At 46.3% G+C, this 60,948-nt stretch overlaps 6 protein-coding genes across 14 annotated transcripts in view; 4 read left to right on the top strand and 2 right to left on the bottom strand.

Moving 5' to 3' along the window:
• The first annotated feature begins 6,981 nt into the window (after nt 1-6,981).
• GALM (galactose mutarotase) lies at nt 6,982-22,513 on the top strand. Of its 2 annotated transcripts, none has more exons than XM_056488937.1 (8): nt 6,982-8,261; nt 8,746-8,900; nt 11,644-11,850; nt 12,991-13,072; nt 13,994-14,135; nt 14,228-14,402; nt 14,876-14,987; nt 17,940-18,127. In XM_056488937.1, exons 1-7 carry the CDS (start codon nt 8,066-8,068, stop codon nt 14,951-14,953), a joined length of 1,035 nt encoding a protein of 344 aa, XP_056344912.1. In that variant the 5' UTR covers nt 6,982-8,065; the 3' UTR covers nt 14,954-14,987; nt 17,940-18,127. The 2 variants fall into 2 exon arrangements, with proteins under 2 accessions (XP_056344912.1, XP_056344913.1); XM_056488938.1 differs by lacking the exon at nt 17,940-18,127 and adding an exon at nt 22,011-22,513 and having other exon boundaries at nt 7,081-8,261.
• On the bottom strand, nt 16,218-24,037 carry SRSF7 (serine and arginine rich splicing factor 7). The gene is made up of 9 exons (XM_056488939.1): nt 23,947-24,037; nt 23,447-23,627; nt 23,155-23,331; nt 22,188-22,262; nt 21,996-22,097; nt 21,551-21,604; nt 19,471-19,515; nt 18,882-18,917; nt 16,218-17,977 (listed from the first exon to the last, which is right to left on the bottom strand). The coding sequence occupies exons 1-9, from the start codon at nt 23,972-23,974 to the stop codon at nt 17,923-17,925; spliced, it is 753 nt and encodes a 250-aa protein (XP_056344914.1). The 5' UTR covers nt 23,975-24,037; the 3' UTR covers nt 16,218-17,922.
• On the top strand, nt 23,725-28,457 carry GEMIN6 (gem nuclear organelle associated protein 6). Of its 6 annotated transcripts, none has more exons than XM_056488944.1 (3): nt 23,725-23,879; nt 25,717-25,862; nt 27,717-28,457. In XM_056488944.1, exons 1-3 carry the CDS (start codon nt 23,796-23,798, stop codon nt 28,120-28,122), a joined length of 636 nt encoding a protein of 211 aa, XP_056344919.1. In that variant the 5' UTR covers nt 23,725-23,795; the 3' UTR covers nt 28,123-28,457. The 6 variants fall into 6 exon arrangements, with proteins under 6 accessions (XP_056344919.1, XP_056344916.1, XP_056344917.1 ...); XM_056488941.1 differs by lacking the exon at nt 23,725-23,879 and adding an exon at nt 24,065-24,326; XM_056488942.1 differs by lacking the exon at nt 23,725-23,879 and adding an exon at nt 24,068-24,308.
• Nucleotides 28,458-29,412: 955 nt separating this feature from the next.
• On the top strand, nt 29,413-35,173 carry LOC130251801 (serine/arginine-rich splicing factor 7-like). 2 transcript variants are annotated; one of them, XM_056488725.1, is made up of 9 exons: nt 29,414-29,537; nt 29,886-30,066; nt 30,212-30,388; nt 31,351-31,425; nt 31,548-31,649; nt 32,155-32,208; nt 33,516-33,560; nt 34,190-34,225; nt 34,868-35,173. In XM_056488725.1, exons 1-9 carry the CDS (start codon nt 29,516-29,518, stop codon nt 34,890-34,892), a joined length of 717 nt encoding a protein of 238 aa, XP_056344700.1. In that variant the 5' UTR covers nt 29,414-29,515; the 3' UTR covers nt 34,893-35,173. The 2 variants fall into 2 exon arrangements, with proteins under 2 accessions (XP_056344701.1, XP_056344700.1); XM_056488726.1 differs by lacking the exon at nt 33,516-33,560 and having other exon boundaries at nt 29,413-29,537.
• A 1,833-nt stretch (nt 35,174-37,006) lies between these two features.
• On the bottom strand, nt 37,007-52,774 carry DHX57 (DExH-box helicase 57). 2 transcript variants are annotated; one of them, XM_056488723.1, is made up of 24 exons: nt 52,718-52,774; nt 51,200-51,402; nt 50,330-50,482; nt 49,891-50,055; nt 48,735-49,537; nt 47,239-47,435; nt 46,983-47,104; nt 46,535-46,730; nt 45,679-45,803; nt 44,458-44,591; nt 43,610-43,664; nt 43,108-43,304; nt 42,549-42,665; nt 42,144-42,240; nt 41,640-41,813; nt 40,633-40,833; nt 39,905-40,181; nt 39,248-39,343; nt 39,081-39,164; nt 38,823-38,960; nt 38,320-38,394; nt 37,786-37,920; nt 37,236-37,436; nt 37,007-37,150 (listed from the first exon to the last, which is right to left on the bottom strand). In XM_056488723.1, exons 2-24 carry the CDS (start codon nt 51,391-51,393, stop codon nt 37,007-37,009), a joined length of 4,080 nt encoding a protein of 1,359 aa, XP_056344698.1. In that variant the 5' UTR covers nt 51,394-51,402; nt 52,718-52,774. The 2 variants fall into 2 exon arrangements, with proteins under 2 accessions (XP_056344698.1, XP_056344699.1); XM_056488724.1 differs by lacking the exons at nt 51,200-51,402; nt 52,718-52,774 and having other exon boundaries at nt 49,891-50,050; nt 50,330-50,416.
• A 7,792-nt stretch (nt 52,775-60,566) lies between these two features.
• Nucleotides 60,567-60,948, top strand: part of ARHGEF33 (Rho guanine nucleotide exchange factor 33) — a 22,637-nt gene continuing 22,255 nt past the window's right edge. Inside the window, exon 1 of the mRNA XM_056487457.1 lies at nt 60,567-60,588. Coding sequence (XP_056343432.1) covers nt 60,567-60,588 — 22 coding nt within the window. The remainder of the gene's footprint in view (nt 60,589-60,948) is intronic.

The following is a 60,948-nucleotide window of genomic DNA, read 5'->3' as shown; positions in this document are numbered from 1 at the left end:
CCCATGGCATTACTTTTGCTACCTCCCTGGGCTCCCTGAGTCTGACACTAAGCACAAGGATTTGGACTGTAACAAAGGGGATGAGTTCACCAAGTATTGCTTTACAAGGAGGAAAAATAAAATAAAATAAAATAAAATAAAATAAAATAAAATAAAATAAAATAAAATAAAATAAAATAAAATAAAATAAAATAAAATAAAATAAAATAAAATAAACAATTCCCACTTGTGCTTTGCCCTAACTGACAGCGTCTAAACCTGTGACAATGACGTGGCTGCTGCTGGCAACCACAGCTGAGAGCGCTCTGGTGGGGATGGAGGATCAGGCTCACTGAATTCATGGAAGGTATCTCTGTGCACTCAGCTTTCTCTTGTGCAATTGCAACAGAATTCACTACCTGAGCTATGCAGGACCACTCATTCACTTCTTCCCTGCCTGAGGAAATGCTGTTTATACAAATAAGGGCTGTGGAGCATCTTTGTTTCCCCTTCAGAGCTCCAGTGACTTGGCTAGGAAGTTGCACTTGATGAACCATGTCCCTAAGGTGCCATTGACCCACTTATTTGGTGACACTTCAGCTTTTCACACTCCAGGAGCATTCATGAATTGTCCAGCTGCTGTCAAATATTTAGACAGGCTACCTGCCATATGGTGATGTAAGTCCTTTTTTATCATATAGGGGAAAGCAAACTTTTGAGTTGTTTGTTGCTTTTTTTTTTTTCATCTTGTCTTTGCTGGAGAAAAGCTGCTGCTGAGAAGAAATCATTATTATGTCAGCAAGAATACTTGTCCAGCACAAACTAGTTCCTCCAGCAGAGAAAAGTTTTTGCAGCATCCCTGAATTTTTAACATAGCTGCAGCTTTTGCTCTTAATATAACAAGGCTTCCTAAAGTATGCATTCTAAGTCATTAGCAGCTCATTGCAAATGCAAAATATCAAATAATTAATAGCAAAATTGACTCCCAAATTAAAGAAAAATGTAATGGTCCAGAAATATTCTCATTAATCATTCTGTAGACCAGTAGAAATCAAAAGTCATTAATTACCCCTGCCCTGTTCCTCCCCTAAACCATGGCTTAAAAATAAGGAGTCATATTTTTGTGGTTAGATCTGTCTTTTGTGTTAGATCTGTTAGTCTGAATTATTTTGTTCACTTTGGTAACTTGAGTCTCTATCTCAGAGCTGGATCGTGTTTTCAATTGTGATTTGAAGTCCCCACAACAGCTGCAGATTTCCTGTTTAAGAAAAGCCAAGGTTCTCCCACATCTGATCCATTGTGAGTAAAGAAATGAATTTTGTTACTTTGCTAAAAGTGCAGGTGTTGGCCACTGTGCATACAGGTGGTATGTTTCAAAGACAGACAATAATCTACAGAATCAACTGTAGAATCTACTGGACTGATTGTGAAATTTTGTCTTCACATGCCTTACTTTTTTGTTTCCTAAAGCATCTTGCCAGATAAATACTTTTTCCCCCACCCCCCTTGCATTTTGGATTTTGTATCTTAAATACTGTTTCTACTGCTTCGGGGACAACTTTCAGTTCTTGGTACACCACAATCCACCAGGACTAAAGATAAAGCTAAATTTTCTGATACAAAAGCAGAAAACAGCCTGAGAGGTTTATAAGAAGGCCATAGAAAACCCAGCTTTAGTAGCAGCATTATCGTTAAATTCAAGCCTCAAACAGAAGGAACAAGTGGGCATGGCAAAGGGTCCTTTATCCAGCACTGCCTGGAGGGAGTGAGGATGCTCCTGTAGCTCCCTGCTGCTCAAGCTCTGTTGGTACAGCACTGTCCTTCAGCTGCAGAGCTGTGCAGGCACAAAACCTGTGTGTATGCTTTGCCTAAATTGGGGAGGGGGTGGGGGTAGATCTACACATCTACACGTGGGAAGTTCTTATCACCTGCTGCCTGCAAGCCAGGCACATCCCCTCACACATGAAGGCCCAGTTTTGCCCTGTGGTTTCCCCAAACAACCCCCTCCCTGCATCTCTGTGTGGCTGTTGCTTGAACAGAAACTGTTTTGCCTTCGCAGCCTTTAGCAGATGATGCTCTAATCTCCCTTTGGCATCTCCCTGCCAATTGTCAATGCAGCCATGTGCACATCTGAGAGCAAATTTTCTAGGACAGCACTGGGAGGTAAAATGCTTTCCCTATTTATTTTCTCTCTGCTTTCATCCTAGCTCCTCCTGTTCCCTTCTCTGACCCCTTTTTTATATCCTCCCCACGTTTTGCTGGCCTCTGACTGCAAAAACAAGCTGGTACTTGTTGCTGGTGCTGGGACCCTTATGTAGGTCAACCCCTGTGAGTCAAGAGTCTGAGCTGCAGTCAATCTGCACCTGCTTCATGATGCAGGAGGGTAATCAGGCTTATCAGTTCTTGTGCCACTTGCCCCTGCCTCTCTTCTGCTTCCTTGATCCAGAAGTGCCATGATGTGCCAGCCCACCTGGCTGCAAGCTGCACAGAAATCCCTGTTTTGTCAGTCTAGGAGCCCAAAGCAACTGAAAGTCCTTCCCAGAGCCATGAGCATGGGGCTTGTCCAACTGCTGGGAAATGCTTCTGCATGGTGTTCTTTCAAGTAGACATCCAGAGCTGAATTTTAAAATGTCACTCAGAAATGTTCTGTGCCTGCAGATGGAAGGGGGGAGGTGGTGTCTGCTGGCTGTTGGGTTGCTCTGAAAGGCTGTTTTGTCCACTGTGAGACCCCTTTGCCCTCTCCAGAGATGCAGATCCATACAGGAGTTACCTCAACAGAGACAAAAACGTTGAACGCTGCAGAGCTGCCCTTCTTGTCGTGTTTCTGCTTGGCTTGCTTAGGCATTTTTGAAGCTACTCTGAATCCCCACCCAGTGTTTTGTAGGGTCCTTTGCACCGAAAATCAGTCTCATCATGAGCCTCAGTCCCTCTCCTACCAGCATTCAGTAACAGTAAATGGAAAGCAAATCCAAATCTTCACCCTATCCTAAACCACAGCTGCAAAGCTGTCCTATGGTTTCATAAGCTACTTTTTATATTTGAGCCTTCAGACCTGTGGCACATCCTCTGAAAAGGTTAAATTCAAAATTAGCTGCACAAGCATAGAGAGGAAAGTCTGTCTCTCAGCATACTTCAGAGTCCCCAGCCCCCTCCAAAACAAAATGGAAGTGTCTCTGGTTCAAGGCAGCCTAAACAGCAGCGAGCTGCAGGAGCTGTAAGCTATTATTTTAGTTCCCAAGAAAAGTAATTTCTATAGCAACCAACACATGCGAATGGCTCTTTGGCTGCTGCCGAGACACAAACAACTTGCACACAAAGGCACATCAGAAACGTGCTGTGTAAAATGTTCTCGGGTAGCTCTGTGTTTTCGAGAGCTCTGTAAAATGTGCGTAACAGGCTTCTGAGAAATGACTGCCAGAATTACAGCAAGCAATTGTGCCGTGCCACGATCCCAAAATAACCTGATCAATGGCTCAGTATATTTGCCCCTGAAGAGATGAAGCAAAAAAAAAAAGAAGAAAAAAGCAGAGGCTCCATTTTAAGCCTATGTGCCGGGAAGTTCCCTGCAGAGCTGAAGATACATTCAATAAACAGACAATAAAATGGTGGGGAATGTCTCTCCTTTTGTTCTGCGAGCTGATTCCAACTCCCTGCAGGTTTCATGTGCCAGCTCATCCCCTCAGGCTTATTCAGAGAGTGTTGGAAACAGATTTAATTACAGCCTTGTAATGCTGGAGGGTGTAAGAAGCAATGTCTGCATTCTCTTCTGTTTCTGTGCAGCAACCAGCCCCCACAGACCACATCTCCAGCTGCAGTGCTGGGCACATCGCTGCTGCTGCTGCTGCTGCTGCTGAATGAGAAAATCTCTTGAGCAACAGCAAGCTGTAACCATTGGCCATTGCCTAAGTATCACAGCATTTGGAATGTGCTTGTCACGTTCAAATCAAAATGCCACTGGTGTGATAACAGCTTAAGAGCTCCTGGCCTCTGCAAACCTGCACCACTTCATGGTGCTGAGACAAACACCCTGGGTTCTCCAAAACAAGAGATCTGGTCCAAGCAACCTGGTCCAGAAGTATTGTCCAAAGTTTCCTCACAGGACACACACATGTCACCTGCCTCAAGGATGGTGAGCAGCATTAACATCACACTCTTGCTCCATTGCAGAAGGCAGCTGTGATGAAAATGGAGGTTATGGGTCTAGGTAACTCAGAATAGAGTTGGATCCTATAAGTGAGCATAGCACATCCCTTCAGAAACCTGAATTCCCCTTTAAAATTAATTTCTTAATCAGTTGAATTCTCAAGTCTTGCTCTGTGTCCAGAAAAAACTGAAAATTATAGCTGGATTTAACATAAAGACAAAATGAAGGAAAGAAATGTAATTTATTACAGAAGTGCCTTATGACCAAATAAAAAAAAAGATCTTCTCATAGAGACAGACTTTTGGTTTTAAGCAAAGTTAGTGTATTTTGGATTAAAGAAAACCGTCAGAGGGGAAAAAAAGTGAAGTATTTTGGAAAATATACTGACAAAATAAAATATTCCTACAAAAATAGCACAAGCATGTATAAAATCCAATGCTTTATTTTTGTTGTGCAAAATAGTTGCTGCCCTGCAGGCACTTGTGTCAGGAAAATTAATCCACAAACACCAGAGGTTTATGTCCAAAAAGGAGACAGAAGAGTCCTTTTTGCTTTATTTGAATAATGAGAGAAGTTGTGGGGCATTCCCCTGAGATCTCTCAAATTTTTGGAGGACACAGCCTCCCTTTTTATCCTAATTTCCCGGCCACATTTCCCTCTCTCTTTCCCCACTGGCTGAGGTTCTTGAGAGATACAGACTTCCCAGGATGCCTGATACGCTGAGATTCCCCTCTAATGTATAACTGTCCCTTTTAATTTTGAACTCTAATAGAATTCATGTTTTTTCCCCATTGCTTCTTTAATCTTTCAATATCCAATTTCATTTATCAGTGAACCTACAGTTGGTTTGTAGAGGCAAATATCTTTTTCCATTCATCAATTAGTGGAATTCATCCCATTGTTTCTTTTATCTCTCAGTGCTAATCTTATCTACCAGCAGATCCACAGCTCGTTTGTAAAGACAAATCCAACATTCTTCTCACTTGGAATTTCTGACCTTCTGATCCCAGGGAAATAAATTCTCCTCTGTAATTTTTCTCATAGCAACTTTATTTTGTCATAGGTGTTGACTGTATGTTAAATGGCTCCCTCTCAAAAAACAAAAGCAAAAACAAACAAACAAAACAAAATAAAACAAAAAACGAACAACAAAAAATTATTTTTCACAGTGTGCCTTTTTACCAGCTTTGTGGTGGGGGAAAGACAGGCCCACTCACAGACTGACTTCTAGTTTGCCTTTTGTACTGAACAGAAATATCTTGCCTAGAGAGCTGTTGCACTGCCCAGCTGCTGTGCAGACCTGCAAGGCAGGGAAGTGAAACCAAAGTCTCAGAGATGAGTAGCAAACTCTTCTGAGCATTCCCTGTCTGTGGAAGTGCCCTGCTGCCAATGCCAGTTGTGTTCACCCCCATTGCTGTAGTTTTCTTCTGGAATGAAAGATGAGAAAATGAAAGGACCTTACATTTGGCCATCAATCTAAGCAGAACTCAGTGCCACAGTGAGCAAGGTCCCAAAACCCCACTTTCTTAAACATAAGAAAAAGAAAATCCAGTGTGGTGAGATGTTGAACATGATTTGCTTGCATCCTGCTCTCCCCCTTGCCCACCACCCCCATTCACCAGCAGCAGAGGGGCAGGAGGCATGCAAAGGTGAGCCATGAGACATCCTCAAAGTCATGAAGCAGGACTCTTGGAATACCTTGCTCAGATCCTGAAGCTGACATTGATCCTTACTGTTCCCTGTAGGATTATGGCTTGTGCAAGCTGATCTCTTTTCTAGTTTATCTGCTAGCTTGAAAATCATGTGGCTGGTTCACAAACACATTTATCTCTGGTATTGCTTTTGCAACCACACAGCCTTAGATGGCCACTGGGGCTCGAGTGGTCTTGCATCTGTGAAGGGAGGTGAGAAAATCAGCATTCATGACTGTTACCTCAGACAAAGAGTGGGACCTGGACCTTCTCTGTTGTGAATCAGAGAAGTAAATCAAAATGGCAGCTCCTCTTGTGTTAAAAACCCCACAGCTTAATGAAGTATTGTCTTTGCAGAGCAGAAATGCTTCCTTTGAGAGAAGAGAGAGATGTTGAGGGAGCTGAGCTTCTAAGGAGAGAATTTCTGGGAATGCTCTGCACATGTAAACACTCCATGAATTGGTTATAAATGAGACTGACCTCTCATCCGTCCATCCATCCATCCATCCATCCATCCATCCATCCATCCATTAGGAACCTCCTTACTCCAAAATTTGGGCTGCTCCCCATCATGTGTCATATGGGAAGTGATATCAATGAGCAGAAAAAAGGTAAGTTTGATTCAAATGTTGTTTTTGGATAGATAGCACAGTTTGTGAAGGTCCAGAAGGAAACATGTGCACTGCCATCACTAACAAAGAAATGCAGATTTCCAAACCATTTCTGCCCACCCCCGGGTGGGAGGTTTTGTTTCTGTGTTGGCTTGGAATTTGTAGTTGGTCTTGTCAAAAGATGAAGGCTGTGTTGGAAATTAATATTTAGCAACCCCTGGTTGACTGATTGAGGTGTTTTGGTGGGAGTTATTCGTTCTTTGAACAAATTTTAAAAACGGGCCCTCATAGAAATACAACCATGTCAAATTGTAGTGAGGTTCTCCTGTGCCTTGCACTTGAGCCTTCCCAAGAGAGGTCAAAAATGTGCACATACATTACTTAAATGCTGCCGGGGTTTCCCCCACAGACTGAAATACCTGCAAAGACAGGCAGAAAGTCGGTATTTCAAAATATTCTGTTTTTTAATGGAGTCTGGGTCAGAGCCACAGCTTTGATAATAACAGCACCCGGCCAGCAAATGCCGTGAGCCTGACTTACAGCACCTTCAGCAGGCACTGCCTTGTGCCCCTTGCGGAGGGGCTAATGGAGGGCACAACGGGAGAAAACATCATTTTGTCATGCCATGCTTTGCACGGGCTGTGAAAGTCGTGTCTGCGTGATGGAGGTGGGCGACAGGAGCTGCTGGCGGTGATGCTTCGTTCCCCGAACCTGCGAGGTGGCGGCTGCACTGCCCGGCCCGGCAGCGCCCGCAGCCTCACACCCTCCCCTCGCATCCTTCCCGCTACCCCGGCATCCTTCCCGCTACCCCGGCATCCTTCCCGCTGCCCTCAGAATCCTTCCCGCTGTCCTCGCATCCTTCCCGCTGCCCTCGGCATCCTTCCCGCTGCCCTCGCATCCTTCCCGCTGTCCCCGGCATCCTTCCCGCTGTCCCCGGCATCCTTCCCGCTGCCCTCAGAATCCTTCCCGCTGTCCTCGCATCCTTCCCGCTACCCCGGCATCCTTCTCGCTGTCCCCGGCATCCTTCCCGCTGCCCTCGGCATCCTTCCCGCTGCCCCCGGAATCCTTTCCACTGTCTTCGCATCCTTCCCGCTGTCCTCGCATCCTTCCCGCTGTCCCCGGCATCCTTCCCGCTACCCCGGCATCCTTCCCGCTGTCCCCGGCATCCTTCCCGCTACCTCGGATCCTTCCCGCTGTCCTCGGCATTCTTCCCGCTGTCCTCGCATCCTTCCCGCTGCCCTCGGCATCCTTCCCGCTGTCCCCGGCATCCTTCCCGCTACCCCGGCATCCTTCCCGCTACCCCGGCATCATTCCCGGTGCCCTCGCATCTTTCCCGCTGTCCCCGGCATCATTCCTGCTGCCCTCGCATCCTTCCCGCTTTCCTCGGCATCCTTCCCGCTGTCCCGGCCAGCTCCCGGAGGCCGCTGCCCCTCGCTGACAGCCCCGGGATCCCGGAGCTCCGCTCCGCCGGGCACGGCGCGGCTCCGCCCCGCTCGGGAGGCGGCCGAAGGTTGTTTTGGCTGCCCTTTGGAGCTGGGAGCGCTCCGATCTCGCCGCCATTGCTTCCTCGTCCTGAGCGTCCTTCCCAGGCAGGGCTGCGGCTCCCGCTGGAGGTGCCGGTGGCCGGGTTTTAGGGAGCGATGACGACGGTGCGGAGAGAGGCGTTCGGGCGGATGCCCCCGGAGCAGGGAGGCGGAGAGGTGGAGAAGTTCGTCTTACAGTCGGACAGCGTGAGAGTGGAGATCCTGTCTTTCGGGTGCATCATCACCACTCTGGAGACAAAAGACAGGGATGGGAAGTTTTCAGATATTGTCCTAGGATTTGACACTTTAGAAGGTGGGTCTTAATATGTTGCTTGGGGACAAAAAAATTAAAACCCACAATCAGGCAATTTAACCAGCACTTACTGGTTTATTGCCACACTGCTTGTAACCTGCTTGTAAGGCCCCCTTCATCCCCCAAATCATGGGCTGAAGAGACAGAGATCCTGCTGCCTCTCCTGGGCTCTGTGGTGGATGTGGAGCAGGGACACTGGTGGCAGTGTGCCACTCTGTTGGGGCAACTCTGAGTCATTCCTGGACTGGCAATGACAGAGGCCTTTTCTTTGAATCTGCAAAGAATACAAGATCCCATCAGGCTTTGTTAATCAAAGATGCGCACGACTAACGAGCTGTGCGTCCTGTGAAATGCTGGGACTGCAGCCACCTATTTAGTCCTGGAGGGAAGCAGAGAGAGACACCTCTGAGTCCATAAGCACTTCTGGAGATTGCCCATCCTGCCCCAAGGGTTCTGTTTAACCGTGTGCTGTTTCTCTGGCCAGGTTACACGAGGAAGCACCCGTTCTTCGGTGCTGTCGTGGGCCGCGTTGCCAACAGGATTGCGAACGGGAGGTTCAGCCTGGACGGGAAGGAGTATCAGCTGTTCATCAACAATGGGCCCAACAGCCTGCATGGAGGAGCCAAGGGATTTGACAAGGTGAAAATCCCAGTGTCCTGCCAGCATACAGCCTGTGGGGTTGTGGCAAAAGTGTGTGATGCCTACGCCCCTGAACCCTGTAGCATTTTCTGGTGGTTACTGAGTTGAATCAGCTCAGAAAGTGCTGTGAGTGCAGAAACAGGGGGAAGTGAGACAGATCCTGTGAGCTGCTGGGTTGGCTGGTCTTTGCCTGGGTTTGCAGGGCTGACTTATGTCATCCTTGGATGCTGAGCAGAGGGTGCTGTGCTTCCTCTGTGTGACTGCAGCTCTGAGCCTCGAGCTCAGTTCTGACAGGGCTGTTCTGGGCAAGGTGCTGCTTCTGTAGAGCCTGGACTGAGACCTGGCAGTGAGGACCCAGCTTCAGAAGCAATGGAGGCTCCCCAGGACCAGCTGCACTATCTTGGAGTGTGTCATGGAGTTGTGCCAGTGCCCAAAGAAAGTTTGCTGGGGAACAATGGTCTGTCCATGCAGACTCATTTCCACCTGCAGTTTCACGGCTGTTACCTGCCCATAGCTCTTCCCAGAGTCAGAAGGACTTGAGTTGGCAGAAACTTATCATTGCTTCTTGCTTGTGACAGCATCCCCAAGTAAGGAGAGAGCAGGGTGGTGCTGCAGGTTCAGTCTTTGCATTGCCCCTTTCCGTGCTGCTTTCATCCTGTGACTACATCCTCCAGGCTCTCACTCTGACTCACAGCAGTGGGGGATTAGTTCAGGCCTGTAAAATGCCCCAGGATCCAGGATCACTGTCTCTCCTTCCCAGCCCTCCCCTATGCCCTCCTGTGATGAAACAACCTTTCCCTGGTCCCAGGGCATTCAGCCTTTTCCCTCTCCTCCCAAGAACTGCTGCTCAAGTCAGGTATTTGTGGTACAGGTGGTAAGAACAGTGGAGGATCTCTTCTCTTGAAAGCCTTGCTGATAACCCTGCCTGGTTGCAGAGCAGGCTCAGAAATCTCTGTTTTGCTGAAGCCTTGGGCTTTGTTGGATCAAGTGCATTTGTAACCAGCAAGTAGCTGATCCTCCATTTCCCCCAAAGAACACATGAATATGCTGGTGCAGCTGCTTTGTGGGGTTAATGGGGTTTTTTTGTGAAAGGAATCCAGGGTGATGGGACAAAAGCCAGGGTGCCTGGAAAAAAAGTCACTGTGTGAACTGGCATTGGGTTGAGATAAAATGCTCCTCAGCAGCCTTAGAAAATAGGGAATACTGGGGGTGACTTGGCTGTTGTACCCCCAAAGAGGACTATTTGGTTGGTTTAAAGTTTCTTTATACACCCTGACACTTGTGATCTGGAGCTGAAAATATGCATTTCTTTGTGACAGCACTTTAAGGCTGTCTTCTGCAGGCAGGGGATGTGGTCTCTTCTTCTGCTTCTTCACCTTGCTTGCTGAAGTCTCACCATCTTGCTGGGGACAGGGCAAGGACATCTCCTAGCCAAAGCTTTGTGTTCTCTGGCCTATAGAGCCCACTTGGACACCTGCCCAAGACTTCCTCCAGCCAGGAAACAATTACTGTTCAGTGATGCTGAGCCCTCACTGGTCAGCCCTAACAAAAAACACACACTGCCATTTGGCTGTAATTATCTTGGTCATTTTCTGAGCTTTTCCTATCTTGCAGACATCAGTGCTGTGGTCAGTGTGTGGTCTGATGAGAGTAGCTGGCAGCTGCACATACAGGGCAGCAGTATGTGACCACACTGCTGGAGGACTTCAGAAAATAACTCTTTTATCTTAAAAAGAAAAAAAAAAAAAATAGTGATACCTGTATGCTTCCTGGACTTTAATAGCTTTTTTTCAAAGAACTTAAATAGAAACTCGTATTTTAAAAACTGCAGCACCCTTACCGCAGTGGGAGCTGCAGTCAGACTGCACACTGTGCAGGAGGGCCTGCTCTGCAGCCAGGTACATTTGGTGTCCTCAGGTTCTGTGTTTGGTGAAAATGCTGGCTTTTGACCATGCCCTATGTTGGTGATGTCTGTGTAGGACACGAGAGGGATCAACTCAACAGCGTTATCTGACCCCTGTTCCTAAATCTTGATTAGACAGTAACTATTCCTTAGGGAAATGGGAAGCTCCAGAGAGCCTCTTGTTGCACATCCACCCTCTCAGCACAAGGCCTATAGCCAGGGCCAAACAGCCTGTCTAGGCAGCTGTGTACAGTGTGCTGGCTTGCTTCCCTTGCCAGAACGTTTGGCTCCAAGCTGAGCACTGGTGCTGGTCCTCTGGCAGGGACAAGAACTGAAGAGCTCTCTGGGTATATCTGACAGCACATCTGATACCATTTAACCCAACCCCAGCCCCTGGGCAGGAGCTCCCAGTGTATTCTTACCCTGCCCTAGAAGCCAGGGCCTGGTGAGCAGAGGGAAGGAGAGCAGCTTGTGGAAGTGGTGTCACTCATGAGAAAATCCGTGGAAAAGGGGTTAAGTCCAGCTGCAGGGCAAAAATCAAGCATATGGACTCTCAGGCATGGCATAACACAGGCTGGAACAGATCCCCTGTCAGACCTGCCTCGTTGCCAAATTGCCTCATTTGTTTGGCTGCTGAGTGGAAAGCTCATTCCCTGCTGGTGGTCCTGGCTGACCAAGAGCAGGCTGGTGCCCGTGTTTTCTTTGGAAAGGCGATTGGAACAGCCTTTGTTTCAGTGCAACATCCCTTTGTGCCTCCTGTCCCTGTTTTTAGCCCAGCCTGGGGCAGGAGGGAAGGGCGCTGTTCCCATTCCTGTCCCACTGAGGCCATGCTCCGTGCAGGTTCTCTGGAGCCCCCAGGTGCTCCCGAATGGTGTCCGCTTCTTCCGGCTCAGCCCTGATGGCGAGGAGGGCTACCCTGGTGACCTCAAAGTCTGGGTGACCTATACCCTCAGTGGCAGGGAGCTGGCCATCAACTACCTGGCCCAGACCACCAAGACAACCCCCATCAGCCTGACAAACCACGCGTACTTCAACCTGGCAGGGCAGGTAAGTGTGGGGAGATGGGCCCTGTTTTGTCAGTGCTTCCTGAGCACAGCATCCAGCTGAGCATGTTGGTTCTCCTTTTGTGTGTAACTGGGCAGTTTTGCTCTCTTCTGGTCTCTTGGGAAGATTATGAAGGAGCTGCAGAGCTGGTATGCCCCAGTGGTGGCCATTTCTAAGCTGTATTCTGTTGGCATTTCTGAGAGAGTGGTGTAGTTGAGATCAGGGCCTTGAGTGGCAGCACCAAAGTACCCTGGTCAAAATGGGCAGAAGAAACATCATGGAAAGGGGATGTGAGATTGACAGGATTGCAAACCAGCAAGGTTGCAGCAGCAGGATGCAGAGGGCTCCCACACACCCATACAGGGTTTTGTCAACCACATGGACAGTGAATTGCAGCTGTGTTTTAATCTCACAGTTTATAACTGGACTTGGAGGAAAAGGATCTTAGAAATGAAGTGTTTCTGGGCAGAGCAATAGGATAATACAGAGACAACCCAGCCCCTCTGAGCAGGAGCTGTGCCCTGAGAATTGCTGTGCAGTTGTTGTACTCTCTGCTGGTGCTCCCAGAGGTGCAGTAAAAACCAACACCTGCAGTGTGCAGCTCAGGAGTGTTCCAGAGGAATAGGAGACCTTTGGGCACGAAATTGCTGCTCAGATTAGATAGTGGCCTGAAGGCTCAGCTTTGAGCCTGCTGCCCTTCCAGCCCAGCAGGTTCCCTGCCAGCATTCCTGAGGCTGTGGAAGAGGAGGAGGAGCAAACAGCTGCTGCAGTGTAGATGAGACAGGAGGATGGGTTGCATTTCCCCTTGCTTGCTTCCTTCCCCTTCTCCCTACTGCTCTGTGCTCAGTACCCAGCATGTTTTGGCTAGTCAGTCTACAGGGTGGTAGTGCTCAGTGAGGTACAAGTACAGATTGATGGTGTTATCCCCATAGGATTTACAGCTCCTAGGGCTCATGGATGTTTTTGCCTGTGCCAGTACCTTTGTCCTGTGCCCAAGGTCAAGGTGGAATGAGGGCTGGGAGGTGCTCCAGGCAGTACTTGATCAGCTGGGGCACCACTGTGAACTCACAGCTCACAGCTGTGCTTAGAGCTGCTTGAACAGCAGCTGCAACAGGAATCCCAGCATTTCCCATCCTCCTGCAGGGCTCCAGGGATGTCTATGACCATGAGATCTCCATTGAAGCAGATTCCTACCTGCCTGTGGACGACACCAAGATCCCTACTGGTAGGTGGTGCAGCACCAGGTGGAAGTGATCTTTTTGAGCAATGTTGGTGGGTGTGGGCAGCAGCACTGCCTGGCAAGGGGGATACACCAGCACCCAGGGGACCCCAGGCACAGTGGGGCCCTCACCTTTGGGTGCAGTCCCACTGCATCTGAGCAGGGTGGGCAGAGTCAGGTGCTGGTAACCGAGTCCATCACCAGCCCCAAGGAGCAGGCAGGAGCAGCAGGAAATGGGCACGTGGAATGTGAGGCTGTTATGTGAGTCCATCCAGGAGACAAGCTCCCCGTGGCACCTGGAGGAATGGATTCTCTGGTCCAGGGGCTTCTGCTCAGCTTGGTGTGTCATGCTTGTGCACAAATAGGGGAAGAGCTTATGGCCATACCCCACCCAGTGCCCTGCTTCTCCCTGCTGCTTTCACCATGGAGCTGTTTCACATCTTAGTTGTGGCTAGCTTGCTACCCCTGCCTTTTGCAGTTCCTTCTTGTGTGGGTGGCCTTAGACCAGGGCTGAAGATAAGATTTGTGCAATTGTTAAAGACAGACCCCTTGTGTGCAATGCTTGCTGTATTTTATGTAAGTACCTGAATTGGAACTGTTTCATTTTTTTCCAAGGTGTTCATTCTGCCCTCCATGCAAAACCCCTCACCTTTGGGTTGGGGTGACTGTTTTGCACCGTGTTTAGTATGTCCTGGGGTTGTTTGTGCTGCTTTATCAGAGGACACTGTATGCCCACAGCAGGTCTTAACAAGGACTATGTAGAAAATACTGATTTTGTACATATACAAACTTCTGTACATTTTCTTGCTCCCTGTCTGTGCTTTGCCCCTGGTAAGAACAGCAGTGTCCCCAGGAGCTGTGCTGCGGGACAAGGCAGGGTTTGCTGGCAGGTGGTGAGTGGCTGAGCCTGCTGTTCTCCTTGCTTAGGGGAGGTGGCCGCCGTGCAGGGCACTGGATTCGATCTCCGGCAGCCTGTGGAGCTGGGCAAGCACTTGCAGAAGTTTCATCTGGATGGCTTCGACCACAACTTCTGCCTGCATCAGGGGCAGGACCGACGCCTCGTGGCCAGGTAGGCTGGGACCTGGGCAGGGTCCCCACCCCTGGAGACAGGGCGTGCCCATCCAGCCACTCCCACGTCATCCTCCCCTGGCGTCTCTGCAGGGTTTTCCACCCGCCCAGCGGCAGGACCATGGAGGTTCACACCACCCAGCCTGGCATTCAGTTTTACACCGGGAACAACCTGGATGGCTCCCTGAAGGGCAAAAGTGCTGCCACGTACCCCAAGCACTCAGCTTTCTGCCTGGAAACCCAGAACTGGCCCGATGCTGTTAACAAGGTGAGCTGTCCTTTCTCCCCCCACGGGTTACTTGGGTCCTGTGGCAGGGGACATACCCTCACCACCCTCCATGTCTCTGGGACACTAAAGGTAGGAACAGAGCCTGCTTGTCAAGGGGACACTGCAGACACCAGAGGAAAGGCAGGCCACAGTGGCTTTAGGGTCAGTCAGCGCAGCAGGGACTGGCCCTGTGCATCCCAGCTTCCCAAAAGTGTGGGGTCTAGAACAGATGATCCCTCTATGGCCTTGCCATATCGTCTTCTATCTGAATCGTTCCTCATGGCCTGAATTCAACCAGCAGTAGGACTCACCCACTCAGCCTGCTGGCAAGTGGTGGGTGTTACACACTGCTGCTGAAAATGGCTGCGGGGAGCTGTGGGAATCTGCCTTGGGAAGAACAAAGGGATACAGCCATGCTTTCTGGTCCCATGGAATGCACTCACAGTCACTGATGTGCTGCTGCCTCTTCCCAGCCTCACTTCCCCAACGTCCTGCTCCATCCGGGTGAGGAATACAACCACACCACGTGGTTCGTGTTCAACACTGCTTGAGGAGAAGGGCTGCTGACTCCCACCACTGAGAGGGGTAAGTGCCTCCAGCAGCTGAGCCAGAAATCCTGCCAGGTGCCAAACAGAGCTTTCCAACTACCCTGGGTGATGCATCTGATCTGGGAGCATTTTTCCTCCGTCGTTTTCACCTGTGGTTTCTGCTGGCTTTGACTCCTGTCACCACCTCTCTTGCTGTCTGGTCTGTGCAAAGCTCTCACGCTCTGTCCAGCCTCTCACCCTGGGCACTGGATTTTGTTTTGGAGTAAAAATGCCAGGCACATGGCATGTCGCAGCTCCAACTACAGCAGGGAATATCTGGTAATATACATGTGGAGCATGTGGAAAAGCTGATGCAGTTGTGATTGTTTGTTACAACATCTGCTATTTCCATCAAAGTGGTCTCTCTAAGTGGTGTGCAGGATAGCTTTGAGGAGGATGGTGTGCTGGGATTATCCCAGCTGGCTGCTCTGGATAAACTCCTATGTTCTGCCTTGGTTGCTGAAGTGAAATGGGCACACCCGTTTAGTCCTGAATATACAACTGCAGGAGAAAACCCATCATCCTAATACTGTGTTTCCATGTGAAATCTCCAAAACCCTGTATCAAGGAACTCTCTGATGAAAACATCCAAGTTTCTGAGGCTTCAGAAAAATTGGCAGAAGCCAGGGGATGACAGCACCATCTTATTAGGGAGCTGATAGTCCACTCCCCAGTGAAACAGGTAGACAGACAGTCCTTGCATCAGGCACCGTGTCCCACCTTCTCCTGCCATGCTGCTGCACCCAGGGCCTACAGCACTTCACCATGCTTCCTCAGCTGCAGAGATGCAGGAATGCCCTTGATCTCAGTGGAAGTGCCTGGCCATTGGGCTTGCAAATGTGGCAGCCCTGTCACAGTCAGTTCTGCCACCCTGACACTGAAAGAAGCGCCCTGCTACTCTCCTGCTGTGCATAGTGGTCAGGGGATCTTTTCCAACTACTCACAAACACTGTATGGAATTTGTGGTGTAATCCTACCAAACTCAGGCCAGAGCTCAATTTTGGACAGCACAGCTGCACAGAAGCCACCTCTCTGACTGCTCACCCTTTGCCCCTTACAAATGCTGGTTGTCCCTTGGAGTGGCTGACTGCACCAGCACAGCCCTGCTCCTTGCTCAGGTTCTCATGCCTGGGTTTAGAGGAACCCCAGCCCCCTTAAGAAAAACCCTGGGCTCTTCTGCTCAGTCTTCCTGTGTCTCTGGGTACTGAAAAACAGGTACCAGTAGAGCTGTCGTGTCAGTCTGCATGTTTATTGTGGAGCAGGTTTGCCTTGGGAGTACAGAAAAGAAAAGGTGATGAAATTCCAGAGCAGTGGCATACGAGTGCCTCTCACCAGGTTCACAATGCACAACCAGTAAAATATTCCAAACACGTATCACAGGCTTCAGGCATTTGGGGTCAATCACTGCAGGGTAATATTTGTGTCAGCCCTGCTCTCCCAGTGTGGCAGCAGGATTTCGTGACCGTGGCCAGAATCCACCTGGAACGCCAATGGCCACGGTGAGCCCCAGCAAGGATCCAGGCATAAAGGCCAGAGGATGCTGCAGCAGAACAGCACCTTCAGGATCTGGACTGTTGACTCATCCACTGGAAAAGCTCCATGCAGTCATTATTAACAAGAAATCTGTTTCTTGAAAACCATGAGTTACCCCAGGTGTAACAAAGTTCATCTTGTAACTTTATTTAAGCTTTTCTGCAGTGGTTTACACAGTGGAAGCAAACTGCCATGATGGATTTCACTGGAAGCCCAAACAGGCCTGGCTTTCCATTGCAGTGCTTACTTGCTGCTAAAACTGGCCTTTATTTCTGCTAGACAGCCAATCCCAGCAAAAAGAAAAGATGCTTTTCTCCCCTCTGCCTAGCAGTTTTTTGTTCACAGTCCAACACTGTTGCCAGTCCCTTGCTGTGATCAGTGCTGAAGTGCTTTATCATGCAATACCTTCATACAGAATGAAGACAATTTGACACACCTATACATAAATAATGACTCCTGCAGGTTGTGTATTTGCTGTAAGAAACTGGCACCATTCAACAAAGCCACCTCCAGGATATGGGCTGCTTTACAACCATACCAGTTTCTGTCAAGCAGTTTAGAACTCCTGAGGGCAACTGAGAATCTTTCATTTTAAGGATCTTCCCTCAAAGAAGGAAAACACACCTTGAGATATTTTAACAAGTTTTCTTTATATCAATAGCCTAAGGAACTAAAAAATGCAACAAGTGAAAGTAGCAATTGCCAAGTTATTAATGATTTCTATTACCTTTAGAGGTTTCTGCAGATGTTATTTGCTTAAAAGATGTGTTTTGGAGGAAAGTTTATCCTTACATTTTTGGGGCATCTGGTATCAACAGTCAAATATCAGAGAATGAGCTCTGCAGAATAAGCAGATCAGGCAGAAAAATGAATGCCCACTTAATATCAAGGAATGAAAACAGCATATGCAAATTTTTATCCATCTGTAGACAGAGATGGATTTTAAATTCCATTTCAAGGAGAGCAGGAACTGATCCTTTCACCAAAGACCATTCAACAGTAGATGTAAAAAGTGACTACCTTGAGAAGACACCAGCTGGGATTAGTGATTCCCATTTTAGACACTTTTCATCCACATTACATGGCACACAGCTAAAATTATCCAAACGTTAACAGAAGCAGCAGGGTTACTACAGAGGAGTTTTAGTTAAAAATACACGTTTTATTTCAATGTGCCAATAAAAAAGTCCCACATTTTCATATCACATAAAGTTAATTCAAACAATAAAAAGAGACCTGTGCTAGTCTATTGGTGTGACTAACTCCGAAGACCCAGATCATGCCAAATTTTAGTTGATATACTCTTCTATCTACATTCTTACATTTACAAAGACACCACAAAATCCCTTATAATAATGTAAGCAAAATAACTTTCTTCCTAAAAGATTAACTTCATAACTTTAATCCATTCTTTCAGGACTTGCACTTCGTTGAGGGCTTCCTGATGGTGAACGACTGAAAGGAAAAGAATCCACAATTAACTTTTCAGTAACTGTTGAGAATCACAAATACAGGAAAAAGCAACAGGAATATACCCAGACTCTGGTTCCCCTTAAGCACTCTTTTAAAATAAAATAACCAATCACTATTGACAAAAGCAAATGAGTTGATGATCTGGAGATAACACTTTTCTTTACTTTTATTTTTAAAATGAGATCACTGTAAGGCCATCTAGAGGATATTACTTATAGTGGCCTCCAAAGGGGCAAGATATTTCTTCACTGTTCTGATACAGCAGCTTGTCAAAACCTACCATTAAGATCACTCAGCATTTATGAGGACTTATTCATGCCCTGGTGATTGTTTGACACTGAAGCTGTAAAAATGAACTATTAAAGAATTCTAATTAGGGAAAAAATGCTGCTGATTCTGTCACCACATATTCTACACATTACTCTGTGCAACACAGAGAGAGAAAACTATTTACTGACTTACTGGAAAAGAAAAAAATAATCTAACAGCAGTGAACATAACAGGCTTGATTTTCCATTTCCATTCCTGCTGTGCCAGGTTACTCCCCCAATGTCAATGTAGCTTTTAATGAGACTGAAAGCTGATTTCCTATGTTTATTCAATGCTTTCAGCTCATCAGTCTCCGTGCAACAGAACTGTGTGTGAACCAAAAGAGGAGCAGACAAAGACAAGGCACTGCTACATAACCCTGAGAATTTATCACCACATATACGTATTTCCATACAGAAAGCCACAACCACAACATCATTGCTGTGAAAGAGATCTCAGCAAAATACCTTCCCAGTATTTTCCTACAAGCAGCAGTCAAACTCCTCAGCAGAGAGCACTGCAGATACCAAAATACCAGCTCTACTGGGTCTATGCTATTAGTAGGAGACCAACCTACCTTCTCTTTGGAGATGGTGACCGGGACTTTGACCGGCTGTCAAAACAGAACAGCATTAATGCAGCTGACATGTCAAGTGCAACTCTGAAGTTTAAAAAAACCCCCCACCTATCAGAAAGTAAATTACAGGGGTCTAGCCAGAAGGTCTTTCCAATGGTAGTTTTCAAATCAACTTTTCCTCTGACAGGGATTCTCCACTCATTTAGTGAGATGTATTTTAAGCAACTTTATTCAGCAGACAAACAGAAAAACAAGGGGTGGTACTAAGGTGAGGCTTTGAGAAAAGCAACATCATCAGATTTGTGTTTTTAACAAAGCTCAAGCTCTTTATCTGATGGACAGAAAAATTTAACAGAACTGAGCACAAAGGCACAAAAAATTAGTACTAGTTGGAAACTACGAAGTGTTAATGAAAACCGAGACAGGTAAGGAACACATTCCAAAGAGCTCCAGAGCAAATTGTTATAATTTCTGTCATATCACAAAGAGATCAGCTGAGGACTCATGTTTGGGGGATATTTTCCTAAAGGACTAGGCTCTGTTAATCATGCAAACTGAAATTTGAGATGCTCTATGTGTGCGTGCTCACCTCTTAGCCGGCGAGCCAGACTTTGATCTGCCATGAGACCTAGACCTGCAATAAGAAAAAGCACAGCTCAGCAGGGAAACTGACAGCATGCAGGTTCCCACGTTTGGGACTGCAGGATTCACACTTAGTGTATGTGTGCTGTCATGCTGAATACACAGAATCCTGCAAGTTAACAGGGTTTTGCCTGTTCAGTTTCCCAAGAAACCTTTTTACATGGATGCTGCACGTTGCTCTGTACTTTGGTCACTAGCAGATGACCAGTGTTTGCTGATGCAGGTGGCAGAAGCACAGGAACAACCCAAATCCTGATCAGTATTTTCAAAGAACTAATAAAAATCCATGCTCTAAACTTGAAGGTTTTATTACACTTATTAGCAATATCTGCCACTGCAGTTGCAGACAGCTCTTCTCTGTGAAGTTCATCTTTTATATCCGCTTGCTTAAAATATTTTTTTAATGTTTAAACTTAAACCTTATGAAAAAAGGGAAACATCCACCTTTGATACCACTGCACCACAGGAACACTAATACTGCCTGAAAGCCTCGCTGAAATTTTGAGGACCTCCAAGGCAGTACTCTACATTCCACATCCAAGGCCTTCCGCAACAATTTCCAGATGTGTGTTGTGACACTGTCAAACCAGCAAATATCATGTACTCAGTCCATCTCCCTCATGCACCCAGAGCCTGTCTCTGGGTACAATGCATTCCTTGGATTCTTTTGTAAAGAAATAATCTTTCAATTGCATAAGCACAATTCTTTTGCCCCTTCTGTCTAGTTGTACATCTGCAATTTCCTATGCCTCAGCCACTTAATCCCTACTTACGATGGGAAGTGTCACACAATGTCACTACAAGTACCCTTTACCCTGCAGAAAACCAGCCTGGTGCTAAAAGAAAAAGCAATGGTGGTAAAATCAAGATGTTTTCCTCTTTGGGAGTCTGCTGACTGTAGCTGTTTCCTGCTCATCACTGACAGTGAACAGTGATAAGCCACAATTAAGTCATGTTGGAACAACCAGTACTAAAATTTAACATGGTTTAGCCACAGGTGTATCCAGTCAGAGGCACTGCTCTACTGCCTTGGGGAACCCTCTCTTCTCTTTCTCTTCAACAGCTTCTGGACTATTTGTGTGAGTTTCTGCTCTTAATTAAGCCATCATCTCTCCTCTCCCTGAAAACTCCCATCATTGCTTGCTGTCCACCCCCAAAAAATGCCACCTTGACTGGGGACTTTTCCATCTGCTTCCTTAGCAGGAGCCTGCTTCCTTAGCTGAAGCCATCCTGTATTTTCCTGTGTTTCCTCATGGTTCACTGTTCCTTGTTTCAAAGAGCAGCCATTAAAACCAGCACAGCAGGCACAGGGATGGGCTGGGCCATAAACAATTCAAAATCCAGAGCAGAATTTCCATTTACTCTTGTTCTTGTTGAGGACACCCAGACAGCCCTGCTGCCAGGACAAGGCTCCATGAAGCTCCATGAAGGACAAGGCTCACAAACTGACTGTCACGTAAAGTTTAAAGGAACAAGTAGCATAATGTGTTCCTTTAAGACCTGACTGTTATTCTTGTGACAGGTTTATTGGTACAAAATAATTCCGACAGTTATTAATCTCAAATTAAAATCAGCTCCCGTAGATGGACACTGATATTCAACAGAGCTGGAATTGCAGTTCTAACACTCAGGAGACACCAGCAAGCCCTTCAAGACTCGCCTGGCTGCAGAGAAAGCATTAACACACTACTGGAAGGGCATCCTGCATTCTCTGGAATATAGTAGGAAGAATCCACAATCTTGTGTGTACTACACAAAGAAAAAGAAACTTTTGAGATTAATTCTACATTTGGTAGATCTTAATGCAACCTGATCAAACCAGTATTTGTGATAACCATGGGGACCTAGATGTTAGCAGTGTGCAAAAGAGTAAGAGAAGAGAACAATCTTCTGCACTGTTTTTTGAAACTAGAAACCACTAACTTAGTGGAGAGAAAACATGTATTTTTCTGGAAAAAAAGTTCCCGCTCTTAGAGAGTCTGAACAGACTTTTAAGCAACTTTTATCAAGTGTGTACAGTCACATACCTGCTTCGGGGCCATGTAACAGATCTGGATCTAGATCTGGATCTTGATCTAGACCTGAAATTAAAAAATTGAGATAAATTAAAAGGAAGTCAACTCAAGTAGAAGTAATGACAATTACAGCACTATATAAATTAATGTCTACATGTGGACTAAAACCCACATGATCACAGACCTACATGATCATTAGACATTTTAGACAAAGAGATCCATTGTGGGAGATGCCACTGTCTTAAGGTAACATCTCAAAACTCAGTAGCATGTCTGTGAATTTGCTAGGATTATCAGAAACTTTTTAAAGCATGCCGACTGCTAGAGGTAAGAATCTTTTGAAATCTGCTATCCAATACCTTTTGGAATCTAATTAGAAAAAACCGACAAAATAAATCACATAGCCTTTTAAAAATTAAAAGGCTGGTTTACCTGATCACCTGAGTTACTGATTTACCTTGATCTCTTCAAGGAACCTGACCGGGACCGACGAGGAGACACGGACCTAGACCTGCGAGGAGACACGGACCTGGACCTACGATAGGAAGCAGACCTGGACCTGAAAAGAAAGCAAAGCCAAGAGATGGTCAAGTGTAGCTTTTTCAGGGCAAAAGAAGGCAACAGCAGTAAAATACCAAGTCAAACATACCTCCTACCACGGCTGCGACTGCGTGACCGGGAATACCGTCTTCCTCGGGACCTCGAGCGGGATCTAGACCGGGACCTGGGTTTAGGTTAGAAAAAACAGGTATCAGCAGACAGCTGCAGCAACCAGCACGAGTGAGGCCCTGCTGAAGTCAAAACTTTTTTCAGACAACTAAAGAACTATCATCTGTCAGTTGGAAAAATGTCTGGGCCTACTTGTCTTGAGCATTGTTACTACCTAGAAAAATGTTAAAAGCTGAATTACATTGCAGAATTACATTAGAATAGAAAACACTGTAATGCGTATTTAAAATAAACCTTGCAAGTTTGCAGGTCGACCCTCTTTGGCCCAAGGTCTAGCAGATCTAGACGATCTAGAAGTATCTATAGGCGAGCGCTGCATCTAGGTAGGTGTTCTCTTCAATCTAACGACGATCAAACTGACAGCCCAATGAGCCAGGGTGAGTGAGGCTTGATTGACGCAAGAAGATTTTTCTAGGTGGGAATGTGGTCAATCTGGTGTTCCTCTTTCTAAACCGGAGGGGGGCCCCAATTGAAAGCCAAATTTACTGTTACGGCGGTCACCGTCTCAAATTTTCTGCCCTTAAAGAATAAGGTGAAGCTACGTGTAGATGGCTCGAGGGGATCTGGCCTCTTATGCTGATCACCTCAAGGTCTAGGAGGATCTTAAGTGTCGGATTTGCAAGGCGCCTCAGCATGAAATCTTAAGGCTCGTGACATTCTGAATCAAGGCGACTGACTCAAACGAAGAAACCTGAAAGGTTTTGACCAGGTTGATTATTAAGATATTAACATTTGATAGAAATAGCAACAAATTGTAATATACACCTATACATTTACTCTAGCGTTTAAGTTTAAAGAAAACCGGTGTAACATTGTGTTCTTTGCTAACAAGAACTACACAAAAGCGAGCTGGCGAAGCAACGCGGCCGCCCCGGTCCCGCACGTACCTGCTCCTCCTTCGCCGGCTATAGCGGTGACAGTCATAGGCATAGTGGCCTTTCTCACCACACTCGTAGCATCTGTCGTTGGGGTCGAAGGGGCGCCGGGCGGGGGGCCGGTCGTAGCGGGAGCGCCGCGGCATCCCTGTGGATACCTCCACTCTGACCCTGGAGCCGCAGATCACCCTGCAACGAGTCCACGAAGACTCTGGGTAAACACTTGCAGTCCATGACACAACTAAAAAGAAATAAACTTCCGTCCTCTCTCAGCAGTCTTGGCAAAAGTGAAATGGACACGTACTTCCCGTCCAGTCCACGGACAGCATCTTCAGCATCCCGGGGGTCCTCGAACTCCACGAAGGCGAACCCCGGCGGGTTCCTGGCGATCCACACGGTTCTCAGCGGCCCGTAGTAGCTGAAGGCTCTCTCCAGCTCGCCTTTGCCGGCGCCCGTGCCCAGGTTGCCCACGTACACCTTGGTCTCTGCGGGAGCGGAGCGGGGCTCAGCGCGGGGCCGGGAGCGGGCGCGGGCTCAGCCCACCCCCCCCCCCCCCCCGGCCGCCGCCATCTTGTCCGCGCGGCCCCTTCCCGCCTTCACTGCGAGCGCCGCGCGCCCGGCCGCGCCCCCTCCCCCACGGCCGCTGACGCAAAATGGCGGCGGCGACAACGGCGGCGGCGGCCGCGCCGCCTTCATCCCCTCCTCAGCGGCGCCCGCCGGCCGCCCAGCTTCCCGCGGTAATCGCCTCTCTCCCAGACCGCCTTCCCCCCCGTGCAGCCGCCCGCGGCCCCCGGCAGTTCTCACCGCCTCCATAGCGGCCGTAACGCGACATCCCCACGGCTCCGCCGCCCGCGCGCACGCGCCGCCGCACGCGCCTGCCCCCTGCCCCGCTCCCCCGCCTCCCTCGCGCCGCGCGGAGTCGCGCATGCGCGCTGGGCGGTGGCGCGCGCCGCGGGGCGGGCTCCTCAAGGGGAGCTGGGGCCTGAATGGGAATTGGCGGGCTGGGTGGGAATATTCTGGACAACCTTTCCCTGAGAAAGCGAAGTCCCAGTCCTGCTGGTGCTGCTGCAGGTGATCATCTGCCCGGTGGAAGTAAAGCCAGCAGGGCCTTTCTGTCCTGGCGTCTCCTGAGTGGGAGCAATCCTTGGACGCATCCAGTGTTGGAGGTGATTCCCCATCAGCTGGTGCGTAGCCGCCTCTGGAGTGCAGTGCTTGTTCTTAGAGTGAAGACAATTAGATTTGCTCTCCCTGCTTTCCAATAGACGAGCTGCGACTGAAACAGGGCAGTAGCTGCAGTGGCGCAAGCCATTCATGCACAATCCTCGTAGTAGTGGAGAGGCTGAATTGAGATTCCCATAAAAAAAGGAAAAAAAAAAAAAAAAAAAAAAAAAGAAATTGCCCCGTTAAGCCTGCTAAATAAGCCTATCTCATTTTATACCCTTTATATTTTTTTGTCAGCAGTCGCTGAACCGTTGCATGCTCGCTTTCACGAATTACTGACAAATCACCGAATTAGTGACTAGCATTGTGTGGTTCGTCCCTAGGAAGCGCTGCGGAAATGGAGGAGCTCCGGGGTGGGAGTGGGCGCTGGAATCCAGCCTCTCCCCCTCACGGCGGCGCGGGAAAGCTCGCTAAAAGCAGCTCGACAACCAGGGAGCAAAAATACCTTATTTTTACGTAGCAGCTGCACACAGCGTCCATCTGCCCCCGTTAAGGGAGCCGAGGCACGGCTCGGCATGCGGCAGCCGCAGCCCCGCTGCGCCAGCGGGAGCGTCCCGGGAGCACATCCAGCTCCGGAGGGGAGCGGGATCGCAGTGCCACAGGCAGCGTGGGCTGATACGGGCAAACCTCAGTGTCACTTATGTGTCCCCCCCGCAGCCGTGACACTCCGTGTGGCAGCATTCGGGTCACCCGTGCCGGGGAAGGCGCTCGGCAGCGGCAGGAAGCGGCGGTGCCGCCCGGGGGCCCTCGGCGGGAGCGGGAACCGGGGCCGGTGAGCGGGAAAGCGGGACGGAGAGCGGGGCCCGGGGCTCCTGCCCCCGCCCAGATGGGCTGTGCAGGCTCTCCCTGCCGGGAAGGCATTCCCGGGGAACAAAGCTCCCTGCATCCAGCCCTTTGTGCTCCCCGGACAGCGCGGCGCCCGTGGCCCTGCGGCCCCGCTGGGGAGGGAATGCTGGACGGCGGAAAAGGGTGGTACAGCGCCTGCTGGTGCTCCAGCGCTGGGCATGAGGAGAAAGGCGCTGAACTTTCACCTCCAAGGTTTTGCAAGAAGGCAGAGCAATAGATGGAGTGTTGAATGCAACGGGAGAGCATAAGGTTACAGAACAGAGGGGTTTGAGGCTTTGCTGTGTGCCTTTAAAAACAAGCGGGCTCCGTGGGGAATTACAGAACTGCAGCTTTATGCAAACAACTTGTGTGAATGTCTGCTTTTTTTTCTTTTTTTTTTTTTTTTTTTTTTTAAGACGGCACATTTTGTTTAAGATAAATGTTTACATAGAGGCAAACCCAGTTCTGACGTGAAGAGCAAAGCATAAAGATCGACTGCATCTGCTGATTGATCTCGTTTTTTTCTAGGTCCTGGATGTAGGAAATATGAATGACTGGCAGAGAAAAAGCCCTCTAGATTGGGAAACGTATGTGAACAAATTGGTGAAAGTAATTGCAGTTGAGAAACATGAATATGAAGGATGGGTTTTAACAGTTGACCCAGTTTCTGCCACGTAAGTACCAAAGCTTTTAATTTTGTAAAACTAATAAAATCCAAAATTTTTAGGGGGAGAAAAAATCTCAAGGCTGAAGCAAACTTATTTGGAGCAAAAACAGCATGTTATTTTGTCAAGTTGCAGCTTCTGCTGATGGCTGCAGCCTCCTTATCTTCTGGTTTGTACTTCCTGTGTACCTCATCTCTGGCTGAGCATGGGAAACTAAAAAGTCCTTGATTTAGAATAAGCACTGCTTAGCAACAACCAAAATATCAGTGTGCTAGGAACTTTATTCTCACTGTAAATTCAAAATGCAGCACTGTGCCAGCTTCTAGGAAAATTGCTAAGAAAATCAACTCTCTACCAGCTGAATGCATGTGTTCAAGGTGAAAGTTCACAGCTTGCAGTCAAGGTTTCAGCAAATCCAGCCACTCATGCTAAGCAAGTAAAGCTAAGTGAACAGCATATTAAATCACACAGTATTATAATTCCAAGTGACTTACTCTTATTTAAAACTTACATATTAAACTATACTATTACCTCTCAACAATCCATGTGCTAAGGATTGCTTTAAATAATATACCAAAACCTGCTTTACGAAGAGTGCAGGAGTGTTTTCAGTGCTTTAGGTGTTGAAATCCTTAGCCTTTGTCCAGAGTTCTTGAATTGATGTCTGGCTTTCCACTCCAGCCAGACACCCAGAAAGTGTAGAGGCTTCTGTGGAGAGCAAGCAGGGAAAATCAGGGCCATTGGACAGAAAGTGGTACCACAGATCTCTGGTGTCCCAAGTGAGTAACTTGAAAACAGGGTTTGAAAGGCAGAATGCACCAGGGAATGGGCAGAAATTTGTCTCCTTGCTGCCAGAACTCTTTCATACCATATTGGATGCGAGCTTGTCCCACATGAACACGAGACAGAGACTGAAAAGGAAAACATTCAGCTTCTGATGTGTTTCAGAAGAATTGGTTGCTGCTTCAGCTCTGGAATAGGTCCAATAAGCTCCTGAAGTTTCTTTTCGGTGAGAAAGGTGTGTGCAGCTGTGAGTGATTCTGGTGATGGTCCAGGCTGAAATCAAGGCATATCTCACTGGATAGATCCCAAAAAGTCATTACTTCCACTAATGGTGGCAATAATAGCTAGTGAAGTGCTGGCATCGAGTTCTGGAATTTTGTTTCCTACAGGAGGAAGAAAATGGTTTCTGATGCTCTTTGTTGATATATGAGGGAAAAATCCTAGAAATATAACTAGCTGCCTTCCTACTTTCATTTTAGGACTTCTGGGATGCAAGTGCCCTTGAGAAAAGACCAGGCTTCTACAATGTGAGCCTGAGTCTCCTGTAATATATTCCTGTTGTATTTCCATTTCACAAACTGGCAACAGTCGTTAAAAAAATACTCTGTTGGCAATGATCAGTAAATATTACTATTTTTTCATTGAAAGGTTCTGGTATTGTTAGTTGCCTTCAGCATTCAAAGTGCTGTATGTATGAAGGTATCACTGTTTCTGAATGTTTAAATGTTTTAGGTTCTTCAGCAGTGTTGGGAATGCTGAACAAAAATACTTAGATTTCCAGACTTGACTTTATTTTTTTAAAGTGAAGTGTACATTAGTGTTCTTCATGGGGTCTAGAGTAGTTTCAAATTCAAGACCAGCAAATTCAAGACCAACAAATTCATTACCTGCAGAGCTCCACATTTTTAGTATTTTAAGGGTACAGCAGCATGTTTTTCAAAGGAAAATGCTGGGTGCTGGATATTGCCTAAATACTTGTGTTAGGCTGATGGTAATGAGCTCTTACCTCCAAAACCTTGGAGGCTGCTTCTCAGTCTTCAGTTAAGAACAGGAACTTACACAATCTTCTTTCCTTGGCAGCATTGTCCTTGCAACATTCCCAGAGAACGAGAAAGGGTCCATATCATTCATCATGGGCCATGCCATCCAGGAGGTGGAAATACTGCGGGAAGGGGACAGTGACATGAAGCAGCGCCTCGCTCGCATCTCCGCGCCCGAGGAAAGGCAAGCCTACAGCCCGGAGGAGCTGGAGAAGAGGAGGAAGGCCTTGAAGAGCTGGCTGGAGACGAACCACATCCCGGTGGGGGAGCAGGGGGAGCAGGGCAGGACGCTGAGCGTGGCGGGGGTGCTGACCATCGAGCCGCCGTACGGCCCCGAGCAGTGCAGCAGCGCCAACGAGATCATCCTGTCGCGAGTGCAGGACCTGCTGCAGGGCTACCTCGGCCAGCAGCGCCCCGACCCTGCCCAGGAACCCTTCTGCCTCTAGGAACATGTTCACTGTTTGCAGAAATGCTGCCTTTTGGCTACTTTTGTCTTGATTTTTTTGTATGTAAAGGAGAAGTACAAACTCAAAGCATAAGCGTTTTTTCATGCGCTGTTATTATTAGGAGCAAGCTGTTGGATGATGATGTATTAGACTGATTTATCAGTTTAACTTGTCAGTTCAGAATTTTTGTAACAGTATTGTAAAAGGTATATATAATACACTTACTGTTTTCCCTTTAAAAATAGTTGAATTATCTAGTGCTGAAGGCATGTTTATTTGAACTGCTTACCAGATTTTTATTTTTATTAAAAATAAAGACAATTATGACACCTGGACTTCCCAAACCAAATTTTAAAAAATGTTCAGAAAGCTGTTTTGTTTTGTTGCTTTTGTGGCTGGTTGTTTGTTTGTTTGTTTGTTTTCCCATTAGTGTTCTCCTGGTTTAGAACATAAATTACAACGTATGTCCAAGTTTGTAAAATTATAAGGGAATGTTAACAGGCAAATAGCAGATTTAAAAACCATTACCTAAATGTATTTGTTATTTTAGAGCAGCAGTGCTTGGAAACTAGTGTTCTGTGAAAGGAAAATTTGTTCCAATTCAGTTAGTGTTTTCTAATGCTCTGCTTCTAGTTTAGGCCAACAAGTGATGTAGGAATCATTATGTGATTATTCCTGAGATTATTAATGCAGTGAGGAACATTTAGAGCCCTCATTTGTATCAGTGTATTTGTTCTTATTAGGAGATATTGGTGTGCTGAAGTGCAGCTGGGAAGTCTGCCTAACCCTTGTTCCTAAAAGGGTCTCCTCATCCCTGTTGGAATTTACCTAAAATTGCTTTGAATCTGTCAGGTTTGTGATGATTTTTCCCTTAAAAAACCTCTACTGCACATCCATTTGTGTGTGTGTCTCCCAGGAAAGTTTGGGAGCTGCCAAGACAGAACAGATGCAGCTGCATGCAAGATACGAGGGGATAAACCAGGCCCTGAACTCCCACGGCTGGCTGGGATGGATCCAAGGTGTGTGAGCCGACACAAGAGATTTGCAGCAATATGGGAACGCCTTGTTCCAAGGGAGACAGCACTCCTGGCCGTGCAATAAGGCCCACGGCGTCAGCTCCTTCTCCCTCGGCGCAGGGGTGTAAAACGCAACAAGTGTCTCCCCGCGGCTCTGCCCCTCAGAGCCGGAGGGACGAGCGTGTGCCCGGAGGAGCCAGGCCCGGCCCGTGCCCCTCAGGGGCCGCCATGGCCGCGAGCGGGAGCGAGCCGCCTCTCGCGAGACTCGCGCGCGCCCAGCCGTGGGCCCGCCCCGCCCCCCGCGCGGAGCGCAGGCGCAGCGGCTCCGCCTCTATATAAGGGTCGCGCCCGCCCGCGCTCGCGCTGTCGTCGGGAGGATGTCGCGGTACGGGCGATATGGTAGGAGCGGCGGGGAGCCTGGGGAAACTCAGAGTCTTGTGGGGGCTTCTACTGTGGGCAGGGAGGCGAGGGGAAAATGGTGGGGACGGCGGCGTTCGCACCGCTCCGGCGGTGGGAGAAGGCGCTCGTAACCTCAGGCGGTCACTGAGAGGGGCGGTGGCAGGGCAGGGGACGGCGCGGCTGCCGGGGGCACCGCCGGGGTCGGTGCGGGGCGGGCGAGGCTCGGCCCGGCGGGAGCGCCCTAAGATGGACGCGGTGTCAAAGATGGCGGCGGGGAGGGGGCGGGGGAGGGGCGGCCGCGTGCCCGGCGCCGCGCGCCTCTGACATGGCGGGCGCGTGTCCCCGCAGAGACCAAGGTGTACGTGGGCAACCTGGGCACGGGCGCCGGCAAAGGCGAGCTGGAGAGAGCCTTCAGCTACTACGGGCCGCTGAGAACCGTGTGGATCGCCAGGAACCCGCCGGGGTTCGCCTTCGTGGAGTTCGAGGACCCCCGGGATGCTGAAGATGCTGTGCTTGGCCTCGATGGGAAGTACGTCCATGCCCGGAACATCTCTGAGGGCCGCAGCCCTCGATCTCCTCTCCCTACCCCACACCAGACGTGGATTTTTCACGTTCGTTGCTTGGGCGCATCAAAAGAAAACGTTCATTTGGCTTATAGCTGCCGTGTCTTGCAGGATAATATGCGGCTCCAGGGTCAGAGTGGAGGTATCCACAGGGATGCCGCGGCGCTCCCGCTACGACCGGCCCCCCGCCCGGCGCCCCTTCGACCCCAACGACAGATGCTACGAGTGTGGTGAGAAAGGCCACTATGCCTATGACTGTCACCGCTATAGCCGGCGAAGGAGGAGCAGGTACGTGCGGGACCGGGGCGGCCGCGTTGCTTCGCCAGCTCGCTTTTGTGTAGTTCTTGTTAGCAAAGAACACAATGTTACACCGGTTTTAACTCTAATTGTCGTAAGTCAACAGGTGTATATCACAAATTTTTTTTTTTTTGCTAATACATATAAAATGTTAATATCTTAATAATCAACCTGGTCAAAACCTTTCAGGTTTCTTCGTTTGAGTCAGTCGCCTTGATTCAGAATGTCACGAGCCTTAAGATTTCATGCTGAGGCGCCTTGCAAATCCGACACTTAAGATCCTCCTAGACCTTGAGGTGATCAGCATAAGAGGCCAGATCCCCTCGAGCCATCTACACGTAGCTTCACCTTATTCTTTAAGGGCAGAAAATTTGAGACGGTGACCGCCGTAACAGTAAATTTGGCTTTCAATTGGGGCCCCCCTCCGGTTTAGAAAGAGGAACACCAGATTGACCACATTCCCACCTAGAAAAATCTTCTTGCGTCAATCAAGCCTCACTCACCCTGGCTCATTGGGCTGTCAGTTTGATCGTCGTTAGATTGAAGAGAACACCTACCTAGATGCAGCGCTCGCCTATAGATACTTCTAGATCGTCTAGATCTGCTAGACCTTGGGCCAAAGAGGGTCGACCTGCAAACTTGCAAGGTTTATTTTAAATACGCATTACAGTGTTTTCTATTCTAATGTAATTCTGCAATGTAATTCAGCTTTTAACATTTTTCTAGGTAGTAACAATGCTCAAGACAAGTAGGCCCAGACATTTTTCCAACTGACAGATGATAGTGGTGTGTTTTTGTTGTTTTCTTTGGTTTCATTTTTGGATTTTCTTTTTTATTTTATTTTAAAATTCTCTTTTTAGTTGTCTGAAAAAAGTTTTGACTTCAGCAGGGCCTCACTCGTGCTGGTTGCTGCAGCTGTCTGCTGATACCTGTTTTTTCTAACCTAAACCCAGGTCCCGGTCTAGATCCCGCTCGAGGTCCCGAGGAAGACGGTATTCCCGGTCACGCAGTCGCAGCCGTGGTAGGAGGTAGGGCTCTGCCTTTTTTGTTTGCATTCCTAGTCCTTCCTCTGGGGACCCCTCCTTCTTTTCCTGTAATTGTTCTGAAAAGTACCTTGCAGTGATGGCTTGGTTTTCTCTTTGTTTTTTAGATCCAGGTCAGCTTCCTACCGCAGGTCCAGGTCGATGTCTCCTCGTAGATACAGATCATTCTCACCCCGCAGGTCCCGCTCTGGTTCTCTAAGAAGGTCAAGGTATGTGGTTGTTGCAGGGTACATAACTTGGAGCTGAAGTATCAAGTACCTACATGCAGCATATATAATGTAATCAGTTATTTTGTTTTGCAGTCCATGTGCTGGTAGGAACCTTTGTGGTGTAACGTGCATAAGAGTTGCTCTAATTACTTTGTTGAAAATTTAAGTGTATAATTCTGGAAGTACTGCTCCCAAGATTTTATTTTTCTTTTCTAATGTTGTGTCAAAGTTACAGGCTTGCTTTATGGTTAAGGCTTCCCCATTCAGCTTCAAGTGTACAGGCTGTAATTGCTTAGTCCAGTAAGACAGGGGGATTCATTTTACATGCATGGCAGTACTGACCAAAGGTGCTACAGCCTTCTAATAATAAAACTTACTTCTGCAAAACCAGCAGTCCAACAAAGTTCTCAGTCTTCTGGGACATTTACAATGGTTTCTATCTCACCTGTATGAAGCATGTGATAGTAGAGCTTTCTTTTTTTTTTTTTTTTTTTTTTTGCCCCAGATCTAGGTCCAGGTCACGTTCCAGGTCCCGCTCTGTTGTATGGCCTCGAAGCAGGTGAGACACTTGTTTTAATTCAAACCAGTAATGGTTTTGGTGTATTGTTTCTTGGGTGGTTTTTTTTTTTGTTTTGTTTTGTTTGTGTTTTTTTTTTGTTTGTTTGTTTGTTTGTTTGTTTGTTTCGGTTTTTTTTTTGTTTTTTCCCTTCCCTGGAGGAACTTGTCTGGAAGCAGTTAGAACGCTGTCCAGCAGAGCAATATTTGCTCTTTCTTAATAATTTTTGCCTTTTCACAGACAAAAGTACTGATGTACAATTTAAGGTTTGTGGAGAGAGTTTTTAAAAACAAGTTAATTCTTAGGTATGCAATAAACGGAGGATGGTCTTGTGTACTGTTCTGCCTTTTACTTAGCAGTGGAAGAGATGCTCATGCTGCTGAGTACTAGTTCTGGGTGGTTTTGAGCATTCCCATCTTCATTAACTGTGATTCAGTTACAAGGGGAAAAAATGGGACAGACAGTGGCTCATGATAGTGACCAGGAAGGTTTCAAAGTAGTGCCATGTAACATTTTGTTTAACGTATGCCAGCAGTGTCCTTCTAGTGTTTCCATGAGTTAACAGGCCAAGTAAAGGTGAATCTTGATTATCCTTCAAAAACAGTTCTGAGCAGAAATGAAGTGAAAGTATTTTGCTTTTTTGGCCAGGCTTGCTTAACAGAGCATTCTGATGTCGAGTGATAGCCTGAATTCTAACACTCCAGGAAGACTTCTTTTAAGTGACAGCAAATATTTGACTTGATAAAGTATCATAATAAATGTGGAGGAAAGTCTCACTGCTGAAGTAGATTTTAATTCCTGAGATAAATTTGGAATAGTTTACTCATTAGTAGCCAGATACTGGTGCATAGTCTGTATTATGCTTGAATAAAATTGGCATTGGGAACTTGAGCTGGAGAATGCACCAGCTTTTCAGCACACATGCTTACTTGTGGCTGATTCCAGGCTCTTAATGTGCTGTTAAAATACTTCCTAAGATGACACTTGAAATTGTTCTTCCCTTTCTAGAAGGGATACTTGCAGGTAGGAAGAAAGTGTGGTAGTCTGGTCTGGTGTTCTGTGGAACTGGCAGCTGAAGCTTTGCTGGGAAGCTTCCTGTGCTTGCACTCGTGCCTTCTGATGTGTGGGGTCTCTGCAGTAAAGAGCCAAAGGATTCCCCTGGAAAGTGCCAGGGGAGACCTGCAGCACCAGAGCCTTCCCTCTGTGGTTGGTGCTGCTGGTGGGTTGAATTTGCTGTTGCTGGTGTAGCTAACTCTGTGTTTGCATGCCCACTGGCTGCTTTGCTGAGCTTTATTTTTCTCCTGTTGTAGGTCTGAGTCTCATGGTAGATCTAAGTCTGGCTTACCTGCTAAAAGGTGAGCGTTCATACAAGTTACTACTCAGATGGTTTTTGTTTTGGTTGGTGGGGTTCTTTGGTTTTTTCCTCATGATTCAAAATATCTGTTTGGACCAGTAGTTAAGTTGCAGGGCTCTTTTTTTTTTTTTTTTACTTTTTATAGCTGGTTTCAAAAACATTTTGTCACATATTATGGGACTTTTTTTAACAACTGATTTTTTTTTTTTTTTTTTTGTGGGACAGTTAACAATTCTTCCAGGATTTTTGCATACAGATGTTCTTTACTCATTATCACAAAAAAAAAAAAAAAAAAAATTGACAGGATTTGGGGCATTTTTTTTTTCCTATCTTTATTCTCAAATGTCTGTAGTTCTCCCTCTCCATATCTCTGCTCAATTCACTGTTCCTGCTTTGCAGGCTTACTGTGATTACAGCAGCTTTGAAGCCGTGTGTTGCTCAGAGGGCTCTGGCTTCCAGCATTTTTCCTTCTCACCTGCAGCTTGCTTAAAGTAACTGGGTACACTTGCTACCAGCAGTGTCAATGCATTTAAGATCATCAAATTTTTCTGGTTTTAAATGGTCAGAAGTGGTTACTCAGAGCACCCAGGTGTACCAACCACACTGATTTATTTGTTTGTTTCTAAACAGCCGCTCAAAGTCCAGATCACCATCTCCAAAGAGAAGGTAGGAATGTCTTAAAATCAGACTCTGTCCTGTGGTTCAATAGTGCTGGAGCAGTTAGTTCCTAGAGAAATTAACTTGGGCAAGGATAAAAGCTCATTTTTTTTTTTTTTTATTTGCCTAAATCTGTGAACTATGAGAAGAGGAATTGTTCATGGGCATTTCCTGCTGCTGGTAGTCAGAATGTTATGATAATGACTAAGGAAACTTGCTTTAATGAAATGTTTCTGAGGAATTTAGAATCTAGGGAACGAGTGAGTAATGTAAGGTGTGGAGCAAGGCTTGAAAGTGGTATAGGATTAAATTCCTTTTGGTGACTCCTGCAGGCTCAGGAATTGTACAGCTGCCAAGCTGTGCTCCATGAAGGAAGTTTTCCTGTGTCACCAGAGAAGTATGTACTGGAATTGAGATTTCTGAGCAGGCTTGATGTCTCAGCTCTCTTAATTAGCCTTCAGCTTTCAAGCTAAATGCAATCAGTTTTTATAGTAAAGTGTAAAACACAGCACTTAAATTATTTGAGAACTGTAAAAGAAAATAGGGGCAGAACTTCAGAGGAAGCCTGGGGTAGCATGGACAGTTTCTGTTGGTTTTGCTGTAGGAGGTGTTGTTTATTAATGGTTGTCTTTTTTTTTTTTTTCTTTTCAGTCACTCACCTTCAGGAAGCCCTTGAAGAAATGGAAGTCCTAAAAGAATGGGTTCAAATTTAAGAAGTTTAGTAAAAGAAAATATTTTGTTTACATTATAAGGGATTTTGTGACGTAAGGGCTTAGTCCTAGGAGGCAGTTTCTATTGACTAGCAATTGGCATGAACCTCTATCTTCTAAAAGTTGTTAGCAGACTAATACAAAACTCTTCTGTTGTGTTCGTGTTCTGTGATCTGAAAATGTTGGGCTTTTTTTTTTTTTTTTATTGGTGCATTGAAATAAACTGCATTTCTAACTAAGAAATGAATTGTGATAACCTTGCTGCTCATATTTGGGATGGGGAAGCAGGCAGTGTGCCCCTGGGGTGAAAGACAGCATGCAGAGCACCAGCTCAGGGTGAAGGTGCCAGCGCCATGTGGCTGGTGTGTATATACTGTCTGTTTATTTACCATCTTTAGGAAATCTGAGGGGTTTTGTGGAGAGGACAGGTCCTAAGCACAACCTGCAGGTCATGTTCAAGTAGCAGGATCTGTAGGGAATTTAGCTCAAGTTCCCTGTCTGACCAGTTCCATCCTGGCAGTGAAGTGTGCCCAGGGAAGGGCCTTGCTGCTTATGGCTGATACATGGTTGCTTTGGGAAACCCGACTGTCCCCATCTCACCACAGATAGGTTACTGAATTAATAAAATAGTGCAGGATCTTTACCAGTTTGATTTATCTTCGCAGCTGATAATGGCTGTTATCAGAAGAGCAATGAAAGGGGAGTGCCAGGTCATTAAGAAGGACAGGCATGCTTCTTTCCTGGAGTGGCTGAACATCTGCCTGCCCAAGGGAAGTGGGGAATAAATTCCTCATTTTTCTGTGCCTGTGCCTGGCTTTTGCTTTATTAAACTATCTGTATCTCAATGTGTGAATTTTCTTACATCCCATCCTTCTCCCAGTGCCAGGTCATGAAGATGGGATGGAGCCAGCATTCTCTGCACAGTGATGTTGGTCTTGGTACTCCTGTCTTCTTCCTCAGAGGAGGAAATTTGGGTGTGAAACTCCTACAAACAATTCGTGTGTATTCTTTTTTAAAAAAAAAACTTCAAGTACAATGTCTCTCCCTCCCTCCCTTCCTTCATTATTCCTCAGGCTGACGGTCCTAGGTCAGAGTGGTGCTGGAGGCAGTGCTTGCTCTGGTTTTACTGTGAAAGGTGACAGCCCAGTCCTGTCACTTCAGGCACTTAGTACTGGAGCAGCTTGGCTGCAGCAATGCAATTAAACAAAGCCAAAGGGAGGAAATAATAGTTCATTAATGCTACAGCACTTTACTACACACTGGAGCAGCCCAGTCCCCAGAGCAGCAGCTTGGCTAAAAGCTTCCAAAAGTGGGACTTTGTTCCAGCTGTGCAGGGTGGCAGGAGGACTACCCCAAAACAGAACACATTTCTGGATGCACTATAGCATTCCCATCTTGGCTGTTTTACTTCTTCCCAGTGCAGGAAGGACTGGAATAGCCTCTCAAAACATCCATCCACACAGTCCTGGAGTTTTATCTTGTCACCACAGCAACCTGCACTGATCCAACACCACACTGACTGATCCAGGACATCCCGCCCCAGGCCATCGTCTGAATTTCAGAACCTCTACACATAAATCAAAATAAACCTTGTTCACTTGCACAAGGGCTTTGAGTTGTACTGCAAACAGAGGAGCCCTGGTCAGCCAAAACTGTCTCAGTAAAATCTTGGTCAAAAGAGAAAAGTGAGTTTAAACCAACTGGGCAGTAGGTGCCTATGTTATATGCCTCTAGCCATGACTATTTACAGAAACAGCTGGCTACCAGGCATTTGTGTGACCAGAAAACATGACTGCCAGGGTACAGTCCCATTAAAAACCACTCCGGTTTCTATTCCTTCTGCAAGAGTTGCCATTTTCCCAGTTCTCAGAGTCTACTGTAAGTCACCTTAATTTCAACAAGCAAGCAAACCAAAGGAAAAAAAAAAAACAACCTAAAACTCAACAGTACAGTTGCCAGCCTTTTCTTCCAGAGGTCAATGCCACGTTTTGAAGCAATCAATACATCAGGACACTCATGTTACTTGGTCTGTTCTCAGGCAGTGGCCATGGGTGATTCTTTACAGAAAGCTGTTCTGACGTCACTGCGTGGTCACAAGCTTGACAATCATCCCAATGATCCGAGAGCCACGGGGGCACATGCACAAATCCATGCTGGGATTCTTGATTTTATCCTGCAGCAGCTGGTCCAGCTCACAGCGCAGCTCCTTCACCAGCTCGGCCACCTAACACACGTGGTGAAACAGAGACAAGGCTCAGGCCCATCCCCAGCTCTGCAGCTCCCCCAGCACGGCCCATCCTGCTCCTCACCTGGTGAGAGGCAGCCACGAAGCGTATCCAGCCGTCATCCAGGGAAATGACGAAGTCGCCCTTGAGCAGCTGGATGTGCACCTGGCCGCCGCCCAGCAGCACCAGCGGGTACACGGACACCATGCTGCAGTCGCGGATGAACACGCGGCTCGTCTTGATCTTCTCGTGGTACACCAGGTACGGGCTCTCAAAGTGCCTGGTCTGGGACAGGGACACGCAGCCGGGTCAGTGACACTGCTCCTCCTGCCTCTGCCTCTTCTGCTGCTGCAGAGAGCAGCTAGCGTGCCTGAAAGTGCACCTGCAGCACTGACAGACCCTCCTTGACCCGTAACAGCTGCCAACAACTGTTTGGAGTTTAACTCTGTGCCCAAGAGGACACTCCTAACTCAGGAATGCACCATTATTTACAATCCTAGCATAGGATTGCGCAATCATTAAGATTTTTTATTTTAAACATCAACAGGGAGCCTCACTGTAATGTTAAATGCTCAAGCAAAGGTGATTTCTTTTATAAAAAACAGCATGCTTTGCAGAAAAAAAGCATTCTGACCTGATAATTCACAGATGAAGGATGAATATGAACATAACCATCATTTTTAGTAACAAACTTCAGCTCTTCTGCTTTTGGTTGCATTTTGACTGCTCCTGTACTGGTCTTTTGGTATTTACCCTCTGGCTTTTTCACCTGTATGGTAAGAAAAAATGTTATAAAAAATCTGTACCAGAAAACCTTTTAAGTTTTTCAAAAACAAATTCTGTAGTAGCAACATATCAAGTCACTGGAGACAGGTATTACACTCCAGGTACTGTCTAACCCTGACTTCCTTTGTAAACTGAGCATTCTAAAAAGATGTAATTTTAAATGGCTTCTTAACATTTGCAGCTGGCCTCTGTGTGACACTGCAATCAGCCTATAGGAACAGCAGCAATACAAACTGGAGCTCTGCTCCAGTCTCTGACACCACAAGCAGCAAACTTTGGCAACCCAAGCCAGGCTCAAGGCTGCCACACTGAGCCCAAATGAAAGCAGGCTGTGTGGATATGCTAGACAGAAAACGAAAAAAACGAAAAAGCATTCCTTTACCTGGACAACATTGGGATACAGTGCAGCACACAACATAGCTGAGATCAGCTTGATGTTCTCTGCATTTGAATTTGCCTGTGAAATCAATAGATCATTAGGGATCCTACAGTTCAGTGTGTAAAGCCCTGCCCCAGGAATGGCTGAATTCCTGAAACTGATTCACTTTGATATCTGCTCTCTTGTGCTTGACAGAGGAGGACAAGTCATGCTCCTCAGGCTGGACCTGGGCTGTGTTTCCCCCCACTATCAATGGAACAAATTGGCCACCACTTTCCTGGTGCCCAGCTGAATTGTTCTCTGACATCTGGCTACAAAGTGGCTTGCACCCTAGAGAAAGCAAGCACAAATTGTCCCAAAGCACAAAAAATCCTACAACTACCAAACCCCGATCACCCTGATCATCATGTAACCTCAGGACATCTCTGGCCCCAGCCGTTCTGAAGACTGCCCACGTGAAAAACTGCAGCAGCATTTTGAAGCACTGATGAAATGGTGTGAATTACCTCCTCTCCTGTGGCATCCAACACACCATCGCCTCCTTGGGACCACTTCTTCTCAATATCCCTGGCTCTCAATCCCTCCTTCACAAAGCCAATGTCAGAAAGCAGCTCTGCAAACTGCCTCTTCAGGCTGGCAATTTCCTACAACGGACAGCGCGCTGTGACAGCTGCCACACCCAGCAAGAGCAGTCTGCCCCAGTGGCTCCTTTCTGTCACTGGGATTCTGCCAGTCCCTCTGCCAGGCCACAAACACTGACTTACCTGAAGAACTCTTACTGACAGGAAGTTCTCCCTGCAGTAGTTGTAGCTTGCTTGAGAGCCCTCTTTGATACTTAAACGCCATCCCTGATTGAGATTAATAAAACATTTCTGCTTGAATTTCAAACACATCACAAAACCCCAAGAGAGGCAACTGTGTTTTAACTCACCTTATAGGCCTGGAGAAGGGCCAGGTAGTCACTGTTTCCTACTGCAAACTCCAGCTTCTTTTTGTTTGCTTCTTCCCTTTTATCCCATGGTGACACCTAGACAGGCAGTAACAGGTTAGTGTGTTCTTCCCCTCACCACTTGGATGAGCCATTCTAGAGCTACATGCTACATTCTCTTTGGTATTTTCACAGCAGCTCACAGGCCAGAATGCAAATTTTCCCTGTGGATAACAGAAAATATGAGGCATTCAAAAGAGCACCTGATTCAAAAAGCCAAAGTGTCAGTGAAGATACCAACGGAGATCTAAACTGACCTCTGCATTCACAGCTCAGATATGTCAGCTCCATCATTGTCACTGTTTCACAATTTATATTACCAGTAATTTTCCCACCAAATTCAGACAAAATGTGTGCACTTCCTAGCTACAAATTAAAAATAACATTCACTGTTTCTACTGAACATAAATACCACTCTTGCTGCTACTACACGGTTTAGAACTTCTCCTTATAACTGGACTGTTTTAACAAGCACTGCATCAATACAAAAACAATGCAGGTTGAAAAGAAGAATTAAAACACTCAAGTGTCACGTACTGTAAGTCACAACAACATTTTGCTGCCGCACAAAAACACAGCCCTTGGGCTAAGAATACTTACAAAAGGTGACTTAAAGGCCAAGCTGGCTGCTATGGTCAGCGCAGGATCCAGGCAGCGGAAGATGGTGCCAAACAACATGAGTTTGCCAATCCTGACATCCACAGGCAGCGAAGCCAAGTGGTATCCCAGAGGGGTGAGCTTCTCATCAGCAGTTAAGGCTCCCAGGTCCTGCAGTCGCACCTTTGATGCCTGCAAAGACTCAGTCCTAGGGGGCTCGATCAGTCGTGAGAAGACAGAGTGAAGACTCTGCTCAGAAAACATCTCCAGGATCTTAATTCTTAAGAGGAGGGGATGGAAAGTTAAAAAGAAAAAAGAAAGAAAGAAAAAAACCAGCTTAGTTCCATACACAATTTAAAAAAAGCAAGTTTTTGTAAAAAAACAGAAGGAAAAAAGCCAACAGAAAACATGCTCTCACGAGCACACTCCCTAGAAGAGGGCCTGTAACACAAAGCCGAAGTCAGGGAGCAATGTGGAGTAGTGAGTCTATAAGAACAGATTTCCATTTAGCACACTAAGGTCTGAAATAAAATTTTTACTGCAGAACTGTAATTTGTGCTGCTTTGTTTCCTTTCAGTCCAAAGGGGTGCACAGTGTGCAGCAGGGACAGGAGGGCCTCTTCCTTTAACGTTTGCATGAAGATGGTGCTTGTGCAGGTTGTGGCAGGTGCTCCCTGCAGCAGAGGAAGGACATTTTGTACACAGGCTTTTTCAAGAAACACAACAGCTCACCTCAGACACAGCTGCTCCAAGGGCACCCTCTGTATTTCTGGCAGCTGCTGTTTTACAAGCTGGTGGTTGTAGTGGTGGCTGCTGAAGAGATGGAAGCAGACGCCCGAGGCCACACGTCCTGCCCGCCCTTTCCTCTGCAGAGCGCTGGCCTTGGACACAAAGGTGTCCTCCAGACTTTCCATTCCTTTGCTTGGGTCATATCTACAGGAGAGCAAGAGACAAGCTTGTATTCACAGAGCCACAGAATGCTTTGGCTTGGGACCTTAAAGATCATCCAATTCCACCAACTTCCATATTTACAGGAAAATGAACCAGTCTAAACCTTCTGAATAAGGTCATCTCTGTGGGTAAAAAAGTTGACAGTGTAAGAAGAAAGAAGAAGCAGAAAGTTGCTGACAAACAAAGAGTTGTCAACCCAAGTAAAATGACATTTATATCAACCAATTAGATTAAAAAAAAAATGTGTGCTTGCCTCGTAGGCAATACACAGCTACCAATCAAATAATGCGTGACTTTGCAATCCAAGATAAGAAGTAAATATAAACAATGCTTAGAAGCACAACAAACAGCTTTTGCTTGATTCACATTGTGCAGAGTCTTCTCTCCTCAAGGTTCCACCTGTCCAGCATGACCTTAAACCCTTCCAGGGATGGGGCAGCCACAGCTTCTCTGGAAAATCAGTGCCAGTGCCTCATGACAGTAAAGACTTTCTTCCTAATATCCAATCTAAACCTGCCCTCTTTCAGACTGAAGCCCTTTTACCCCCTGTCCTGTCACCTGCCCTTGTAAGGAGAGCACAGAGAACAGGCTGGAGGTTGCGAAGGCAGATGCTGCCAACTTCTGTATGGATACAATTCCCACTCCTGCACTTGGAACTGAGTTTAGACTGGCTTTCTTCCCCTCATGGCAGCTTTCTACAGCCCAAGTTTCCTTCCAGGTTTTCTCAGCCCTTTGGAAAACTCCAGGCTTAAACAGTTTACAAAACCCTGAGGAATGAATGCCAGTACCTTTTCTCTTTCATTTTTCCAGAGTCAATCACGTAGACCACATCATCGATGGTGACAGATGTCTCTGCAATGTTGGTAGAGATGATAATTTTGGTAACTCCTGCAGGAGGCCTGAGGAACACAGACTGCTGCTCTTCACTGGACAGTGAGGAATGAAGTGGATAAACCACACACCTGCAAGGAAAACAGCACAACATGCTCAGGGCACCTCCAGCCTCTTCCTTCTTGGGAACGATCTGCCTGCACACACATTTGCCTCATTAGACACTGTCCAGAGAGTCACTTCTCCTTGTAACCATCCAAGGCCAAATACAACCACAACTAAATGTAACTCAGCAAACACTCTGATACAAATCAAGGGCTGAGATTTCAGCAGTCTGGATCATGACTTATTACCCTGATATTTAATAAAGTTTATTTATCCCTGGATAAAGGCAGGCTTTGTGTGAAATGACTCTTTATTTATGGGTAAAGACTGACTGTTTTGGAGCTTTTCTGCCTCACCTCTTGCTGTGCCTGTTATTAAAAAGAGCATTAGTCTGAAGCTGCTCATAAAGCATCTTGATTTCTGCCAGGCCAGGCAAAAATACCAACACAGCACCTATAAATGCAGATTAAAAAAAAAAAAAAAATCAGTCAACAAAAAGGACAGCACAATATTTCATTAATGTGAAATTATTGTACCAAAAAATGCACACAAGATGTAACAGTCCTTCACAAAAGACTTTTCAAAGTAGACAATTTTCTCACCTTCCCCTCTCCCATGTATATCAAAAGCTTTGTAAATCAACTAGATTTTTTTTTTCAAAAATAGCTACAGAAACTCTGCATGCAAATCACTAGCATTGGGCTGTCCAAGAAGCTCCCAAGAATCTTCTTTTGTTTATGTCCCAAGGACAATGAAATTACCTGGGGGGTATGAATGTCTGCCAGCAACTATCCATTCCAGCAAGGCTTCAATTAATTCTAGATTAACTTTGTCCAAGTCCATGACTGACATTGTTTTTAACACTGCCTTGCTGACCCCTAGGAAAAAAGAAACAAAACATGCAGTAAATCCATGTCTTGTAAAAAACATCTGTGGATGCATAGGACCAGTTACAGCTTTGCTTAAAGAGCACCTGGCCTAGACTTGAAGAGGGCAAATCCATGCTGTGCCTCAATCAAAGCTGCTTCAGCAAGAATAGATACAGAGAGCAAAGTGAAACTAACAAGGCATCTGAAAAGGGCTGTAAAGAGACAGCAGCTGAAAATTGTCCATTTTCAGATGCTATGTAGTTTCAGCCAAGATGTTTGCTGTAGTTTAAAAGAACAATAGGTTCTCTTTTATTTTTTTAAACTGGCAGGAAGTTTCTCATCTAGAACTTCTCAAGTGCAAAACTCTGAATTATAGGTAAGCATTCAGCTTACAGTGCTAATATCCCACACTGTCTGTGTGCCAATTTATTAAATTTAAGAAGGAGTTCACCTTTATATCGTGTAAGGAGCTGCTTCAGAGTTAATTTCTGGTCTGGGTCTGAATCTCTGACCACTGTATCAGTGGTTTCCAGAAGGCCAGCACGCCTCAGATCTTCCTCTACTTCTTCAAATGCAGTTCTTTTGTGTCTGTCACTCTGTTCTTGCTTTACCTTCCTCCTATAGGGACTGCTGTCCTCTAAAGCATACCTGGACAGTAGAAGAACATTTGGTGGTGTGGAAAGAAGCCCAACAGTCTCCTGCTAATAATTAACTACAGAGACAGGGTATCCAAAACATTTTTTTGTAAGTCTGAGAGGAACTTTGTATAAACCACAGATAAAATGAAGGTCAAGGTGCTTTACTAAAGCTCCAAGAGTGCAGGTGATGGGGGAGATCTGAGAGGATTTAAATAAATTTTTAAACAAATGCACAGAATTACTGCAGTCTCAAGGTCAAAAGTGCAACCTCAACCTCACCATTCAAATGCATCTGAGAATGTGAGAATTTCACACCTTGTCATTGCAATCACATCTTCCAGAAAAAACTGCTCCACAGGAAATGTTCGACCTGAAAGGCAACATGAGAATAAATCTATCTACAGATAGCACGGAGAAAAGAGGAAAAAGACCAAAGATTATTGTAATTTTATATAGATTATTATGGCATACATTGGCTACACAGCTCTCACCTACACTGCACTCTTCAATGCAATTTCTGACTAGGGCAAACAGTGGGTACCTTCCAAGCATGAGTGCTCAAGGCCAGGTCAGATGGGGCTTTGAGCAACCTGGTCCAGTGAAAGGGCATCCCTGCCCATGGCAGGGGGTAGAACTAGATCACCTCTAAGGTCCCTTCCATCCCAAACCAATCTAGGACTCCATGGCAGCATGCACAATGCACTCACACAGGCAGGGAAGGGCTGATACACTTATGGGGAACACACCCATGTTACTCTCCTGCTCCACAGCATAAATCAGGAATTTAAAAGGCACAACTGGCTACACATCCAGCTGGATCCTCTCACTGATCCTTTTCTCACAAGGATACAGAAGAGTTGACAGCTGTGGTGAAACTAACCCAGGGAACCATGTAATGCACACACCTTAAAATGATTGTCTTCTGAGGAGGGGAATATGGTATACATAATAATATGGTATATGTCTGGTATACAGACAGCACAAAAATGGTCAAAATTTCCAAGTCCTTTCTCTCCTAAATCTCATCAGTCTCTCCCTCTAAGTCTTCAGCATTCTATTTCTTGTATACATCCTCATCTTGAATTGACAAACACTTTGCAAGGAGAAATAGTGAGAACAAATCTCTGATATAATAAATGATAATAAAAAGTAATGATTTTCACCTGGTATGTTAATGATTGGACAGGAGTGAAAGTACTGAGAGAAAAGCTCAGCATTCAGGGTGGCACTCATCAGTATAATGCGCAGGTCTGGCCTCTGAACCATTATATCCTTCAAAACCAGCAGCAGGAAGTCACTGAAGAAAACAGGCAAAAGAACATTTGAATGACTTCAGTGTTAACTTTCACAGTACTGTTCTCCACTTTCCTGGTGTTTTCCAACAGCACAGCAACACCATCACAGAAACATGAGCTTGTTGGAATGGCCTAGTGAAAGGCCATCTGCAAATCTGACTCTTTTCTGGTTGTCCCTTACTGGAGTGTCAGGATTACTTAGCAAAACCATTTAAACAACAAAAAGTTTTCTAAATTACTTACATTAATGGCAACACAAGAACATCAGATAAGAAATTAACTCAAAGTAACGGATGAGTCCTTTCTGCTCCTCTTCTGCACTGGAAGAGTTACTCAAACTTACCACTCTTCCCTGTTCACTGTATTTTTCCCTACATATTTATAGCTTTTGTGGCTATGACTAGAATACTGGCTTGAAGTGATTTTAAATAAGAAGGAAGAGAGACACAAGCCCTTTTAAGTGGCTAAAATACCTCATGAGCTGCAGAATAATGGGTAGGAGAAAAGCCTCCTAGAAACCCACTGCACTGCAGTGTTTGAGAAGGAAAAAGAAAAGGATGCTTGCCACTTAATTTACAGAGACACTGACAGACATTATCTTTTGCATGTGATCAGCAGGTAAGTGGGGTAAAACTGCAGGAGGCTGGAGCAGGATAGCATGAGACTGTCTAGTAAAACCTACAGACTGGAAGGAAATGTGAGCTTTTGTCCCTTGCTCTGTTGAAGCCTGCATCAGGAGAAAAAATTCCCCAAAAGGCACGTGAAGAATTATGGCATTTGATAAAAGTTGAAACGAGGAAACCATTAAGAAACAGACAGATCTAATTAAAAAGCTACTTAACTCTCCAGCCCCATCCAAAACCTCTTTGCAACACTGCTGCAATGTGAGGGCACATTGGAGGCACAGCAATTTATGAGAGATGTGCTCTCTCACAAGCAGCTGCAGCACAAATTCCTACTGCCCAAAGACAAGAACCTAAACCCAAACTCCTTCCTCCATCCCATATTAATGCCACAGGATCAGCTACTTGCACCTTATCCTACTAATGATGTTTCTTCATTTTGCTTACAGGATAAGAGATTATTTACCTTTCTTCTGTTCTTTCGTGAACTTCATCAACAATAACATGAGTGACTCCCTGCAAAGTCAGATCTCCTTCCAGCCTTCTCAACAGCACACCAGTAGTGCAGTACAAAAGCCTGGTAGCTGAGGACTTGAAGGGTAAGACAAAGCATTCAGTTGACTCTGGGCAAATTAACACAGTGCAAAGAAAATATCTGCTGCTCTAAAGCAATTGGTTTCAGCTCAGAGCCAGGTTTGACTGAGAGGGAACAAGCAAGTCCTGCTGGAGATGGATTTTAATTTCTTGACCGACACTGACAACACCTGATTCTTACCAAGGAAAATTGCTACCTACCAGAAAAACATGAACTGCTTTTCCTGTGGATATTGTTTTCTGACAAACAACTCAGATCTCTCTTCCTAGAAAGATTTGGTAAGTCTCTTCTGGCATACTTCTTGGAAAAAGCAATCAGCTGCAACACAGACAAAACTTCACTTCCAAAACAGCAGTTTCTGTCTGGCTGTAGCTGTACCCTTCAGTCTCCACTAGGGAGACACATGGGAATGGCAAAAGGCAGAAAAGCAGGCAGTAGCCTTCCAAAGGACAGCAGGATTACTCACACTCTCAAACCCCTTCACCTCACTCAACAGAAAGCAAACCTGCAAGACACAGCACTGCACTCTCATTCTGAAAAGTGAGCTATGCAACTTGAGATGAAATAAAATATAGGACACGTTTCATAATATTATATGAAATACAGATGATACAAACTTGCTTATCTCACTGCGTGGCAGGTACAGGGCAGAGATTCTGTACACTAGAGAAGCACTAAGCACATTTTAACAGGAGTAAACGAAAACCAGCAAGCAAAGCAGAGGTACCTTTACACTTTCCAGACGGATCTGATATCCAACAGTGAGTCCAATCCTTTCTGCTCTTTCCTTGGCTACACGTTCAGCCACGGAAATGGCAGAGATCCTGCGAGGCTGAGTGCAGATGATGTTTGCAACTCTGCTTGGAGAGCCTTGCAATGAAGCATCCAAGATAAACTGAGGAATCTGAGTGGTTTTCCCACATCTGCACAACAAAATCAGGAATTAATTAAAAACCCCACAAGTCCAACACCTTTCACCCAAATAAACTGACAGCATTCCACTGGAAATTTGCCTTGTTTCATTAGTGTGATCCTTCACATGAAGTTCACCTAGGACTGCTGTCACTGGTCACAGATGAGCCACCACCCCAACCTTTCCAGAACATGGATCAGGTTTCATGTTATTCTGTATATACTTTGATACATAAAGTCTGTGTGTGCAATCACACTCTTACCCTGTCATGCCACTCACAACAAGAACTTGGTGACTCTCAAGCAAACCCAGAATGTTTTCTCTCTCTTGCCATGCAGGGAGCTTCTGTCTTTCATACAGCATGGACTGGAAGTGCCTGGAAGACTGATGGATAAAAACAGACAGCACAGCAGTAAGAACACCACTGGGATGGAACAGGACCATCTGAAACAACAGCCTGTCTCTTAAATATCTATTTCTCTAAAGTAAACAACGGAACTATGTTCTGCACATTGTACCTTTTTCTGCCGAAACTGTGCGCAGATTTTAACATTTTCATTATACAGAGACTTTGCCTGCACGTCATATTTTTTGGAAAGCTTTTTCTTCAAGTTCACATAACTCTCACTCTCCACAACAACTTGTCCAGGCTCTTCTTTCTCCTCCTCCTCTTCTGCCACCACCTCTTCTTCCTGAGTCTCTGACACTGTTGAGGCTAGAGAAAGAAAGTGTACATTTAAATACTACTATTACTAAGGAATGGGCAATGCAGTAAAGAGAGATGTTCCAGCAGCATCCCCAACAAAGAACCTTGTTAGACTGGCCCTGCGGATCTGCAGGACTGCTTCTGACATGCACTTAGCTCAAAACCTCACCTCACCAAATCACCCACAGCTTCTCCAGCCCCATCCCACCTGTTCCTGCACCAGGGGCTGGATGGCCACACAGGGAGCCAGGATGATTAAGTGGTTTGCCTTCCTGAATGTTTTCCATGTGCCTCAGCTCACCTTTCCAATACACAACCACTTCTGTGCAGCACAAAATGCTTTGATGGTAGCACCGCTTATATATTACCATAGTTTTAATTAATTAATTGATAAGCCACTGCCAGGTACTTTTAAACCAGGCACTTCAGTCCCTTTGCCTATCAACTGAAGCAGGATTTGCTCAGACTGCCAGCCAGCCCTTGAAAGTTTTAAGGCTACTTTTACCAAAAAAAGGTATTTTATAGTATAAGGAATCTTTTCTAACTAAAGAAAAATTTTTGGAGTCTCAGCTTGGAACAAAGCTGTCTTTCTGCAGAGGTGTTTAAAAAATGGAATACTTTGTCTTACTGTAGCAAAAACACAGTTTATCACTATTTAAGTGCTCTTGAAAAAAGCTTGCCTTAGATAAAAGTAGTTTTGGAATTGAGAGCTTGAAAGTCCCCCTGCCACAAGTGACAAGCCTCAACTCTCCCCCTGTGAAATCAACCTGTTTACACCAGTATAAAGAGAAAGGGATTGTATCTTGAACAACATTCTATAACCACTTGCCACATTTGCTCAGCCTTAAATCACCTTTGTAAGCAAATTTTGAGGAGCTGTTGGTAATTTTAAGTGATCTAAAAAAAGAGGTTTTTGAACTGATGAGTCGCAGATGCAGCAAAGCTTGCGAACAACCTTCCCTGTTCCCTTCCAAGCACACTTCACTGGTCCATTCTGATGAGCTCACACCTTCCAGTGCTTTCCATGGATTGTGCTGCAATGGGCATCACTCACTCTGCCAAACCAAACTCTGTGCTCCTTGAACTCAGTTCTGGCCAGCACACAGAACCTCTCTGCTGCAGCTTGATTACAGAAAGAACTTCCTGAGGCACAGACAGATCACGGATCTGGCTCACCACATGACTTTAGTCTCCAGAAATAGATTTGGAACAGATGGCTGAACTGGGGGCTCTGCCTCGTCTCTCTTTTCTCTTTTAAATCTTTCTGACTATTCTTAGCCCAGAAACCATAAAGGAGATTTGGTGTACCTTCAGCTTGTTGATTTGAAGCAGGTGCACTCTCTGTCTGTGGCCTTACAGGAGGTGCTGCCAGGAGGGACACAGGAGGAACACTGAACTTGTGTTGAGTATTGCTCAGTAGCTCACTGATCTCATGTTCATCTTCTAAACAAGTCACCAAGGTGTACACCACTGGCTCATGAGACTCTGCAGCTGCCAAGGCCTTTCCAAAGAGGAATTCAGCGATGTGCAGACGACAAGCAAGAGGCAGATTCTCGTCAGTGGAGTAAAATGCCACAAGAGGTGCCTGAAGAGGATACTTGTTCTCATCAGGAAATCTTATTTCAAGTTCATATACAGGACCATCACTATGTCTGAGATGAGCATCGTCTACAAAGTTCTTGGAAGCATTTAGTGGATGGTTTGGAGGGAATTCATGTCTAAATCTGCATTTTGAACCAAATCTGCAGCCTCCTTGGCAGTAAAATTTACATATTTCCTTTGAAGTCTCTTTTGTTGCATCCCTTGTACTGTTTTGTTTAGATTTTCTGAGCCTGTGGGCTAGGTAGTCCAATTCCAAACTAAAAGTCCAAACACGATTTTTAATTCTTTCTACAAATTTTTCTCCATAAATTGACCGGAGGGCAAAAGCTTCTTCTTGTCTCTGCTCTAAACATTCCTCCTGACTGGCTTCAGCAGCTGCTGCAGAAACCTGCATCTTCTCTCCAAACCTTTCAGAGAAGCACTGCAATAGCAAATACTCCAATGATGCCCCAATATTGCCATTGCAAGATCTCAGCACTGCCCTACAACGCTCACAGTCAAAACCATACCTGCACCAAAACAGAGAAAAGAGGGCACAGGTGAGTTAGAGGCTCTTATGAAGCAAAATAACCACAGATCTGCTTGATGAGGCTCACAGTAAGGGAGCATGCAAGGCACTGCTTCACACCTCAGAATGTAGCACTTAATAGTTTCAGGGTTAGATTTCCCCACACAACTACAGAAATTAAACTCTTCAGAAAAAGCTGTCACACAAAAAAGGCTCCCAAAAAAAGCAAAAGTATTGAATAAATATCCATGTCTGAGCAAAATGGTTGAAGAACACCGGCAAGAAGGGCTGACAGAGTACTGAGACCAGTGATCTATTTCTTCATGACACAAATTATTCACTAAAAAGCATCACCTGGAGAGTTTGTGCACAGCAAATGAAGACACTTCACTGTCTACAATTCTGTGCTCAGCTGGCTTAGCAGACAACCTTGGCATTACATCAGAAGCTTCCTGCTCTGTTGACCAGCACTGTTCATCATCGAGGTAATCGGGCTCATCATCTTCTCCTCCAGCTACACTGATAAAAAGAGTTATCAAGTGAAAATGAAACAAAATTGAACTGTTGAGTAGACATAAAACTCTGCCTCTGCAGCTTCAAATCCTTAATTTAAATGAAAGATTTGGCCACCCCTTTCCCTGAGTTAATATTGTAGAAGAACAAAGCAGAATTGAAACCATAAGATTTGAGATTAAAAGTTAAGGAAAAAAATACTGTTTCCATTTCTAACAGTATGCCTGCTAAAGCATGCTCATGTAGAAGAGCTGGAAGCAGTGCCTCCATTTAAACTAACTCTGATTCAGGAGCCAGCTCCTGCCCTTGCAGCTCTTGAAGAAGTTCTTTCACTCTTCTCTGGTTCTCTGATGTCATGTGTATGGTCTGCAGAGGCATTTTTGCTTCAGGTCTCTGCTTCATTTGTCCTCCTCTTCTGGCAGAGGCACTTACTCTGAAAATTAAAATAGGAAATAACCATGAATTATTTGCCCGGCTCAAATATTTGTGACTGAATTGGGATGTTAGGGCCCAAACTTGTAATTCAAAACAGGAAAAATCAAAATAAGAGAAATCTATCACCTAAGGATTATTCATCTGTATTCACTCATATGTGACCAGGATTTATGTGTCTTTATCTGCACACACATGTACTGTATCTTATGTCACATCAAAAACTATTTACTGAACACTTTGCTAGGTAAAGCTGTTCTCAGACTAATGCAACCACATATTTCTAAGCTAGATGGCTCAGAACACACACATACTAAACTAAAACCAAACTAATTCTAAACTGTTGATTTTCCATGGCCCAGCTTCTGCTTTGTAATACACAAATATTAATATCCTGTGTTTATTAGTGTGTTCTCACCAAAAGTGTCCTGAAATTACTTTATGACCAAAGAAGAAATTCAGAGGTCCTAATCTTTAAAAAAATAAAACACTTTCCTAGATATCAAATTTATAAAACAGTAATTCAAAAAAATACATGTAAAAACTGCTTCATACTGAAACACTTTCATCACCCTTTCACTCTTCTCTATATTCAAACATATCCAAAAACCAGGCCCAAATGTCTACATATGACAAGATCCAAAAGAGTGTCCCAAACAACCCTAAGTACCCCAGACATCTCTACACCATTCCCCCCCCCCCAAATTAACAGAAATACCTGGATTCTAGCCTTGGTTCCTCAAAGAGACAAAAATCATCTCCATCATCCCAGATTTTGGTTGAACATTTCCTATTTCCACCAAGCTGAGACTTGTTTGAATGGCTACTGCTGCCTCCTCGTTTTCCACCGCCTCCTCTCCCTCGTCCTCCTCCTCTGTTGGGCTTTCCTCTTTTCCTCCCTGCCCAACTCATGTTTCCTTGCTGAAGAAGAGGAAAAAACAGCTCTTAGTTGTGAAGGTGATTGATTAAGCATATTGTGTATGTCAGAGCACACATTATTTGTTTTTCTACGTGACACGGCACTCTCTCAAACCACTGTGATTATCTGCATGTTGGTGTGCCTGTATGCACCTGGAGCAAAAAAATATTCTTCTGGAACATTGTTTAGTAACTTCTGTGGCTTTAGAAAACAAAATATGATGATATTCTTCTTTTTCTTCTTCTTCGTATTATTATTATTATTATTATTAATAATAATAATAATATAGATAAATAATATAATTTAAGTTATAAATAAATAAATATTATTATGAGGAATATTAAATAATATTCCTTAGCCAAAAGCTGCAAGTTTTGACAAAACTCTCTGTCAAAAGCATGAGCCTACCATCAGTGCTGGTAGGAACCGGGAACCCCCGTTCCACCACTCAGAACCTTCTTGGATCCATGAAGCCCACGGGACAAACGCCCAAGGGAAATTTCACAGAAGAAAGCAGCTTCTGCCCCATCACTTTTTAACTCAGCATCTTGAAGGGCTGAGACTAAAAGAGCCAAAGCCGAAGATATAATGGGGATTTTTCACGTTATCTCACACCGGGCTCCGCCCTGCAGGGAGCTGCCCGGGCTGAATGAGCGGGCTCGCCTTGGGAAGCAGCGGCCTCCCCTTCCCACAGCAGCGTCCTCCCAGCGCTGACAGCAGCCCCTTAGGGCTGAGCAGCTGCCAGTAACACATCCAACATGAACACATCTCCCACTGCACCTCCTGCTAATGGGACGCTATTGCAGGGAAGAGGTGAGTCCGGCAGGAGCTTATTTTATTCCCAACATCTTTACACTGGCACCTCCACAGCCAGGACAAGAACTGATGTGGCCACGCACAAGCAAGAGCCCAAACGAGGGCTTGGAAAGAAGCAAATTCCCTTTTTTGTCGCCGGGGCTGGACGGGAGCTCACAGCCGAGCTGACCCCGCTCGGAGCAGTTTGGCAAAGTGAGGGAGTCAGGAGGGAGACCATGGCAGGTGCCCCGAGGCCGCTGTCACACAGGGTTCTGTCTCTCAGCTCAGAGCACACAGCCCCGGGCACGGAGCAGCTCCGACCCTCCCCGCACACCCTCACGGGTGTCTGGGGACCCTCAATCCTCTCCCAGCCCCGCGTTCCCCGGACCTCATCCCCTCTCTGCCCACCTCCCCTCAGCCGCCATCGCAGAGCCCCCCACCTCCCTTTTCCTCCAGCCCCGCTCTCCGCGGGACTGTGACACCCCCGGGAGCTCCACCACCCCTTTCCTTCAGCATTCCCACCTCTCCGCCCGGCACCTCCCGGACTCCCCGACCCGGATCCGCGGCCTTTCCCTTCCGGGCCACGGCAGCTCCGCCCACCCCGCCCGCCCCGCTCCCCTCAGGCGGCGCCCGGCACTGTGAGAATTACGCGTGGCTTTAAGCAGCTCTGCGTTTTAATGTCTGAATGTGTGTGGCTGTAACAGTGACACGGGCTGTTTGTTTCTCAGCGGGCATGCTGATTTTTAAAGCATCACTCGTATTGCCACGTAAAGACGAGAACCATGGTTGATAATCTTTGTGGGTGCTCTCTGCACCAACCCCACAAGTTACCGAGGGAGCTGAGAGAGCTCGGCCAGGAGAAGAGGAGGCTCAGGGGGGCTTTTATTACTCTCTAGAATTCCCTGACACGAGCAGCCAGGTGGGGAAAAAAAAGGAGGCTCGGGGGGATTTTGTCACTCTAAATTCCCTGACAGAAGTAGCCAGGTGGGAGAAAATGAGGCTCGGAGGGTTTTATCACTCTCTACAATTCCCCTCCAGCAGCCAGGTGGGGGTCGGCCTCTTCTCCCAGGCTACAAGTGACAAGGCTTTGAGTTGTGCCAGGGAAGGTTTAGATTGTGTATGAGGAGAGGTGTTTATGGAAAGGGTGGCCAGGCATTGGAATCACACAGGGAATCGCCATCCTTGGAAGTGTTAACCCTGGGATGTGGCGCTTGGGGACGGGTTGGGTTTTTGGTGGGCCTGGCAGTGTTGGGTTAATGGCTGTACTCGGTGATCTGGCAGGTCTCCAACCTTCACTACAAGACCGAGTGTGGGGGATTAAAAGGGAGGAAAGCCGTACCAGTTTCAGAGTGAGGTATTCTCACACATAAGTGACAAGAGCCCCCAAAGCCGTGTCACTGAGGCGGGAGAGGCCTCTCTGCACACAGATCCCTGCACACGCAGGCTCACCCCTGACAGCTGCCCTGCAGCACATCCTGTCGGGTCTTGACTCTGTGGATGGAGACTCCACAGCCCCACCAGGCAACCTGTACCAGGTTGGAATTCAGAGCAAAAAACTACCATAAAACTACCAAAAAAGAAAAAAAAAAAAAAAATACACACTGGTTTGGCTGCATAAGAACCACCACAGCCCCTAACCGAGAGGCAACACTTGCCATGAGGGTGTTTCCTCAGGGTCCTTCTACAGATGGTGGCCACAGCCACCACTCTGATGGTCCGTTTGGGTCTGCTCTGCCCCATAAAGGCTCTCCACCATCCCCAGAAGGGGAAGAATGGTTCATAGGAATGCTGCTGGCTCACCCTCCGTGCCACCCAAGGTGCCTGCTCCAGCAGGACTTTTGTGCTCCATGGACCCACCTCTGGGAACAGCCTGTCCACAGGAGATGGAGAGTCAGCTCCAGGAGAAGTGGCTCTCTACAGCAGAAGAAATTGCATGATCTCATGGGATTTTGCCTCTCAGATGCTTTCTTGTCTTGAAGTGAAAATACTTCTATTCTCATGCATATATACACTATTCTCATTTCCTAGAGGGACTGCAAAAGGACACCTGAGTTTTGCTTGAGGGGAACAGTTGATTTTGTTCAATTTTCTTGCCTTTTGCTTCTGAAGCTCAAAAAACAACAAACAAACAAAACAAAAACAAAACCACAACAAACAAACAAACAAACAAACAAATTAAATACTGTGTCCTCTGTCCCTAGTCCTTGACTTCAGACGAAGTAGCATCTTCCAGAGAGCTTCTGTTAATTTAGGAGCCTGTCCTTTCAGTTTCTTTGCTTGGCTCCACGTTTATCTCTGCTGCACAGCAATTATACTGATTTAGGTTGTGCAGCTTCACATTTCTGTGAAATGTTTTCTGCCTGGAGGGTGTCTTCGAAGCAGATCTTTGTGTTTCAGGGAGAAATTATTCTGCCTTTTGTTACTGTGCCTCCTCCTTTATGTCTCTCTGTTCTTATGCTTCACAGTAACTCTGTGGACTGGCCCAAGCACTGCCCTGACAGCCCTGCCCTGACAGCCCTGCCCTTGGGTTATTTCCATTCTCCACATGCTTTCTTGAGGCCCTTCAGTGAAGGGTTGATCCTCAGGGAAGAAATGGAGCAGGTGTGGAGGGCTGCTGCTCCCCACCATCCAAGCCTTTATATATTTTTACTCAAAATTTTTCATCATGTAGCAAGAAAGAGAAAATACACAAGTGCTGGTTGTCCCCTGCCATGGCTACTTTAGCAACCTTGCCCTTGGCCCCTGTGCCTTCTTGGCCCTGGCATCCCTAGGAAAGCCAGGCTGTCAGCAGACAGGGAGGAGCCTGTCCCATTTCCCTGTCCCCAACTGGAGGTGGTCTTTTTTGGATGCCACAGGAGGTATTTAAGATCCTCAGAGCCTGGCAAAGCAGCACAGCCAGCGCATGGCCCCACATGGCCCCCACTGCCGTCACTTCCCAGGGCTCCTCACCCTCCCTCCCCAGCCCTGTGCAATGCTAATTAAAAAGTCAGAAAGTCTGCCTCGCCTTCTTCCAAGTGCACAGTCCTGGTTTTTGCATGGGCATGCGAGGATGTGACCTGAAGATTATATAATTAGAAGGCTTTTGTTATGCTTGCATTTCAAATCAGTGATTAGCATGTGACAGTCCCATCCTGGGAAACGTCAAGCCTCCATTGCTCTCCTCTCTCTCTCTCTCTCCTTTTTTGCACAGTGCTAATTCCCAGCTCTAGCAACCGCCAGTGCTGAAGGATCTTCAACTAGCCTGGGGTAAGTTTAAAATTTACTCAGCTTGGGATGAAGAGTGGGGTTAATTATGGCATTTTTCATATTATTGGAAAAAACTAGAGCCATAACTAACTATATTGTGCGTGCAGCTCATAAAATGACATTTAAAGTGTTTTGCATCTTTAGTGCCCACAGTTATTTTCGGCAGATTTCTTCTAAGATTCTGAATGGAGATCCAGCTTCTTAGTGTGCTGGATAATCTTGTTAGGCTGCATTTATAGTGAGGTCTCTAAAATAGTTTTAAAAAGTCTTTTTTTTGCTCTCACCATTTACAAGCTAGATTAAAGTATTATGCTGAATTGACTTATTTGGATGACAACTGCATTAGAGTTAGTTGGAGACAAAGTGCAAGAGTGATGAGAGTAAATAACTGATTTTTTGTTCTCTTTAGAGGACTGGGGTTTGCTCTCCAAGTGGGATATATAAAGCAGCCAGCAATCTCAGCCAGCAGCATTGAGAGAGTCACTAGGAAGATCCCAAGCATTTATTTAGGAAAACTGTGGATGCTTAACAACTGAAGCAGCAAAAGTGCACATGGATTCCCCTGCACTGTCACCCATGTCATGATTTCAGAAGCAGAATGGGACAGGAAGCCAGATAAATAGTAAAAGCTGTGCTCCAAGGCTAGGCTGTGAAGCTTTACTGAACCCTGCCTGCTTGCATGCTGAAGCTTGGTGTACTCCCTCAGTCTTTTTATCCTGTGATCCTCTGCACAGCTGATTCTCTCCCCCAGTTGTGTCATTCCATGTTGGGGGGAGCACTGGGAGGGGGAGCATGGTCACACAGATGCAGTTCAGGCTGCAGGACCTGCCTCTCCTCTCTGCACCATGGCTTTGTGCAGGAACTCCACTCCTGTGCTGCCTCAAGGGCACAACTCGCTGGGACCTCATCCATCCGTCCATCCATCCATCCATCCATCCATCCATCCATCCATCCATCCATCCATCAATCCATCCCTTTTCCCTCAGGGATCTCATGGAAGTGGGTGCTGGCCCAGGCTCTGTTAACAGGTTGGGTGCTGTTCTGGGAGGGAGAGGCTGCTGTGCCAGCTGCTCGTGCAAGGCACCAGGGCAGGATACTTTGGTGGTCACCAGTGGCCAGCAGCATGGCAATCACTAACAGCAGAGGTTCCAGCAGATTTGGCAGAGGGGGCAAATATATCTTTATGCCATGATGGAGGAATCTGGTGGCTTTAACACGTTCAAATTATTCTCTGGGCTTTGCTCTGGAGATACTGTTCTGACTAGATGAGAGCTGCAGGAGTGTAAATGAGTTTTAGTGCTCAGCTCTGAAGAAACAAGCACATCTTTGCCATTTCTTGTCCTTAAAGCAGGGGACCTGGGCTTGAATGGCAGGCCAAGACAGCCTGGGAATGGCTACATGTGACTGGGTACTGAGCCTGGCCAGTGGGGACCTTGCACAGGAACAATAACATCTCCTTGTTGATAATGGAACTATCCTGTGGTGGGCTGGCACGTCAGGCAAATCTTGGATTTGCCACAGGTGGAGGTAGTGGTTTAGGAAACCACTGAACTTGCTGCTGATGTGCACATGGATTCATGTATGTGTATACAGGGAGGGACTTGCTCAGGACTGAGACAAAAACATGAAGGGGAGAATCCTCTCCAGCTTTTAACTGCCTCAAGGGGGCTGTAAAGAAGGTGGAGTCCAGAATCTTCCCAGAGGTGCACAGTGAAAGGCAGGGGGTACAAGCTGCAGCTAAGGGAAACTCCAACTGGATGTGAGGAAAAATATTCTTCTTCAGGGTACTGCAGGGCCCAGAGTGGCTGTGAAGACTTAGTGGGAAAAATATCCTTACCTGAGCTGGACAGAGTCCTGAGGAAGTTTGGCATTACTCTTGATTTGAGCAGGGAGTTGAACTGGAACCACACAAGGGCTCCTGCTCACCTGGCCTCTGCTGTGAGTTTAGCCAGCAGAGGCATGATTCAACCAAGCAGCCCCCATCCAGGGTCTTAGGGCCAAATACCACTCCTGTTTTCCAACCCGTTTTTGCACCCTTTAGGCACAAGCCAGATGCTGTTCAGCCAACTCAGGCTCCCTGAAATCCTGGTCCCTGGTGAGGACAGTGTTAACAGCTTCTCCACCCACAGCTGGGGGGAAGAGAGGACAAACCTTCCCTCCAAACCAGGGCAAGGTTCATGTTCTCTTCCAGTGATGAGGAAGGAGTGATTAGTTTTGTTTCTTATATTCAGCAATTCAGAAGATCCAAGGGGAGAGAGGCAATGTTACATATTCACAGAGTACAGCAGTGAGCCCTAATTTCTGAAAAGTAGCCAATTTAAAGTAACGAACCAAGCAGTAACTGAGAAAATTGCAGGGTGCATATAGAGGACAGACAAAGACAGTTACTCTGGTAAAACAGATTTTCTGGACCCACTTAACCAAGGTCAACCTACTTTGCAGCACAGTCAGATAGCAAAACTCCTGGTTTGCCTGGAGCAGGAGGTGATGGCGGAATCCCCGGCGTCCCAGTTTCAAAGACGCATTCCTGAGTTCTGCAGAGGACACAGACTGTGCTTAAACATGTCCTTAATAGAATATGCAGAAAATATGCTAAAAAGAAATTAATTAATTTCCAGCAAAATGCTGTTTTCTTTGTTTTCAGTGAAAACAGGGGAGGTTCATGTTTCTTTCATATGTTTTGTCTTTCCTACTTGTTTGTCTTCCCTCAGCATTGCAAAAGCAATTCTGAATTTTAAAACCAGTTCTCTGTTAAGCACACTAGTCCTAGTTCAACGGCCCAATAACGAAAGTCTCTAGAATTTTCTGTGATGCTGATTAATTTAAATTGGGAGCAAAGTTGTAACAACTTTGCTAGTGAAGTTGAATTTATAAGTCTATTTTACTCAGAAACACACACTTAAATACCTTGTCCTCAAAACTTCTGGAGAGATTTAGCTACTTTAAAAACAAGTCTCATTTTTGTCATTCTCTGGAATACCTAATACCAGAAAAAGAAAATTTTTTTTTTTTTTTTTTTTTTTTTTTCTGAAGACGGCTGGCACACAGAGCATATAGTGTGAGGCTGAGTGAGTCAGGTTTGTCCAGCTTGGGGAAAGGAAGGCTATGAGACTTCTACGGCCATCTGCAATTATATTTACTTAATAGGGGTTGTAGTCCAGACAGCCAGGCTTTTCTCACAGACACAATGAAAGGACAAATGGCCATGGGCACAAACTCCAACACAAGAAATCTTGATTTTCCATAAGGAAAAAATTCTTCCTCATAGGAGCAGTATAGCTCCAGTATGCAGGCACAGAAATTCTCTAACCTGGGACATACCTAGAACTTGACTAGGTATGGCCCTGAGTAACCTGGTCTAGCTTTGGGTTTAGCCCTGCTTTGAGTCAGATAACTGCCCATCTAAACTCTGTAATGACTCTAAGTCTTCAGAACAAAAAAAACCCCCCCAAAAAAAACCCCCAAAAAAACCCCCCCAAAAAAACCCCCAAAAAAACCTGTTGTACTATCAGCTGATTAAAAACAGATGTAACAAACTCTACGATTTATCTCACTGTGGAAGCTTTCCCAGGCTATTTGTACAAAGCCCACTTCAAAGGTCTCTCAACCTTTGCTCAGGTTTTCTACACGCCTCACCCAGGGATCCTCTGTCCTGAGAAGTCAGTGGATCTTCTTAGCAAGGGATCTTATAAACAGCTCTCTTACAAATAATTTAATGTTTTCATTAACCCTCAATCTTAAGATGATGCTTAACCCCAAGTCTGTCCAGCACTGTGCTGGAGGCCTCTCAGTCCATACCCTACAACAAGAGGTCAGCTGGGTATTCTGTGGCACTGATAGTGCCACCACCCTCGTCTCCTGGCAATTCCACACTCAAAAGCCCTCAAGTTTAATGTGTGGTGCCCAAAGCTACACTCCTGACTGCACCAGAAGCACCTGCTTCTGCTCTGATTTCCAGTAGCCACACAGGACTCCTGCATATTTTGCAGTTCTCCCATCTGTTTAATGCTTTGTGCCTTTCTCTGTGCCTGCTACCCTGAACACATCACCCCAGACTTCTCTGGACCACCTTGGCAGAGCTGTGCCAGCAGAGGTCTGTGCCATAATTACACTGGCCACTCCAGTCCCATTAGCAAAGCCAAGGATGACTCACATCGTCCTTCTGCATAGCTGTGTACAACAGGAATGGAGGTAGGAGGTTATTCTAGAGTCCTAAATCACATCTGATTTCCTAGTAAGGCTGGACCAAAGCAGACTTGAATCAAACCCTGGAAAGGGGAAGTGTGGATGTGGGGCAGGACCCATGTTGATAAGAGAAGTGTGAGTTGGTACAATCCATTTTTCTGTGTCTCTGCCCATGTCATTAATCAGGCATAAGGGTCCTAATCCCAGTACCATGTGAGTGATGAGGTGCTTTACCACGGGATTGGCTTGGGCACAGCATCATGCCCTGTTGTCCCTGGTTCCCACAGAGGCTACACCTGTGCACATCGAGGTGCCTTGCAGCACTCCTGTGTCTCCCAGTCAGGGAGGCAGTGGACAGAGCATAGAAGTATAGCCTACAAGCGCCTCCTGAAGTGCTGGCAGAATTGTGCAGCAGCATTTCTGTGGCCCAAACACAGGTCTGAAGCACATTTTGGGTGACTGGTGCTTAGCAAAAAGCTGGCTCTGATGCAGAACATCTGTGCCAGATGTTCATGTGCTGTTCAAACTATAGCATATTTTGATTCAGTGTTCATACAGGAAGTATCTTGCTGAGAAAACAGTCTCTATGGAATTACACGGAATCTTTTAGTCACCTGTCCATGGAAGCACAAATGGCCTTGGGCTGGGAGGGAAGTGTTTGTACCAGCATCCTCTCTGTGGAGGCACTGGAACCCAAACAGATCTTTCGGATGCTTCATTCTCTCTCAAATCCTTCCTCCTTTCTCTGTTGTCTGAACTTGGAGCAGCTCTGCTCAATAAACCCTTTCTGCATCTTTCTGCACTCAGGGTTCAGAGCAGCTGACCCACTCCAGGGCTCACATGTGGGGAGCTCTAAGCCATGGGATGTTCCCAGTGACCAGCCAGAACCCTCCAGAGTGAGGACAGGAGTCCCTGCGAGGACGCACAGCCCATAGCAGCCATGGACACAAACAAACACGAAGGTAAAGCATCCTCTTATTTCACTTCATGCTAGTATGAAAGACAGCAAGAGAGAAATATGCTCTCATAGGACCTGTCCGCTGGCCACCAGCCAGGCCCCTGAGAGCACCTCTCAGCCATGGCAGCTGTGGGCAAATGTCCAGTACTTTCAGTTTCTTAGAAATATCTGGGGGTTGATGTTTTTATCTTATTTTAGACCCACCTCCCTCTCCTCTCTGGAAAATACTCCTGTGGCATATGTAATGTCCAGTGTGGGAAGTCATTCCCTTTCCTGCCTTGTGCCCAACTTCTGCCTTAGGATGTAGAGAGACTTCTGTCTATCCAAAGTTGTGTTTTACATGAGGGCACTTTAATGAGGATCT

The sequence above is a fragment of the Oenanthe melanoleuca genome, chromosome 3 (assembly GCF_029582105.1).
Source record: "Oenanthe melanoleuca isolate GR-GAL-2019-014 chromosome 3, OMel1.0, whole genome shotgun sequence".
NCBI lineage: Eukaryota > Metazoa > Chordata > Aves > Passeriformes > Muscicapidae > Oenanthe > Oenanthe melanoleuca.
Note: the sequence above shows the minus strand (reverse complement) of the source record. Positions and strands in the feature narration are given on the sequence as shown.

What these genes read in the sequence shown, in the direction of transcription:
- GALM (XM_056488938.1), top strand. Translation starts at nt 8,066, where the DNA reads ATGACGACGGTGCGGAGAGAGGCGTTCGGGCGGATGCCCCCGGAGCAG. An exon ending in GAGCCAAGGGATTTGACAAG is followed by an intron (nt 8,901 to 11,643) that starts GTGAAAATCCCA and finishes TGCTCCGTGCAG; the next exon opens with GTTCTCTGGAGCCCCCAGGT. An exon ending in GGCCCGATGCTGTTAACAAG is followed by an intron (nt 14,403 to 14,875) that starts GTGAGCTGTCCT and finishes GCCTCTTCCCAG; the next exon opens with CCTCACTTCCCCAACGTCCT.
- SRSF7 (XM_056488939.1), bottom strand. Translation starts at nt 23,974, where the DNA reads ATGTCGCGTTACGGCCGCTATGGAGGCG. An exon ending in AGCCGGCGAAGGAGGAGCAG is followed by an intron (nt 22,263 to 23,154) that starts GTACGTGCGGGA and finishes ACCTAAACCCAG; the next exon opens with GTCCCGGTCTAGATCCCGCT. An exon ending in TCACCATCTCCAAAGAGAAG is followed by an intron (nt 17,978 to 18,881) that starts GTAGGTTGGTCT and finishes TTTTCCTTTCAG; the next exon opens with TCGTTCACCATCAGGAAGCC.
- GEMIN6 (XM_056488941.1), top strand. Translation starts at nt 24,129, where the DNA reads ATGGGAATTGGCGGGCTGGGTGGGAATATTCTGGACAACCTTTCCCTG. An exon ending in AGGTGATTCCCCATCAGCTG is followed by an intron (nt 24,327 to 25,716) that starts GTGCGTAGCCGC and finishes GTTTTTTTCTAG; the next exon opens with GTCCTGGATGTAGGAAATAT. An exon ending in GTTGACCCAGTTTCTGCCAC is followed by an intron (nt 25,863 to 27,716) that starts GTAAGTACCAAA and finishes TTTCCTTGGCAG; the next exon opens with CATTGTCCTTGCAACATTCC.
- LOC130251801 (XM_056488725.1), top strand. Translation starts at nt 29,516, where the DNA reads ATGTCGCGGTACGGGCGATATG. An exon ending in GTCGCGGTACGGGCGATATG is followed by an intron (nt 29,538 to 29,885) that starts GTAGGAGCGGCG and finishes GTGTCCCCGCAG; the next exon opens with AGACCAAGGTGTACGTGGGC. An exon ending in TCACCATCTCCAAAGAGAAG is followed by an intron (nt 34,226 to 34,867) that starts GTAGGAATGTCT and finishes TTTTCTTTTCAG; the next exon opens with TCACTCACCTTCAGGAAGCC.
- DHX57 (XM_056488723.1), bottom strand. Translation starts at nt 51,393, where the DNA reads ATGAGTTGGGCAGGGAGGAAAAGAGGAAAGCCCAACAGAGGAGGAGGA. An exon ending in TCCAATCATTAACATACCAG is followed by an intron (nt 43,665 to 44,457) that starts GTGAAAATCATT and finishes GTTGCCTTTCAG; the next exon opens with GTCGAACATTTCCTGTGGAG. An exon ending in TGGATGCCACAGGAGAGGAG is followed by an intron (nt 38,395 to 38,822) that starts GTAATTCACACC and finishes TTGATTTCACAG; the next exon opens with GCAAATTCAAATGCAGAGAA.